The 72089-nt window shown below is 32.6% G+C and overlaps 2 protein-coding genes across 2 annotated transcripts in view; one reads left to right on the forward strand and one right to left on the reverse strand.

Annotated features, from left to right (window-relative positions):
- Positions 1 to 587, forward strand: part of LOC134719236 (protogenin-like) — a 43931-nt gene extending 43344 nt beyond the window's left edge. Inside the window, exon 21 of the mRNA XM_063582242.1 lies at positions 1 to 587. This exon is cut by the window's left edge and continues 1555 nt beyond it. The gene's annotated coding sequence lies outside the window, so the exon portion shown is untranslated.
- A 12439-nt stretch (positions 588 to 13026) lies between these two features.
- On the reverse strand, positions 13027 to 40973 carry LOC134718410 (carboxypeptidase N subunit 2-like). The gene is made up of 19 exons (XM_063580911.1): positions 40864 to 40973; positions 38931 to 39002; positions 36775 to 36846; positions 34368 to 34439; positions 33246 to 33317; positions 31286 to 31357; positions 28560 to 28631; positions 27200 to 27265; positions 26277 to 26348; positions 25365 to 25436; positions 24213 to 24284; positions 22519 to 22590; positions 21336 to 21407; positions 20825 to 20896; positions 19421 to 19566; positions 17775 to 17822; positions 16033 to 16131; positions 14378 to 14446; positions 13027 to 13084 (listed from the first exon to the last, which is right to left on the reverse strand). Exons 1-19 carry the CDS (start codon positions 40971 to 40973, stop codon positions 13065 to 13067), a joined length of 1422 nt encoding a protein of 473 aa, XP_063436981.1. The 3' UTR covers positions 13027 to 13064.
- Positions 40974 to 72089: the final 31116 nt, after the last annotated feature.

Below are 72089 nucleotides of genomic sequence, written 5' to 3' on the forward strand. Positions count from 1 at the left end.
TTTGACACTCGGTGTCCAGTTGTAATATTTTCAAAAGTACCACAAATCTTTTTTCTAATGTGTATTATCAGTTTTTGGGAAACATTTTACCACTTTCAGTGGCGCTCTCAGTGCTTATTGAAAACTGAAAAAAAAATTAATAACTTTTTGATGAGGTTATTCTGTTTAAGATTTGATTATTTTTAGAAACTGCAGGTTTTAATTTAGGAAAATAAGTTTTTGTTTTGTAAACATCAAGAGAGGTTTTAATAGATTTTCGATGGTACTATCCTTACTAAAAAGTTTTAGCTATCCTTACCAAAAGGCTTGTAGAAATAAAATAAATTTGGACCCAACATTAAGTTTTTGCTCAGCTTTTAGGGGTTGAGACCAGCAATATATGTATTTGTTGTAAGTCTGGAAAATCAGGGATTCGTTTTAAAAGCTTTAGATAAACTTATGTTCACCAATGCCTCAAATGTATAAATAAACTGATAAATTATTATTAGTATGCTAGAAATAACTGACCTGTGGCTAGTATTATGTATATGGAATTTTATATCATTTAAAATTATACAGTTTTCTTTTTTACTATTCGAAATAGTAGCAAAACCATCTGATATTTTGTACTATGAATTATGATTTTGAGATATTTAAATTATTATATTTATTGTTTCATAGTGCTATTTGTAAATCAATCGGAATGAATCGTAATTTTCATAAGACTGTGAAAGACATGTTAATTTCACAATTCAATTCAATAATTTCTAAATATATATTTGGCCCCATTTAGTTTGTTGCTCATTTTTATATATGTTATATGAAATAGTGAATTCGTCAGTTAAAAAAAGATTTAGAATAATGACATTTTTCAAAACCAGATTTGTTTTATGCGAAAGCCTCAATATTTAAGAAGGAAATACAAACTGATGTTACAGCTTATTTCCTAATTTTTGTAGGGTAAGACTTTGGTTAGCCTGCTTCTATTTGTATATTGACAATTGTAATTTGGATAACTTTCTATCAAATTTGATATATACTGGTTTAATAATGCCTATCTATATTGTGTGCAGATGTCAATCTTAATCACAATGCTTGAGCTAACATTTATTCTAACAAAGCAAGCTAGCCACAGTTTTACTCTACAAGAATTAGGAAATTAGCTGTAAATCTATCTTTGTACTAAAGTGTGGATCTGATGTTATCCCTCTGTGTTAAAATGAAGATTTAATGTTTCAATTGAATGATGGACGTGTCATTTATTCCACTTTTTCTCATCACATTTAAGGCAGCTGAGTTCAATGTATGCAGGATAGAGGTTATCTATCATGGCCACCTCGAGTTAAGGATGTAGACCTAGGTTAAGGGAGGTAACTCTTAGAAATCAACAGTACATTTGCGTCAACCATTTTCATAAGCATATTCTAAGCTTCTGGGTTACATAGATTAGTTTCAATCTGTTTCAGGTAAATGCTTAGAATGCATTGATGCAAATTGACTTTTACAAACACATAACTGATTTAAAGAGTTATCTCCCTTTAAATGTCCTTCTGTTTCGCTTTAAACTTCTCTACCATTTGACAAACATTTGTTTTCTTCTATAAATGTATATATAATGATGTTGTTGGTGATTTAGTTCCTTCATTTGATTTTCTGAGTTCTTTTGAGTAATAGTGCAATACACATTACTCATATCAAAAAACGAAAAACTTTCAAAACAATTGAAATTTATTGAAAAAAAACTACATGTGTAGGGGCATTAATCTACAGACACAACTAATAGGTCATTATGGCCTTATTTCAAAGGAAATACCTCATTTTATTATATCTACCTCTTCACTAAATTGTGTTATACTAATTTCCATTATCTATGGGGAATTCTATTCATTTTTGATGGGGGAATAATTACTGGCATCATATTGGTTCTAGTTAACATACACTCCCCCTTTTTATAAAGAATAGGTGATTTCCCGTAGAAACACATCACAGCATTATGTTATTTGAGAATTGTATATAAAATTTCCCTGGAGGACTTACATGACTTATTTACAGTGTAATGTGGTACATAAAAATACTTAAACATTTTGATTCGAAAAATAAAACTTACACAATTAACTTTTTAAAAAAGCAACAAATAATTTGTTTTTTATATTTAGATCTTTGTGCACAGGGTGGGTGTGTCAATTAAAACATGGGGCTATAAATGGTTCAGGTTTTCTTTTTTGTCTAAAAGTTTGAATAAGTAAATAATTCCAGGCTTTTTTTTAATAAAATTTTGATAGCATAAAACTTTTTTCCAGACATTAAAACTATCTTCAAAAAATGTTTTGTTACACAAAACTTTTTCCAAGGCAGTTAAATTTTTTCCCATTGTTTTGTCATTTCCCAGTAAAAGCTATATTTGTCATCTGATAGAATCTTTATTGAGTTGATATGATGTTTGGGGGAGGCACTTTGTAAAGGCAGGGCCAAGATGCCTAATGTTTGTCTACTCAGGGAGCCGTCATTTTATGAGCATAAATGTTGTGATTTAAAAAATTGCTGTTTTCCTGTCCTGTACTTATGCTATTTCAATCACAAAATTATTTTCAATTCTATTTTAAAAATTAACAGTCTGTTCTTGCCAGAATATTTGTTCTAAACTTTAAAGATTTTTTTCATAATTCTGAGAACTATTTATAGAATAAAGGCCTGTTGACTGGTACCGAACACCAAGCAGTTGATGAATTTTAATAAAGCTAACCCCCATTATTAGTTCAGAATATATAAATTTGTCTCATCATTCTGAATGCTGAAAGAGATGGCAAATATTAACAAATTCTACACTTCAATTGGAATGAATATATCTTGTGTTGAACACATACTTTTGTTAAGCTTTTAATCTCCTGTAGATTATAATCAACTTCTAAATTTATAACAAAATATATACCCCCCTTTTTGCCACATGGACCTGCTGGTTTTCATGTTTAGTGGCATATTTTAAAATTTTGTACAAATTTGATAATATTTTATGTAATTTTATTCCTTTTTACCATACAGTGAATTAAATGGGGAGGCATCATTTTTGCGTTAATAAACAAATTCAAATCTATATTCTTTAGTCTGATAAACTATTTTTGTTAGAATTTTTCTTTAGTGAATTCTTTAAGTAGCAGTGTCATACTTTTGACAGGATTTGAATTGCTATGTCCATGGGAATTTTAACTAGAGAAATGATAATGGAAGAAGTCATCCTGGTAAAGGATGACAAAATTTTATATAACATACAGGCACTGATTAAATTTTATAATTCACTTCGGTTAAGAGGCATTAATTTAGGAAATGACATTTTTCAAACAATGCGGGTCATATTTTTATGTGTATCATATTTTTAATGTAATTGTTGTGTATACATAAATTGTTGTTATGATTTGATAAAATTGAGAATGGAATGATTTGATAGTATATATTCACAGTCATTTTGTCTCTGAATTCAAAACAACCTCTTATACCGTATCATGTATTGTCCACATTTTTCTAACCCATTAAAATGCGGATTATACTCCTCTTGATACGGGAGTTGAGAATATTGTGGCCAATATAACTATGAGGATTTTATATAGAAGGTTGAGGTCAATATGTGAGAATGGGTATTTATCATGTCATAAGTAATCAGATTTCTTATATTATGTTACATCATGGTTAATCTATTTTTATCTTTGTTAATGATGTTGTTAGTGAATAACTTATTACTGAATAAATTGTCCTATGGATTTCATTGCTAGAACACTTTCACCTCCAAAAGACATGTTTGAGGATAATTTGATAAAAAGATATCTTCAATGCAAACTGCTCTACCATTTAGAGCAAACCTCTGAAAAGATTGTTAACAGTAAAAACTGACAAAACTTGTGGCTAAAGTTAAAACTGTGTTATCAATATTATCTTGCACTAGTCTATATTAACAATCAAAATTCTAATAAAAGATGGCCACAATCATTTATCATTGAAACTTCAAACCACAAACTTTTTTTAAGAAACATGGAAAGACTCTATTCAACCTTTCTGACAGCTTATGATGTTAAAAACCTTTATGTTTCAACATGGATTAAATGCACTTATTTTCTCCATATATTTATTATTTATTTCTTTAGATTTATTGATCAAAACCATGATTATAAAATGCAATTTTGTTTGAAACAGTATATTTTATGTATGCTCTTGCATGCTCTATCAGGATTAGAAAGTTCAATAACCAGGACAAAGTTTACGTCTATTGTTTGTTATATGATATTTATCAATTTCTGATTACTGCCCGCGAGAGACTGTGATTGAAATTTTTATTGCATGTTGACATGATTGTTGCCATGGCAATTCATTTTGGTTGTTATGGACATTAAACCCGGTGATTGTTTTTTGAACGAAATCGATGTATTATCTTTTTATAAGCCCATCTTAGGAAATTGTAAAAAGGGGAGATAAGTCGCGTGATTTATTTCACTTTCAGATTTGAAAAAAAAATCTTATTATTAAAGATTTCATTAAAATGCTAGATAATTTACAGAGTTATCTCCCTTTTAACGTATGTATACTCTTGATTGTTGTTCACCAGTGTATGTTTTAGTTGTGAATCCTTTTTGAAACTTATTTTGTGACAATTTTTGTGTGAAATCCAGAACAGAATTAAATCATGTTAGATGCTGGTTATTCACAAGTAAATTACGAGGGGAAATAGAACACACTATTTATATCTTAAGAAAATTTTTGTAGGAACATATTTCTTATTATTTGTATAACATGAACATTAAAACAACAAAAGTATACAGATATGTTTAAACTTTCAACTTCTCCATTTGTGATTCGTACAATAAGGTTATTGTATGTATAAGGATGTTTGCTCTTCTGTTTCTAAATAACAAGATTTTTAAAAGATTTTTATAAAGGAACTTAGGGTGGTACCCAATAATATTTTTTAAATCTTTTGATCAGTGAGAAGCTTAATATTTCCTTAACAATACAGAATGATTAAAACGTTTAGCTGATTTTACAGATTGATCTCCCTGTAGTGTTGGGTACCACTTTTAGAAGTAGAAAAAATGATATATGTATGTGTCCTTGTTTTTAAAATACAATTAATTGAAAATATGGCGGGAAAGAATCCTAGATTTTTCATACATTTAACATTGGCAATTTTATTCCATCTGACTGAAAGAAAATAATCAGGATCATACAAAATATTTAAAAATAGCTTTGAACACTATAAAATTATGAAAGAAAAAATATGTTTTAGTGGGGAATTTTTTATTGGCATTACAGACAGAGGATTCCAAATATTTAACATAAAAGTAAAATCAAATCAAATCAAAGAAGCAAACATCCTTATAAAAAAGTATATAAGGTGTTAAGGGGTTGATTTGTAACAACGTTTTAGAATTATAAAGAGAAATTTTGTCACATGATTGGTCAGAGAGATATGCATTGTTGTGGTCAAGCTTGGTCAGATTGCTGTGGACATTTCAGGCCTATTGAGATAGGTTTTGGCCATGGCTATGACTAGTTTGTCAGGCCTGGAGCCAGAGTCGGGTTTTGGCCAAGGTTTGTCAGCTGTGGAGCTGAAGACAGGTTTTGGCCAAGGCTTCGACTAGTTTGTCAGTCCTGAAGCTGTTTATTTGTATAGATTGGTATTTACTATATATTATGCATATGTGTTCATTTGAAATCATAACGTAGGGATGTTGTTACAGAAATCATAGATCATTTTTGTTTTTTCTGTTATCATTGGAAACTTTTGTGTATAGAAAACAGGATTCATACAGTCTGGTAATGATCATTCAATGGCAATTAATTTGTCAGATTGAGAAAAGTTATTTGTGTTCGGCAAAGATAATCAAAATTGTCTGTGGCAAAGAGAATCGAAATTGTCTTTGGCAAAGAGAATTGAAATTGTCTTGGCAAAGATGATCAAAATTGTCTGTGGCAAAGATGATCAAAATTGTCTTGGGCAAAGAGAATCGAAATAGTCTTTGGCAAAGAGAATCGAAATTGTCTTGGGCAAAGAGAATCGAAATTGTCTTTGGCAAAGAGAATTGAAATTGTCTTGGCAAAGATGATCAAAATTGTCTGTGGCAAAGATGATCAAAATTGTCTTGGGCAAAGAGAATCGAAATAGTCTTTGGCAAAGAGAATCGAAATTGTCTTGGGCAAAGAGAATCGAAATTGTCTTTGGCAAAGAGAATCGAAATTGTCTTTGGCAAAGAGAATCGAAATTGTCTTGGCAAAGATGATCAAAATTGTCTTTGGCAAAGAGAATCCAAATTGTCTTTGGCAAAGAGAATCGGAATTGTCATTAATTTGTCAGAATGGGAAATGTTTTTAGTGGAATTGAAATCTATAATAAATAATCAGGTATACAAAATCTAGTAGGATGGAATGTAGATGATTATAAGAGAGACAACCCTGACTGTTTTCTATACACAAACTGTGTGGAGTGGTTTTTTTTTACTTATCTACCTCTTTTTTGTTTTCTTCAGTGATTTTGTGAATCTTAGACATGTAATCTTAAAATCCAATTTATTTTAATTGTTCTTTTTCTCGCAGGTGCTTGTATACAATTAATATAAACTTAAGGAAATAGACCTAGGTTAAGGGAGATAACTATTAAAATCATCAGTATGTTTATGTCCTCCATTCTAAGCTTCTTGGTAACAGATTATTTCCAATCTGTTTCAGGTTAATGCTTAAAATACATTGATGAAACTTGACTTTTACAAAGGCAACACTGAATTAAAGAGTTATCTCCCTGAACTAAGGTCTACATCATTTAATGCCTCATTTTACAACTCGAATCTGACCAATATCATTTCAGTGCAAAATTTTGTATTTATATCAGGATAGTTAAGATCTGCTTTGATGAAAATATTTATAAATGATTGTTTATTATATCTAATAGCATTATTATGAATTACAATATTTTTTTGTAACAAATTTTGCCACATGCATTACATATTTTGAATTTAGGACTGATTCAGTATCTTTAATTTGATAAGAAATCTGTAAAACTATGGAACCTTGATAGTACTTTTATTGTATAATTGAATCAATTGGTAAAAAATAATGAATTGTTAAAAAGTTGCATGATAATTATATTTGTGGGGTTTTTTTTTGTCAGAAAATTATACTGTGCATCACTTGCAGCTGACCCTTAACCTATTTACACTTGACCTTTAACCTATTTACACTTGTCAGAAATAAGATCTGCAAAATAAACTTTTTATGGTAAAAAATCTCTGGTTTTGTTTGGACACATTGCTTTAACATAATAGTTAAATAAATCGTGTCCAAGAAACCTGTTTACAACTAAGTGTTATTTAGTTTTTTCTATGTACTAAATTTTGAATTAGAAGTAATCTCATTTTTGTTTAAGAAAAATTAGTTCCTTTTGAAGACTGATCTAAATTTTGTATTATGATTTTTTTGTTGAAATCCCCAAAGCAAGATAGTGCTATTAAATGTTGTGGATTGTAGATCTGATAATTTCATTTATAAATTGAAGACCATTCAGATATCTTCTCTTTCTTCAAACATTCAACAGAATTTCTCTTTCTCATTATACAGTTGTATTCTGATAGAAGACTGTACCAAAAAATCTATTTAAAATTTCTTCCACTTTTGAATTTTCAATAGTTACTACTTTGATAGTAATGTAGAAACTAGAGTTATGAGAAGCAGATAGCCTTTATATTATTAAGACAGATATCTCACCTAAAATAAAAATTGATATTTAACAGGAGATGTTACCCTTAAATGGGCAATATTTTACGTTTTTATGCAATTTTGCTCATTTTCTTGAATATTTTAAGAGACAGAAATACATTATGTATACTAGAATTGAGCAATTCAAAGTCTTCAAATTTTACCATTAAGGTGGTACCCAACACTTTCACTAAAATTAATTTGGCTTGTTTAATTTTCCTAAAATTTGGACAAAGTATTTACTTTGACCCTTTGACAAAAATATATAAATTTCAAAAAATTTGAACCAACTATTTTATCAGAAAAAATAAAACTAGTTATATAGCAGTTTGACAAACACTAATTTTGATCATTGAGAAGCTTAATGTTCCCCTTATAACAGAACGTAATTAAAACGTTTAGCTGATTTTACAGAGTTATCTCCCTGTAGTGTTAGGTACCACCTTAGATTTGTAGAATTTACTAACTTTTGTTATAAACAAGGTTTTTTTTAAAAACAAGAGGAAGATTTCTTGTGAATGGTCTTTTTACTTTTGTATGAAAAAAAATATTGATTGATATGCAGCATCCCATTGATAGATTCTATACAAACTTAACACCAATAAACCTTTTTGTTTACCTCTCATAAAACCTATAAAAGTCATTAACCTTTTTACCTCATGTAAAACCAACTTTCTGTTTTACCTCATATAAAACCTGATATTTTTGGTTATTTTCTTGTTTATTGTATATTTTCATCAAGATAATAGTTCATAATTAATAAGATCATAGTATTGAATTTGTGAACTAAATGACAAATATAAAGGAAAAAGCTACGAGGTGCTGTAGGGAGAAACTTGTGTAGTTTTAAAAAAAGTGCTAGGTCAGCTATTAATGACCCCAAACATTTTAAATAGTTACTTTTATCACAAACCACTGTTTATTACATTATATATATAAATATATCAGAATGTTATTAGAGAACAATTTTATTGTACAATGACCGAATGATATACAGGGAAAGTAGGTTGTATTTACTGAGGTCACTGGATTCAGGAGTCAAGGTCACTGATTCTGGAGTCAAGGTCACTGATTCAGGAGTGAAAGTGACTGATTCAAGAGTCAAGGTCACTGATTCAGGAGTCAAAATACACAATATTTTTATGTGTCTCTTCTTTTGCATCTTTTTTTTATTTCCATCATGTTTTGCTTTTTTTTAATTGTCAAAATCAGTGGGGGCCTATTTGAAGGGAATCTGGAGAATTCAAAATGCTTAACTTATGATTTTATCCTTTTTGTTTGTTAAAAAGTCATTTCACATCATCACCTAATATACCATAGTGAAAAGAAGTAGTATGATGAAAGGCTTGGTCATTCTCCAGTCCCTTCATGGTGCCCCCTTGTTTGTAAAGTGGTAGATCATTATACATGTACCTCTTTGTCTAGTTTGTTGAGGTGTACCATTATTTTATTGTACAGAAGAAAACACATTACCTCAGGTCAACCTCAACAAATCAGAAATACTTGTAATAATAAAATACTCACTATAACAGTGAATCAAAATCTTGTTTCTTTCTCAAGTAGCACTCTCAAACCATCACACATCCATTATTTTATTGTACAGAAGAAAAAAAACATTACCTCAGGTCAACCTCAACAAATCAAAAATACTTGTAATGAAAAAATACTCGCTATAACAGTGAATATATATCTTGTTTCTTTCTCAAGTAGCCCTCTCAAACCTTCACACATCCATTATTTTATTGTACTGAAGAAAACACATTACCTCAGGTCAACCTTAACAAATCAGAAATACTTGTAATAAAAATCAGAAATACTTGTAATAATAAAATGCTCACTATAACAGTGAATCACTATCTCGTTTCCTTCTATACGTCACACTGGCCGACACATCTTTATGTGTCTCAGGCTAATCTCATCAAGTCAGAAATACTTGTCATAATTAATAAGGGCAACAGCAGTATTCTGGTGTTCAAACTCATAAATTGACTGAGAAAAAAATTTATCTTGGTTACAAACCAAAACTGAGGGAAATGCATTAAACATAAGCGGAACACCAAGTAACAACAGCAACACTGATGTGCAACAAAACAAAATTTAACACAGAAAGACACATTGATAACAACTGCCATATTCTTGACTTGGTACAGATAAAGGTACCGGCAGTATTCCGATGTTCAAAAGTCCTAAATCGATAGAGAGAAAACAAATCTGGATTACAAACTAAAACTGATGGAAACGCATCTACTATAAGAGAAAAATAACGAAACAACAGAACACTGAAGTGCAACAAAAAACACCCGAAAAAAATCCAATATGCATAGAAACGGACATTTAAAAAAAAAATGTGGGTTGAACCTGGTTTAATGCCATAATGCTGACTATAACAGTGAATCAATTTGTTGTTCCTTTTTTCAAGACAAGCCAACCCATCTCTAATAAAACTAGGTTTCTCTAGTCCGCTGTTTGACAGACCTACACATCTCTAATTGCCTTAAGTAAAAGCAACTAGTCTAATTGCAGTAAAGTACAATTCCAAGTCATCATTAAAAGCAGATTTCCTGTAGTATCAAATTGAATTATCTTCTATATTATTTGTTTGAACACATTCATTTAAGACATTGTAAGAATGCTTAATGTCGATTCCACTTTTCATCACTTTAAAACGAATGATAAAAAAGAAACCATTATGTAGCAAACTTGATTAAAAGAAGACCTTTGACGCATCACACCTAATTGTCAATAATTGTCCATGTCAGATATCACCACTGGACTCGAAACAGTTCCAAGGATATGACACATTATACACTTGCCCTTCCGTAGCACATGTTATCGCCAACAGTTGTTGATGGGGTTCGAGTTGACAAACAGTTGTTGATGGGGTTCGTGTTGACCAACAGTTGTTGATTGGGTTCGTGTTGACCAACATTTGTTGATGGGGTTCGTGTTGACCAACAGTTGTTGATGGGGTTCGTGTTGACCTAAAGTCTTTTATTTTCTTAGTTGTGTTTTGTAAAATTTTTGTCTTTTTATCGTTTTACTATGAAAATGTCAATTTGTTTTTGGTTGATGAATTTGGATATCTCTGATACTTTTCGTCTCTCTTATATGATAAACAAACACCATTTCCACTACGGATAAACAAACATTGGATTTCTTGTGTAACCAGATGTAAAGATTAAGAATGTGTCAGGTTTATATTTATAGATATTAGAACACATATTGAAACACATGTACCTAAGAAAACAGAGAAAAAGAATTAGGAGATAACTGTATTGTATTTTAAGCTCCGACGGCATCAATTGGGGATTTGATGGTCGCAAATTAATTTTACTGGCGACGCGTTAGCGGAGAAAGTAAACGAGTATTTGCGACCATCAAATCCCAAATTGATGCCGTCGGAGCTTAAAATACAATATTGTTATCTCCATTCTAATGAAACTGACAGAAAACAACATTAAAACATGTATTTTAAATCTGGCATATGCCGTCTGCGCTTGCGCGTACGTCCCATAGCATCAATTGTCAATTGATGCCATGTAAGAAAGTGAAATGAATGTTACAAACGTTGTTGCATTAAAATTCCATATAGACTGCAACATAAAAGTTATACATGAAATATCTGATATGTTGGAATACTGTTAAAACAACAGTTCACTTCATCCTTTAGCTGTCGTAGTATACATTTTTTCTTCGCTAGTACAGGAACAGTATCTTTTAAGAGTTTTAAAGCAAGGTTGTACTGTGTAACAAGAAAAGGTTTCATCGATATCAAAAACATGTATATTTGCAATCTTAACACTTTGACATTGCGAGTATATATATATATATAGGCGTAAAAAATAAATTTCACATGTGCAGATGTATATATTCATTAAATAAAATAATAAAATAAGTAAAAAGTTAACAGTTCCATTCTATCGATTTCATCCTTCCATTATAATAGAATGGAACTGTTAACTTTTTACTTATTTTATTATTTTATTTAATGAATATATATATATATATATATATCAATTTTGAATGCTTAACATTGACATTATATTGTTTTCTGACTTCTACATCATTTCAACTTCGTGTTTAGCTATTTCTTATTCGAACGTCATTGATGAGTCTTTCGCAATATTGATATCTGATGGGTTTATCTACATAAGAAAATGCCTTTGCCAAATCAATAATATTACAGTTGATGTGAATTCGTTTGATGTGTTTGAGCTTTTGATTATGCCATTTGTTTTGGACTTTTCGTTTTGAATTTTCCTCTGCTTTTACTTTTTATCTTCACTTGGTTGGGGAAGGTATATTCCGTAGAGTAACACCATTCGAGTAGTCAGCACTTCTCTGTCAACTATAATTATTATTCATAAAAATAGTCATAAATTATAAGTTTGAATTTTTTCGAACGACTAAAGAAATTCTACTCCAAGAGTATCTTTATTTTCCAAAACCTTATCAACCTAGTACTGTATAGACTATTTTAACTTTTTATGTCCAATTTATGTTGGTTCGTCCGTCCGTCTGTCTCGCTTCAGGTTAAGGGATTTTTTACCTCCTTTTCTCAATTGCTTCTAAATGAATACTAGTGTCATTACAAGCTATGTAAAAATTAAATTGTGGTTAGAATGTTCATACATTTTGTGTTTGAGCTTTTGATTTGGCCATTTGATTAGCATGATTATGGACATTTTGACTAGTCCTTGGGGTTCAGTATTTTTCTGATTTTACTTTTTAAAGAGTTGTCTCATTGACATTCCAACCACAATTTATGTTTTACATAGCTTGTAATGATATACTAGTATTCATTCAGTAGCAATTAATGTGAAAAAATGAGGTAAAAAAATCACCACCACTTCATATATGTTATACATTAAATGCCTCAATGCGAGTTAAGTGCATGTGGTCCCTTCTTCATTTACCTCACTATAAAATAGGACGTATCTACTGCATTGATTGTATGTTATTAAAGTTAAGTAAGAAAACAACGAATGATGGGATATTAACCACAGTGGTAAAGGCCACATTGTTTTGAATCAATGCTCATAAGAGTGATACACCGTTTCTACTGAAAAGAGAAAATAATTAGTAACCTGAACCAACATAGCCTGCCCAGTGAAGGAAGTTGTTTTTCCCCTGAAACATTTTCGATGTGTTTCATAATATACCAAAGAATTAGTTTTCAAAAGAAAGGTGATACTAAAATTATATATGTCAGGAAACATCATTTTGATACACTATGTGTCTTTAAAGAAAAGTATAACTCAAGATAAAACAGCATTTCATTTCTTTAATGGCAAAATAAAAGACTTTTATTTTTTTGTGTTTGTCAACTTTTTCAGCTTCCCGTATTATCCATTTTACGATGCTGATTTTGACTCTGCAATTAAAAAAAAAAGAGTAAATTTAAGTCATTGTCCTTTAATTTATACAAGTATATGGATCTTTAGCGCCATAAAACCAGGTTAAGTCCACCATTTTCTACATTTGGAAATGCCATTACCAAGTCAGGAATATGACAGTTGTTGTCCATTCGTTTTTGATGTGTTTGAAATTTGATTTTGCCATGTGATTAGGGACTTCCCGATTTGATTTTCCTCTGAGTTCAATATTTTTGTGATTTTACTTTTTATATGATCTCAGACAATTTATCATTTAAGCCGGATTTTTAAAGAAAAGTCGGTTAAGTTGAAATCATCCCTTTGAGAATTTGCGGACGCCATCACGAGTTGGTTGACCTTAATAAAATATCTGTTACACAGAAGACAACATATATTTTATCTGCAATTCCGTCTTTTCTTTTCCAAATGTGACCGACCGAATTAGACTTATTAACAGGTTTGTACTAAAAGTTTTCAAAGGTACAAGGATTATATTTTAATAGTTCCGAAGCACGTTTCGTCTACATTAGACTCCACAGTGACGCACAGATCAAAATAGTTATACTAAAATTAGCAAGACGACGGATATTTGCTATCTTTCCGGAGCACATGAGATGACCTTTAGTTTTCGGTTGGATTTGGGCTGATCAGTCGTATAGATTGCACTTTGTGAATAAAGCTAGTTAACTTACTAAGCCTCTATTTATGTATAATATTCATAGGTATTTATGTTTGCTTAATTTCTAGTTTCCAGATATAATCTATATGTTGCTTCTCATAGAGGAAGGTCTTGGGAATATAACCAGTACAAATTCACATGAATAGCGGCCAAATAGAATACCCACAGTGAAGGTAGAATGTACACAATTTAAGTTTAAGTTTGATCTTTTAGAATTTCTGGGCATATAAATATTGAAAATGTTGAAAAAATGCCACACAGTTTTGACCTTCAAGAAAAGTAAGTAATACATAAGAACATTTTAGGATATAAATTTTTATGAAACTTCATCGTCAAAGTGGCTCATTTCTAGCCGGAAAAAGGAGTTCCAATGTTTAAACAGAAGTGCAATCTTTAGTTTTCTATCTTCTGTTTTGTTTACTATTGTTTGTTGGTCTTTTTATTTCTTGGCCATGGCTTTGTCAGTTTAAATTTGACTTATAGGATTGAATATTCCTTTGGTATATTTGGTCTCTCTATTTTGATCATACCAGAATATGTAAGGAACATTCTGAATTCAATTCATTAAAAAAAGTTACATAAATGAACATACTAGTTTTACTATATTACTTACGAGTACCACTTAAGCTCCTGTCCAAGCTTTTGGAATTTGTTAATTCGCTATGGTCGAACATATCTTTACCTGAATGTGAATAAAAAAAAAGGGAATTTGTTAATTCGCTACGGTCGAACATATCTTTACCTGAATGTGAATAAAAGAAAAGGGAATTTGTTAATTCGCTACGGTCGAACATATCTTTACCTGAATGTGAATAAAAGAAAAGGGGAATTTGTGAATTCGCTATGTTCGAACAAATCTTTACCTGAATGTGAATAAAAGAAAAGGGAATTCGTTAATTCGCTATGGTCGCACAAATCTTTACCTGGATGTGAATAAAAGAAATACGATTTTGTTAATTCGCTATGATCAAACAAATCTTAACCTGAATGTAAAAAAAAAAGAAAAGGGAATTTGTTAATTCGCTAAGGTCGAAACAAATCTTTACCTAAATGCGAATAAAAGAAAAGAGAATTTGTTAATTCGCTATGGTCGAACAAATCCTTACCTGCATTTGAAAATAAAATGAAAGATAATTTGTTAATTCGCTATGGTCGAAAAAATCTTTACCTGAATGTAAATAAAAGAAAAGGGAATTTGTTAATTCGCTATGGTCGAACAAATCTTTACCTGAATGTGAAAATAAAAGAAAAGAGAATTTGTTAATTCGCTATGGTCGAAAAAATCTTTACCTGAATGTGAATAAAAGAAAAGGGAATTTGTTAATTCGCTATGGTCGAACAAATCTTTACCTGAATGTGAATAAAAGAAAAGGGAATTTGTTAATTTGCTATGGTCGAACATATCTTTATCTGAATGTGAATAAAAAAAAAAGGGAATTAGTTAATTTGCTATGGTCGAACATATCTTTACCTGAATGTGAATAAAAGAAAAGGGAATTTGTTAATTTGCTATGGTCAAAGAAATCTTGACCTGAATGTGAATAAAAGAAAAAGGAATTTGTTAATTTGCTATGGTCGAACATATCTTTACCTGAATGTGAATAAAAGAAAAGGGAATTTGTTAATTTGCTATGGTCGAACATATCTTTACCTGAATGTGAATAAAAGAAAAGGGAATTTGTTAATTCGCTATGGTCGAACAAATCCTTACCTGCATATAAATAAAAGAAAAGCAACATTTCTATTAGGGCCATGAACATGTTTAATGATAAAGTTAATATTCGTTGGATACCAATTTTCATTGATTTCGTGGGAACTGGTGAACCACGAATTTATAAATTTTCAAAGGGAATGTTTGCAGATACTGCCAAAACCACGAAATTCAATATCCACGAAAATGCATGTTTTCTTCAATCCACGAAAATTAATACCCACGTAAATAAATTAATCCACAGTAAGATTAATATGTGACAAATATTCATCAAATTATTATGATGTAAGCAATTACAAGTGATCTTTAACCCTTCAACAGTGGGCAGTTATGGTATGGGTCTACTGCATAGTCAGATGAAAACGGCTTCGAAATTAAAATGTCTTTTGAGAGGTGAAGTTTTAAAATAAGTTAGGCTAGAAAATTGTCAATTGATTATAATTAATAGTTTATTCCTTGCGAACACGGAATAAATGTCGTTATATAACGGAATTAAGGTTTTGTTTTGTTATTTTTCTTGTTTAATATCAAATTATTCTGTGTAAAAAAGAACTCACGGTTTGTTCTGCACTTGATGCACAAACACACTGCGACTATAAACAATACACATCCAGCCATGATCGTTGAAAGTAAAACTATTCCAATACTATCATCATCTATAACAATGGTAACGTATGTTAAATAAATCAAGACATACCCAGGATATTTGAGATAATACATTTTTAAGCAAATAGCGTTTTACAGATATTTTTGTTTCCAGATTATGAAAAGTTTTAAAAGTTAATAAAAGAAAAACATTTCATAATGGCCTCTATTTTAGAACCTTTTTGGAAATTGTTATTTAAGTCTACATACACGCAGATAATTATGTCTGTTATATGGTCGGGTTGTTGTCTCTTTGACACATTCCCCATTTCCATTCTCAATTTTATAGATAATACAAAATTCAATCCTGGTATCTATGATGAGTTTATTCGCATTTAATTAAGATCCTTTTGCTGTGTGTTTGTTTTTTTCTAAACTAGGTAGAGTAATAACTTATAGGGGAAGGTTAGGAACTCAAAAAATATGTTTGACCCTACCGCATTTTTTCGCCTGTCCCAAGTCAGGATCCTCTGTCATTTCTAAGTCTTTTATGATTTTGATTTTGTTTAATAATACGACTGAACTAGTACACGTTTTTATGTAAGGGTCGACTCTCTTTTCTGCTCTATGATAGGATAGTCTCTGGCGTACTAAATTATAATCCTGGTACTGTTGAGAATTATTTACACATTCCCTATTTAGAACATACTCAACCCTTCTCGTCCAATGAAAAGTCATTTTTTTGTCCTCTAATTTTCATAGTACATGGTTTTCCGTGCACTATGAAATGATATACAGGAATGACTTTTCATTGTCAGTTATTTATAAAAGTGAACTATTAAAAGCTGCACTAACGAAGTGTACAATCCCTTAAGGCATTTTCCTTGAGAAAATGGCCTACTGATTAAAGACGAAAGAGCAAAAATTGAAATAAATCAATTGGAATTTTTAAAATACACATATATAAAATACACCAAAAAAATGGTAAGGATAAATAAAATGATCTTTGTTTAATTTATATACTTTACAATTGAGGGAATTATTTTCTTTTTATTTAAAAAAAAAACGCCAGGCTGCTGATATATAAAGCAAAGTATTGTTTTTGGAGAAACACAATACATTTAAATTTATCAATAAAAAGTAAGCACTTAATGTTGAATGGTCTGAATTCAAATATTCATACAGTGAGTTTTATATTAAAAAAACCCAAATTTCAAAAAGGGGATAACATTGTGTTGCTTTTTAAGATAAAAAAATATATATATAAGTATTAAATTTTACCTGCAGCAGAAGAATAACAATTTATCCTTCACAAACTATGTCAGTGCTACTTCATTTCGTCCATTGAAATGATCATTTCCTATGTTTTATATTTAGTTCATTAAAAAGTGAACTCTAATTTAGGTTTGAATACTACAATGGGAAAGTATAGTTTTGTAAGGTCACTCGAAAGTGTGAATATGTTCTAAATTGGTCATACAATACTTGGTCATGTTTTATGAAGATTTAAGCCATCGGCTTCGCCTTGGGCTTAAATCTTCATAAAACATGACCAAATATTGTCTAACATATAATTATAAAAAAAGTATGATATTCCTTGATTTATATCCTTTACAATTGATAAGTTAATGAAAATTTCAAGAAACTCTTCATTGGTCATAATATGTTCAAGGTTAGATAACTCTTGTTTTTTCAAGCTATGTTTTCTACATACCAGCTGCTGGAACAAATTCTGTTATTTCAGTGGCATTCACGCCTTCATCTGAAACCCAATTCAACATTATGATTATAATACCAATATACAGTTAATCTCATAAATCCATGCAAGAACAAGACTTAAAAACATGCAAACCAAATTTTAGATGTGATAACTTTAGTTTATTTCTTTAAACATGTTATTTAAATTTGTGTGTGCGTTTATATACTAGTATATACATGCATACACACATATTTAATGGACCTGTTTAAAGAAATAGCTTAAGTGTTTGAATACTAGTATTTTGAAATTATGGTTCATCAGAAGGAGTTATTTTACTGTTAAGGAGTAATAAATAAAGAAAAAGACATTGGTGGCCGACGGTTTAGGTAATCGAACTACTGTATCATTAGCAGGTGGTTAGTCTTCCAAATAAACCGATATAAATGATCATTTGCTAAAAACTATTATTCATTGAACGAGATGAAAATGTGTGATAATATGCTGTATGTTATTTTTTTCATCTGATTAGTCCTGCAATTAACAAGTTAGACTACCATATATAAACACGAAATATTTTTTATCATAAATTTATCAAAAATTCGATTGACGTATTTTGACCAAGAGTTACTTCCATTTTGTCACCATGTTGAAGGACAAAGTCATCAAACTCCTTCATAGTTCAGATAATTTCACTTGTATTACTGATTGCTAAACTTGGGTCTTTCTGTACATGTTTTCTTTCTTTTATCGTTGCTTAATTCACCACTAGTATCTTTTTTAAAAGGCTTGTATGTATTTCATGTTACAATTTTGGTACTGAATTAAGGGAAATAACCCGTACTATATTACGCCATTCAAAACCTATTTTTAGAATTAATAAGTTGCTAGCAGAATAAAAAGTTCATTTTGTAAATAAAGAAAACAGTTAGTATACCGTTGTTCGCAAGTCATAAAATCGATTAAGAGAAAACAAATTCGGGTTACAAACTAAAACGGAGCGAAACACATCAACAATAAGAGAAAAACAACGACACATCAGAAACACTGAAGTGCAATTGAAATAAACAACGAGCAATGCAACGGACACATTTTATGAAAAAATAATAGGTTGAACCTGGTTTTGAGGTTACCCAAACCTGGCACTTTCATTGCAATGTAAAATAAAGAAAAAAATGACAGGAATACAGTACAAAAGATGTGAGAACATTCAGCACAGATAAATACACAAATACACAACACAATTGTACACTTCGACATTCTAACCACAGAATAAAAACAAACACGTAAAACACATACAACAAGAATGTGTCCATAGTATACGGATGCCCCATCCGCACTATCATTTTCTATGTTCAGTGGACCATGAAGATGGGGGAGAATTTGGCATACAATTTGAAAGATCATATCATAAGGAACGTGTGTACTAAGTTACTAGATAATTGGACCTCAACTTCATCAAAAACTACCTCGGTCAAAATTTTTAACCTGAAGCGGGACAAACGGACGGACGAACCGACGAACGGACAGACTGACGAACGGACGAACGAAAAACCAAACAAACGGACGAACGGACGGACTAACGGACTAACGACGTACAGACAAAAAAACATAAAGCCCATAAATGGGGCATAAAAAATGCACCACAAAAACATAAAACATACCATAGCATTTCCTGAACGGAAAATCTGTGACCTGAATATTTGTGTCATTACAGGTGGCACCGATCACTTTGCTTTTTGTCTGATTCAACCACTTGACAAATGGATGAAGACTGCATTCACAGACCAAAAAGTTATTGTTTATTGTCCTGTAAATGTTACATCAATACATCAAAAATAAAGCAAAATTCAAAACGGAATATAATTTATGAAATGGCTAAATCACAAGCTGTATTGACAACGATGTGTGATCAAGAATGTAATGCTTACAATAACACCCTAAAAAAATCGAATCATTTCCAGTTCAAATTGTGCTGTAGACTACAAAATAAATTACTAACTACAATATCGTTTTGACAGGACGTTCCTAAAAGCATTCAAATATATTGTTTCGTTCTCAACATTTTCACAATTAAACAAAATATTTATTTTCAAAGTTTATTATTTCTTGTTTCTTAAGAACTTTTGTTATTTTGATGTTTCGGTAAAATTTTCCGGGCCCAATAACCATATCCCTCTTTGATTCAAATTGCACTCAATATAGAAATCATCACAATATTAAAAACCACGATATGTAAATCTCATTTCTTTTTTTAATTTATTAAAAAAAAATCTTACTTTTCATTTAAATTTACAAACATCCAAAATGATATTAATAAAAAGCATGAAAAACAAACAAAAATGGGCAACAACCCTTATATGGAGATCATATTTGGTTTTTGGTGATTCAATTGTGAACTTTTCACGGTTATGATTGTAAGTGCACTAAACAAATACTATTTTCCAAAGTTTATTGCCGATAGCTGCATAGACAGTTAGAGCATCCCCCTGTGATATGAAAATAAGGAGATGCGGTTATATTGTCAGTAAGGCAAGTATTCACCACGGCCTTAAGGGATGCAGTTACTGTAGATGTAATCAAATATTACTTTTATTCTAGCATCATCTGTTATTTCATTTAAACCTTCAAGTTTTACACACATAATCAAGAAAATATAAAAATATCTTTTTACAATTTTGTTATATATATAATTTTTTGAAAAACATACGAGTATGTTATGAGAAATATAAATGTAAAAAATAACAAGTGAAACTGCGAGCTACTGCTCTCTGATGATACTCTCGCCACAAGTGGATATTATTAATAGTGTAAAAATATACAAGTGTTCGGTAAACAGGAAGTTGTCGAGTGATGAATCTGAAAACGCATCACACGGTATAGCTGACTTATATAAATCCTGAAACCAAATTTCAGAAATCCTTGTATTGTAGTTCCAGAGAAAAATGCGACGACAAATATTCATGGGACGGACGGACTGACTGACGGACTGACGGAAGGGCAGACAGAGGTAAAACCGTATACCCTCCCCCTTTTTAAAGCGGGGGTATAATTATTCAAATACGTACAACACCTCTAGGTTAGTCAGAGGCTGGAAAGTGTTGCCGCCAAATGTCGTCAGTTGATTGGTATGCAAATGCCTGAAAAAAATAACTTAAATAAACCAAAATTGTCCAAACAAATAATAATACAAATGATAAAGAAAGATCTTTCAAACACACACTAACATACAGGATAATTATCACATAATTAGAAGAAATGCCGTAAATTTTGTAAGTATAAAAAACTGAATACTAGTAGATATTTTCATGTCTGAGGAATTTAGCGGATAAATAAAATTAATATCCTGACCAGGTTTTACAATATATAATGAGAACTGAGGTATGAATTAAATATCGGAAATGTAGTTAGAAACTAATTTGATAAAAGTCTATAGGCAGTAAATTTTATTACATAGAAGAGGTGGTAATTTCTATAATTAACGTTTGAGGAATTCAAAAGAAAGTAAATTTATAAATTCAGAGAAACCGATATAAATATATATATGATTTGAAATATGTTTAACTATTCAAAACTTACAAAAATCGTAGTGATTGCAGAGACAGAAAGGTATTCTCTTCTAAAGTCGCTAACTTATTGCCAGTCAAACGTCTAAAATACAGTATAAGTATATATATATATATGTATACGAGTCTAAATTGAAAACTACGTTCAAACCTATGACTGCGTTGGATAAAAACCGCAATTTTTATACGTGTGCATGTCAAACAAATTTCGTTCGGGGTATAAAAACAGCACAAACAACATTTTCCAAAAGACCAAAAGAGTGAAAAAAGTATATTTAAACAAAACGCATTTGACTAACAGGTCGAACAACTGATGTTCTTAACACCCCCTTCATATAGGTAGTTTAACTGTATATTGCTACACTAAATTGTACAATAGCAGTACACTATCAGTCAAGTCCTCGGCCTTAATTGGAAAATAAACCGAAAAATTTGCAATTTTGTGTTTGACTATTTATTTGTACAAAGAAAATAAATTATTTATAACATTGTCCAAAATGTTTCAACAAATAACAAAAACCTGATGCGATATTTCAACTTAGCAATGCAAAGGGAGATAACTCTTAATACTCGAATGATAGTGAATTATTATTTTTTTTACTTGTCGCAAGAACACATGAACGGTAAATCCCATTTTTTCTTTTCATTTTAATAAAGCCTTATAAGTGACAAAATCATATTAAGAAAAACTAAACATTATTTTAGCCGTTGCTGAACCATAATAATAATAAGCCAACAATGACGGTGGTATACCTGATTTTTTATATGTGTCTGGTCGTTATTCAAAAAATGATTGCAGATGACAGAGGAGAATCATTTGGAATAGTATAGCATAGTTATAAATAGATTCCGTTTGAATACTATCACATACAGATTTTCATAAAAGTTGCAGTGTTTGTTTCATCAAAATTTTTGAAAGTTGAACATAGAAATATATGTTTGTTCTCAGAAATTCATTTGGAATCTAATATATATTTCAATTTTCCATAATATCCAAGAAAAAAATATTATAATTTTGCTTTTCAAAGCTTGTGAATTTAAAAAAAAACACCTACTTTCTTCCAAAACAGATTGGATAATTTTCACCAACAAAGACTCCATTATTTAGGAAATGTTACTCGTATATCCAAACATTAAACTAGCTTATTCAAATTAATGCGAAATAACTAAAAATTATAGCATACTTGAATACATACAAGATTTCTAATTTTTCCATATTTGAGAATGCATCTTCGTCTATTGTTTCCAACTTATTGTCGAAAAAATACCTGGAAATATACAAATTTAAGCAACAAAGCAACTAACATTAAACTTGGGATTCTCAAATATTTTAGTCTCGAAGAGACATTGTCGAAATGCTCACTTGGTGCATAAAAATTGGTACCGTTTATGTTATTACAGTTGAAACAATGGTAAATTCTAATTCAATAATGTTGTGTAAATGGTTTAAGGACAGTGTACCGTGACATATATTTATCAAAATACAGTATTACAATTTGAATGCCTTATGTTGACACATGGCTTTGTACTTAAATCCTTAGTTAACGTCTTGAATGCACTTAGTATTTGATTCGAAATTGTATCAAAAGAAGTTCTATGTTGCCAGATCCTCAAATAGTCAGGCAGTGCAATTTCTGTTTCAATAAGGTCAAAGACCAAAAAGATATTTATCTGGCGCCTCAATGAGGAAATGATACGAATAAACATATTTTTTTCAACAGAACCCAAGAAATTCCTTATCGAATTAAATCCGAGGGAAACACAACAAGTATAATAGGAAAGCAGCGAGACAACAACAACACTACTAAACTGCAACAAAAACAAACGCCAACTGACATGATTTTTGAAAACACCTCGAACAGCTGACGAAATATTCACATCGTCAAATCTTTAGTAGTGTTAACATAAAGAATTAAATTAAAAGTATCATTTTCAATCTAAGAATTAGTTTCATCCACCTTTTACATGTTTTATCAACATTCCTGCAGCGCCCGCATATGGCGTATATATCTACCTGCTTACACGATATTACAAAGCTTTCATTTCCTACCATGACTTCCATGATAATAGATTTCTTCCTACTAGGAATATATTGAACCAAGAGTTCGAATTGGTGAAGCTGAAGTAATATATTTGAAAAGTTGACGAACACCATCACAAGTTGGTTGACCGTTTTAAAATATTAGATTCACAGATATTGACGGAATTAATACACTTGTCGTAACCACAAGTCCTCCTCCATAGAATGTGACCAGAACAGCTCATCACAAGTCCTCCTCAATAGAATGTGACCAGAACAGCTCATCATCGGGTTTGTACTTGCATCAAGAAAACGCTGGTTTCAACATGTGTAGCAATTTCTACTTACTCCTCCGGAGCACTTGAGATCAATCCTTATTTTTAAGTTCCATGTTGCTCAGTCTTTATGTTTTCATTTTTTGTCTTTGTGTCGTATTTCCTTTTTTGCCATTGTGTTCTCAGTTTGTATATCTTTTTTATATTTTTTGTCTTTATTTTAATAAGATGAGAAAAAGTTCTAACAATTGAAACATTAAAATGTTTCTTCAACATGCCCAACCCCGACCATATTTTGTACGATTGTCAATAAGACAACTAAACACCAAAGTTCCAATACAATTATAGGTAACCATATTAACAAGGAGAATTCAATTGACAGAACTAACGATATAAATTATAATAAAACAATTTACGAAAAACTAATATGCCAGTTATGAACTAAAGACAACCATTGACCTTCAGTTTTACGACAGACCATACAGAATGTCGTGGTGTTTTACATGTTTGCCTAAGTTGACATACAAACTTATGACAAACCATACAGAATGTCGTGGTGTTTTACATGTTTGCCTAAGTTGACATACAAACTTACAGAGTTTTCAAATTCACCAAGTACGTAAATGTAGGGGTCTCAATTGATGTTAACTTGTTGTTTTCTATTCGCCTGAAAAAAATAACAAAGTTTACAAATGGTTTGATGCATGATGTTTTTTTCTATTCACAATTTTTATATTAAAGGTTTGTGACAAGAAATTCAAATCAATAATAACAAAGTTTACAAATGGTTTGATGCATGATGTTTTTTTCCATTCACAGATTTTCTATTAAAGGTTTGTGAAAAGAAATTCAAATCAATAAGAACAAAAAAAAAACATACTTAAAATAAACAACCGGTCGCGGTTCTATTTACAGACACTGAGATGTGACAATGAGACAACAATTTTAAACATGTTGATGTTCTGGTTTTAGTTTTAATAACTGTTGACAACGAGTTTGTGACCTTTGTGAGACACGTTTTTTCAATGATCAATTTGCATTCCGATGTGAACGAACAGTGTTTAACAGCCTTATCTATAGCAAACCAATTTATGAGAAACAAATATGAAATACATGAATAAAAATGACAATCGCAGCAGGCGCCTGATTTTTTTTATCAGATATATTTAACTACCTTATTTTCAAACATTATAACCTAAGTTGCTGATGTTGAATTTCATTGTAGTCTAGGCCGATTAATAAATCTTTAATCACTTTCTGGTATAAAAGCAACATAAAAAAGAAAAAAATATTGAAAAAACCCGTCATTTTGGCCAATGCATGATAATTAAGCATATTAGTACATTGTCGGACATTTTCATTCGTCTTAACTTTACCCACGACACCAACGCAAATCAATGTAAAACGAAAAATAATTTTAAGTAAATTCACAAAAATACCGAACGTTGAGAACAGTTCAAAACGAAAAGTCCATAATCAAATCAAAATTGATTACAATTATCATACGGTGTTCATGAATACACAGTTATGTAGATACAGTACCTTGGTATTTCCTTTTGTTGAACTTGTAGGAGGTCATTGAACAGTTCACTCCCAAGTTTAATATCTAAATAAATGCATCAGTAGTATACCAATGTTCAAAATCATAAATCTGGGCCACAAACTAAAACCGAAGATAACACATCACTATGATCAGCTATGAGTGGAAAACATGGGAACAACAGGAACACGAAAACTCAATACTTACAGGATTTTTAATTTGACTAAACTCTCAAAAGATCTCTTGTGAATTGATGTAATAAGATTGTTCTCCAACCGCCTGAAAAAATCAACAAAACTTACTTTAGTTAACCTAAATTATTAGTTAGTCATTGGCTTAGAACTTTCATTAACCCCTTGTATTCTTCTTGCGCTTTGTGTCTTTGTTTTAAGTTGTATGTGTGTCTCGTATCGATCATATGTGTTATGCTAATTACAACTGGATTTTACAGGTTTTTTCCTGTGTTGTGCTGTTAGTTCCGTTGTTCCTGATTAGGAGAGGGTCGAGCGCTCACAAAGTCTTTTAGTATGTGCCTGTAAATACAGTTATCGCCTTGTCAATCATATATATAATATCGTATCTCATTTACCACTAGTGTTCGGTGGAGTTTGTGTTACTCAGTCTTTGGTTTTACTATGTTATTGCTTTTCTATTAGTCTTTTCGAATTAGTATTGTCAGTTGGTTTTCGAATTATATGATCTTATAAGTTTGAACGTCCGTTTGTTATCCTTCGCTTTACTTTGTTATCGATCGTGGAATATATGACAATTACAGATTACAGATTACAGAATTATTGTTCTATTATACAAAGAAAGGAACAATATTATGTTATCTTAGCTTATTCAATTACACATGTTGAATATAGTATAACAAGTAAATTCACTTCAATACTAAGCTCCAAGGAAAATTTAAAACGGAAAGTCCCTAATCAAATGGCAAAATCAAAAGCTCAAACACATCAAGCGAATGGACATCAACTGTCATATTCCTGACATGAATTGGTACAGGCATTTTCTAAAGAAGAAAATAGTACATTAAAACAGGTTTCATAGCTAGCTGAACCTCTCACTTGTATGGCAGTTGATGTATAACAAATTATGTACTACTACAATACTTACAGTGTTTCCAGATTAACACAATTCTTGAAGGCAAACTGGTCAATGACTGTCAATTTGTTACCATTTAAGCAGCTGTAATTGGATAAATATCATTAAAGGCAACAATACATGAGGGTTTGTATGGGGTTAAATGATTAAAGAATAATGCCCTTAAAAATTGAAGATTAGAGAATAACGGGCCAAAAAATAGAAGATTAGAGAATAAAAGGGTTAATTTTTGGAAAATTAGAGAAAAAAGGGGATAATTTTTTAAAGATAAGAGAAAAAAGGGGTAAATATTAAATGTTTACAGAATAACTGACCCCCCCCCCCCCCATCCAGACCCTCATACATTCGTTGGACTACTTAGACTACTTGGCCATCGAGGCAACTTTTGTAAGTTAGTTAGCACTTTAACCAAGGTAACAATTTAAACTCATGTAATCGTTAGTACCTCAGAAGGATCGAGACCGGATGAGTTGATAGGATAAATGTTTCCAGCTATGCATGAATACAATAATAATCATCAATTTTTTTATTTGAATAAAATTGATTGATTGATTGATCGTTGGTGTTTAAAGCTACTCTTAAGCGCCACTTCATTTTATAACGGTCATTTTTTACGGGTAGATGAAGAAGCAGTATGAGGAGAAAACCACCGACCTTCGATTAGAAAATCGACAATCCTAGTAATTTCAGATTGAAGTCGATTGCACCCGCATGATCAGAGTTCGAACTCATAACCTAAGTGTTGAATATCTAGTGATTGCAGTAATATAACTTGGTTTACAAGCTAGCTTAATGTCACATTGATGAGCAAAACAGCCAGATACAATATGTTAATTTGATAACCATTATCATTTGGCCGCCATAAAAAATCCTTAGCTAATATTACACAGCATAGACTTGATGTTATTGTTAATATGAAAGTATTAGATACATACAGTACTTGCAATGCTGTCAAATTTTGAAGGCCACTGGTTGAAGTAAGAAAGTTGTTATCAAACCGTCTACAACAGAAAAATCTATAGATGTGCATGTATTGGTTTAGTTAATTCCTTAACTGTACAATTCGCAAAATTTGTCCAATATGAATTTAACATTACAAAATAAGAGCTCAACAAAAACTAAATGTATATTGGACATGTTTGATCATGATAAATTGTAATGTTGACTAATATATTTTACTAGGTATATGAAAGTGCTTGTCCATTCGTTTTTTATGCGTTTTGTTATTTGATTTTGCCATGTGATTATGGATTTTACGAATTGATTTTCCTCTAAGTTCAGTATTTTTGTGATTTTACATTTTTTATAAGTCTCCATGTGTGTCTTTGTTTTTCGTGTTTTTCGTGTTGAACTTCTAATTTTGGTTTCTTTCATAATTATTCAAATAAGCACATATTTGTCATATATTTGCACAAATATCTTACAGTGTTTCACTAAAGCTTTGATAATTTACATATACTCTAAAAAGAACTATTGAATATATATCGCAATAGATATCTAGCGATCCAACATTGCATGAGGTCTTAATTCAATTTCTGGTTTTGCCTTAACTGTATTTTATAGATATTTTATCTGATTTTTCTCAACGTATCTGCTGTGACTGAGGTCTTTTTACAGAATCAAGAATCTCGAAGAAATTGTATTTTTATCAGAATTAACAATCAAATTTCAATTAAATGTATTTGTATAGAATCTTGTCCGATTAACAAAAAAACTATTGTTGTGACTTGGTACAGGTTAATTTAAACAACGTTACAATGTTAACCACAATGGTATTATCAACCTAGTCACCTCTTGTATGTTGATATGGATTATCATTGATATGGTTATAATTTGAAATTAACTATGAAAAAAACATTGAATTTAAAAACAAATATTTTGATTTTCTACCTCAGGAATGGACTAACATAGCTGTTTTCGGAAACCTTTCGGAAATTTGGGTCTTCAATTACTTTCAATCTTACTTCGAACTTTATTGGGACTTTTACCTTTTTCATTCTATATTCTTGTATCTATAATGAGTTTATGTATTGAGATGATGCATAAAGTCATACAAATATCTTTTTGATTCGAGCGTCACTGATGAGTCTTTTGTAGACGTCCGGCGTATTTATAAAATTGTAATCATGGTATCTAGGATGAGTTTATTTATTGCTTATGTCTTAATATACATCTTTGGAAACAATAAACATATTTATTTTGTCTATCAAAAGAAACTGATCATATTTACGTCCTTTTAAATAATATTGTATAAGAACAATCAAGATCAATTGAAAAATAGAGTTATAATCTTACAAGATTCTCAAACTTGATAGATCGTTAAAGGCAGTTTCAGCAATTCTGGTAAGTCGATTGTTGTCTAGTCGTCTGTTACATAAAAAAGAAGAAGAAACACATCTATTAATAGTTTAAACTGAGAGCAATAATTACTGTTGTTGAACATGAAGAATAATAATTTGATTGAAAAATATATCAGTATATCAATTTCTATAACTACCTTTCCGGAGCATTGTTTAGAATTACTTTAAAATGGACAATACACAAACAGAGTAGAAACTAAAACAACATCTTTGTTGTCTTTTTTATGTTAACTACTTCTGCCAGATCAACTCAAACATAAACAAAAAAGCTAACACACCTTATCACAGAGAAAAAACACTCCACAATTAAAACAAAAGATGTTGTCTGATTGTTCTAGATCGCTCAGCACTATCCTTAAACATGTCATGACAATATATGAAGAGTTAACACAATATATGAAGAGTCAGCATAGTAAAGATGTCAACAACATATAGGAGGAGTCAATACATTTCAGGAGGAGTCATCACAGTAAAGAAGGAGTCAACACAATATATGCAGAACCAACGCATTATATGAGGCGTCAACACCATATAGGATGAGTCAATACATATCAGGAGGAGTCAAACCAGTAAAGGAGGAGTAAACATATCATAGAAAGAGTCAATGCAGTATAGGAGGAGTCAACAAAACATAGGTGGAGTCAACCTAGAATAAGAGGATTCAACACAGTAAAGGAGGAGTCAATACAGTATAGGAGTCAACAAAGTATAAAAGGAGTCAACACAATATAGGCGGAGTCAACACAGTATAGGAGAAGTCAACACAGTATAGGAGGAGTCAACACAGTAGACGAGGAATCATCACAGTATAGCATGAGTCAACATAGTAGAGGAGTCAACACAGTATAGGAGAAGTCAACACAGAAGACGAGGAATCATCACAGTATAGCATGAGTCAACATAGTAGAGGAGGAGTCAACACAGTATAGGAGAAGTCAACACAGTATAGGAGGAGTCAACACAGTATAGGAGAAGTCAACACATAAGACGAGGAATCATCACAGTATAGCATGAGTCAACATAGTAGAGGAGTCAACACAGTATAGGAGAAGTCAACACATAAGACGAGGAATCATTACAGTATAGCATGAGTCAACATAGTAGAGGAGGAGTCAACACAGTATAGGAGAAGTCAACACAGTATAGGAGGAGTCAACACAGTATAGGAGAAGTCAACACATAAGACGAGGAATCATCACAGTATAGCATGAGTCAACATAGTAGAGGAGTCAACACAGTATAGGAGAAGTCAACACATAAGACGAGGAATCATCACAGTATAGAATGAGTCAACATAGTAGAGGAGGAGTCAACACAGTATAGGAGAAGTCAACACAGTATAGGAGGAGTCAACACAGTATAGGACAAGTCAACACATAAGACGAGGAATCATCACAGTATAGCATGAGTCAACATAGTAGAGGAGGAGTCAACACAGTATAGGAGAAGTCAACACATAAGACGAGGAATCATCACAGTATAGCATGAGTCAACATAGTAGAGGAGTCAACACAGTATAGGAGAAGTCAACACAGAAGACGAGGAATCATCACAGTATAGCATGAGTCAACATAGTAGAGGAGGAGTCATCACAGTATAGCATGAGTCAACATAGTAGACGAGGAATCATCACAGTATAGCATGAGTCAACATAGTAGAGGAGTCAACACAGTATAGGAGAAGTCAACACAGAAGACGAGGAATCATCACAGTATAGCATGAGTCAACATAGTAGAGGAGGAGTCAACACAGTATAGGAGGAGTCAACAAAGTATGAAAGGAGTCGACACAATATAGGCGGAGTCAACACAGTATGGGAGAAGTCAACACAGTATAGGAGGAGTCAACACAGTAGACGAGGAATCATCACAGTATAGCATGAGTCAACATAGTAGAGGAGTCAACACAGTATAGGAGGAGTCAACAAAGTATGAAAGGAGTCGACACAATATAGGCGGAGTCAACACAGTAGAGGAGTCAACACAGTATAGGAGGAGTCAACACAGTATAGGAGGAGTCAACACAGTATAGGAGGAGTCAACACAGTATAGGAGGAATCAATACAGTATAGGCGGAGTCAATACAAATATAAGAGGAGTCAACACAGTATAGGCGGAATAAATACTGTTAAGACGGTGTCAAAACAGTATAGGAGGAGTCGAAACAGTATAAGAGAAGTACAAAACCGTATAGGAAGAGTCAACATAGTATAGGAGGAGTCAAAACAGTATGGTAGGATTCAATACAGTAGAGTTATAAATACAAAAACTGCCATTCTCTAAAAAGTGAGAGTAAAGATCTCATAAAAAAATTGTTTAATACGGCCACATTGTCCCGAGCCAAACCACTGGTATGTAGTTGTTGTATGTCATACATTCATGTTTTTGTTATTGCAGTAAAGTAGTAATGATACTGCTTTGATTGTTTATTCTCAATATATTCATTACTCATGTCCTTTCAGCCATTGGTTTGTGATTGTATGTTACTTTCTTTATGAAGATTATGTCATTTGCATGCAGTTTCATCTTTTATACTAAATACCCGTTTAAACTGATTTTTATCAAAATATGTCTTGATGTTCTTATGATACTGATAACTTGCACAGCAATTATGTAGGGACACTAATTAAATATCTAATGCAGTTTTATAGAGCAAACTTACAAAATCTCTAATGCGGTCAGAGACTCAAAAGTGAAATCGCCAATTGTTGTCCACATGTTGAAATCAATTCGCCTGAAATATACAAAAAATAAATTAGTCAAAATTACCAAATTTATAGTTTTGTAATCCAGGCCCCAAAGTCATAAAGTTTTCGAATAAGTTTTTTGTACTCTTACTTGAAAATCAACCAATCAAATGTTGGATTTCATGTTTCGAGCATATTTTTTTGCTCCAAGCACTGAGCAAGTTTTGTGACTTCAAGCCCAGACTTTTTTTTTTAAAAGTTTTTGGTACAATCAAAATGAGGCCCATATAAGATAGATCGATTATGGGAAGGGACTGTATTAACTGGATTATTGTCAAAATAAGCTTTGGATTTTCATATATTATGGCCGCGACCTTCACTGAAAAGACTAATGCGCATCTGGTGCAGAAACAAATGGTTCCGTTTATGTTATTTAAGGAGACTTTGAGTTTTACAGCAGGATTGGGATTTTTGTAATAACTGACACAAGTAGAACAAATTAAAATAATTTGAAACAGAGATATACATTCCACTTATATATATCGTCACCATAGAGAATATAAACGAAGAATGTCTCTAAGGAGCAGAAAACATACCAATGACATAAATGAACCTTCAATATAGTTAGAAAATCCTTCATCCGGAGACAAGCGTAAGCCGTCCCATTAACAATAATGTATACATTATACAAGGATGTAAGCACCCAATGTTTTGTTCCGTGAATATCAAATACATTTTACACGGATATAAGCACAAAAGACTATCAAAGCAAATTTAATTGACACCATTTTGACAATAGTCTTGTGTAAATTGACATGGACATTTTTTTTCTTTTTTTTCTTTCCAGATTTAGACAAAATGTTATTTAAAAAGAACAAATACAAAATACACAAAGAACAGATATTAAGTATTTGCAGCTATATGCAGCTATGCCAAAACATAGGTATCGATCCATTATAGGACCGTAAATCTACATATGTGTATAACAATATAATTTGTTAGGTTTAAATTAATTGATAACGAAATTTATATATTGTATACTGATAAAAATTGTATTAAAAATGTACAGTTTTAATTGGTATTCTTCTAAGTTTACTAGTATTTCTCTAATTATTTGCCAATTTATACCTTTCTGCACTCATTGTGGTTACTAATGATCGCAGAATATGATTGGATGAGTTGTGGGTCATAATTGAATGAATCAAAATATGCCAACAGGTATTAATGAAATTGACAACTTTGAGGAATGTTGAAGGCTCTCAAAGGGGATTTTCGTTGAACAAAAAAATAATAATTATTTTTAAATCATTAAAGAAACAGATTCTTACATAGTTACTCGTGGATTATCGGATTTATACAATCTCGATAGTAAAATTATAAATTTTAAAGTCCTCGAAGGCTCGGATTTTAAAATTGATAATTTTAAAACTATCTCGATGGGATAAATCCGATAATCCACTCGTATCAATGTAAGAATCTATATTTAAAGAATCTGATTGAACAAATTTACGAGCTGTGTAAACACCATAATCGTAAATAATTTAGTTAGGTTTTGTTATTAAAAAAAATTACATGTGCAGCCAAACTTTCAATAAAATCTTAGTATCTATGCAAGAATTTAGTAAACTAAATATTTAGCAGTAATACCTCGAGTTTATTCATTGCAATCCAGAACGTCACTGCAGAAATGATTTTTCTACATTTTTATATCGCCATAAGAAGTCATGTCAGAATCTCGATGGAAGAATAGTTATTTTATATACTCATGAGAAGTCTAGTTATTTTATATACTCATGATAAGTCTAGTTATTACATATACTCATGAAAAATACAGTTCAGTTTTCTGTGACTATAAATCGTTAACTTTCAACGAATCATATCTAATTATGCAATAATTTCCTAAAACATATGAAAGACACACCATAAATATCTTACAATGTTCTCAGACTTGAGAGATTCTTAAACGCAGAAGGACTAATTTCTGACAGCTCGTTCTTATCAAGGCGCCTAAAATTTAAAAACAAGTCATGATTATACAATAACTTACCAGTAGCATAGATAACTAGCTAGTACATTTGTGTGACGAACAGTTCATATATATATTGTGCTGTGCCGTATCTGTGTTCTGTCGTAAATTAATATTAAGTGTTCGATGTTAATTTGTGGTTTACATGTTGAAATGTACTTTTATATTATTTATTTACATATTTCTCTGTCTTCTTCTGTCCTTAGTCTTGCATTCATCTGAAGTGTATTCTTGTCACGAAAGGTTGTCTTTTTATTGGTATTTTAACATTGCCATGTCATAGAGAGGTTTGGCTAGCCAAACAACCAGGTTCGAACCACATTTTTTTCTTAAAATGTCCTGTCCCAAGTCAGGAATATGGCAGTTATCAAATAGTCCATTTCTATGCATGTTGACGTTTGTTTGTTTAGCAGTTCCATAATTCTGTGTTTTTTGCCTCTTATAGTTGATGTGCTACCCTCAGTTGGTTTGTGACACGGACTTGCTTCGGTTAAATCGATTTGTAACTTTTGAACAGTGGTATACTCTAGTGTCGCGAATCAAATAACATTTTCTTTAAAAGCAACCCCCACCCCCCAAAAAATAAAATAAATTAATTTATACCTATACTGTGAAACAGCTAGATTTTAAACCATTGAATACATATGCTACATAGATTGAACTGTGACATGGTTTTCTGATGTAACTTAACATCTCGCTTACATGTTTAACCCCGCCACATTCGGTATGTATGTGTCTGTCGCAAACCTGTAATTCAATGGTAGTCGCTTCTTGTTATACAACATATTTGTTTTTCGTTCACTATTTTTGTTCATAAATTGGGGCGTTTAATGTTCTCGTGTAAATTGTATAACATTTGTGATTTCGCAAGCTTTCATAACTGACTACACAGTATCGGATTTGAGCAATGTTGAAGGCCGTACGCCATCCTATAGCTGTTCATGTATTTGTCGTTTGGTCTCTTGTGGGGAGTTGTATCATTGTCAATCATACCACATCTTCTTTTTTATATATAAAAACAAACTACATACAAAAAGTCCAATTCAGTCAAAGATATAAATGTATATTCGTCAAGAGTCGTCAATTTGTTGGAATCCATCCTCCTGAAATAAATACACAAAATCGTAAAATAACAACAACAACAAAACCGGAAGTTTTCTCATAACATCGACTTTTGACTCCGAATTATATAATTTTTCAACAGGTTCCCTTATCTGTGGTAGGACATCTTATAACCCGGTCAAGTAAGAGCCACCAAAATTAGTAAACTCAAACATATAATCGGTGAATCGAGGTGAAAGTTCACTGCTTCTGAATGATTTGTCGTATAAAGAAAATGTTAATTCGGACTGGTGGAGGCAAAGGTCCTTAATAAGAAAAAATGGTCTATTCAAAACGGAGAGTCCTTTATCATTACAAACATAAACTAAATTATTTAATAGGGTCAGTTTTGCATTGATATTTTATGTTTTTATCAATAAAAACCCCCAAACATAAATCATTTGCTTATATCGCGAGAATTCACGATGTGTTATCATTCTTGTAGAAAGAAAATAAAGGGGTATAACTCTTGAAAACTAAAGTGACGCCATTCACGTTCAAACTGCATCTGAGGTTTGTGGTAAGACGCACTGTGTATGAGTTACGTAACATTTGGTTGAGGTAAACACAAGTTAGAGTCTTTCTTCCTAAATATAATTGTTAAATTATTTTCTATAATTAGTGAGTCTATAATTAAATATTGAATCTGCATCTATGTAATAAATGATGTTATTATACCTCAGTATGTTTTATATAAGAAAAATAATGAAATAGTTGTTCTATTTTATTCCACAGTCTATTTGCAAGTCAATAGTTTCAAAGACTATTACCCCGGTTAATATTTTCAGAATCATCTTTCCCGTACTTTTTCATGCTTTCTTTTTCATTGGACAGTAATGATGTCATTGCCTATTTTGCTTGGCAACGTCAAACTCTAATATTGTAAACGGTCAAATCTGTGTGTGTCGATTGTAATTTCACTTACAAAAAGACATAATAAAAGAGAGAAAATCTTCGCGCGCATTTTTAAAGATCTAAAATATAATACCTTATTCAAAGTTTTTCTATGGGTTCGGTTGTCGTATTCTAAAAGTGAATTTGCGTTTGGTGTACTTGTATTTATCATAAGCACGGAAAATTTATAACAAGTATTTCTAGTCTTGATTCCAATTAATGAAATATTTACAAATGCAAGAAGAAATGTAAAAAACGTATAGTTCATCTGGTGCATGTCAAGTTATATTTTTTCTTTTCTTTCAGATGATATATAAAATCGAGAAAGGAACATGTACACTTTGAGAAGAAAATTAGTTAATTTGGTATATAAAAACACTTTATGACTGTGTTGTTTAGTATAATAGAACACCTAATGACTGGTTGTGCGGGTAATAGCAAGTTTGTTGTCCTTTAGCATACCAACTATTGCTCTCCGCTTTGCCTCGAGCAATAGTTGGTATCTCAGGGACAACAAACTTGCTATCACCCTCACACACAGTCAATAGGTGTATAATATTGTTTTTGATGAAAGTACATAATTACATTACACATATGTTTCGTTACAATACGTTCTTTTAATGACGAATATCATTTCTTTTTGTATTGTGACATTAACACATCTTTGCGTTCTAATCTTTTTGTTTATCTAAAAGACTATGTACCATTATTTCAGCATCTTGATGCATTCAATAAACTTAACCCTCTTGCTGCCGGAGGGACACATATGTCCAGACCGGCAGTGCCGGAGGGACACATATGTCCATGGCTAAATTTATGCAAGCTTCTCATCAATGCTGTATCTCTTTCAATAAAAAATATCAAAGATAAAACAGTGTTATGTTTTTGTCCAATGGGTCCCAAATGTAACGGTCATTATGTCGTGACGTCATATATCGAATAACGTCGTTGTTTGGCATGTTACGTCACAGACGTTGAGCTATCGTATTTTCCGGCATATGAAATGCAACCTTGAAAAACGGTCGGCAGCAAGAGGGTTAAACACATTCTAAACCCTATCCCTGAACTTGTTTGTCATATTGGAGTCTTCATTAAACAGTCTTTAGAACTGAGGGAGTCAGACCCATGTCAGGCAAGGTTATGATGGTGTTTTTTACATACATTTATAATTGAACTCTAATGTTCTATTTTTCCATATATTGTATTGTATTATTTTGTATTTCATTGTATTTATAATATAATATATATTTAATTGGCTGACCTGAATCTAGGGTCATTAAAACTGTTATTATGAGTATTGAATGATTGTAAAAGCGATAACCGTGTGCACATGTTTAGAATGAAGCGCTTCGTGCTCCATACAAAATATTTTTACGGTCAGTGCTTTTACATCCCAATAAATTTACAAAAAGAATCATTCAATTATTAAATAAAAGTACATACAGTGTCGATAAATTGTTGAGGCCTTCGAACATTGATCTATTTATAGCTGAGATCAAATTGTCTGACAAGTCCCTGAAATATAAACATGGATGTTTATTAATGTGTACATAAAGAGCCAAGGAATAAACAAGAAAATGAGTAACCAAATAAATGATTTAATAAATGAATGAATGAATAAATAAACCAAACGAACAAACGAAAGACGAATAAATGAATAATTGAATTTTATTCATCTAAATTTGTCTAAAAATCATAAATACTTACAAAACAATTAACTTGACAAACACTTGCCCAATTACATATTAAATACTCACAAAATCGAACGCGTAGGCTCACCATAAACTTATTACAAAATCACAAAAAATACGTATAGTACACGTAGGCTAAAAATAAACTTATTAAAAAAAAACCCGTACAGTTCACGTAGGCTAAACATAAACTAAGAAAAACAATACGTACAATACACGTAAATACTTACAAAACACTTAGACTCGATCTTTCCAAAACACATAAATACTTACAAAACACTAAGACTCTATCTTTTTTAAAAACACATAAAAATTTACAAAACACTTAGACTCGATCTTTTCAGAACACATAAATACTTACAAAACACTTATACTCGATCTTTCCAAAACACATAAATACTTACAAAACACATAAATACTTACAAAACTCTTAGACTCGATCTTTCCAAAACACATAAATACTTACAAAACACTTAGACTCGATCTTTCCAAAACACATAAATACTTACAAAACTCTTAGACTCGATCTTTCCAAAACACATAAATACTTACAAAACACTTAGACTCGATCTTTCCAAAACACATAAATACTTACAAAACACTTAGACTCTATCTTTTTTAAAAACACATAAAAATTTACAAAACACTTAGACTCGATCTTTTCAAAACACATAAATACTTACAAAACACTTATACTCGATCTTTCCAAAACACATAAATACTTACAAAACACATAAATACTTACAAAACACTTAGACTCGATCTTTCCAAAACACATAAACACTTACAAAACTCTTAGACTCGATCTTTCCAAAACACATAAATACTTACAAAACTCTTAGACTCGATCTTTCCAAAACACATAAATACTTACAAACACTTAGATTCGATCTTTCCAAAACACATAAATACTTACAAAACACTTAGACTCTATCTTTTTTAAAAACACATAAAAATTTACAAAACACTTAGACTCGATCTTTCCAAAACACATAAATACTTACAAAACACTTATACTCGATCTTTTCAAAACACATAAATACTTACAAAACACATAAATACTTACAAAACACTTAGACTCGATCTTTCCAAAACACATAAATACTTACAAAACTCTTAGACTCGATCTTTCCAAAACACATAAATACTTACAAAACACTTAGACTCGATCTTTCCAAAACACATTAATACTTACAAAACACTTAGACTCTATCTTTTTTAAAAACACATAAAAATTTACAAAACACTTAGACTCGATCTTTTCAAAACACATAAATACTTACAAAACTCTTAGACTCGATCTTTCCAAAACACATAAATACTTACAAAACACACAAATACTTACAAAACACTTAGACTCTATCTTTCCAAAACACATAAATACTTACAAAACTCTTAGACTCGATCTTTCCAAAACACATAAATACTTACAAAACACTTAGACTCGATCTTTCCAAAACACATAAATACTTACAAAACTCTTAGACTCGATCTTTCCAAAACACATAAATACTTACAAAACACTTAGACTCGATCTTTCCAAAACACATAAATACTTACAAAACACTTAGACTCTATCTTTTTTAAAAACACATAAAAATTTACAAAACACTTAGACTCGATCTTTTCAAAACACATAAATACTTACAAAACACTTATACTCGATCTTTCCAAAACACATAAATACTTACAAAACACTTAGACTCGATCTTTCCAAAACACATAAATACTTACAAAACTCTTAGACTCGATCTTTCCAAAACACATAAATACTTACAAAACACTTAGACTCGATCTTTCCAAAACACATAAATACTTACAAAACACTTAGACTCTATCTTTTTTAAAAACACATAAAAATTTACAAAACACTTAGACTCGATCTTTCGAAAACACATAAATACTTACAAAACAAGTAGGTTTGACATATTGTTGAGTGCATTACTGTTTATCTTAGTCATCTGATTGCTTGAAACAGACCTGAAACAATGTTAAATCACAATAACCCAAAACGCATTATTCAACCTTGAATCAGGAAATTGTGTCAAATCGGGAAACCGAGACACCATTAAAATCAGCGCTTTGCTCGATGGATTATAATGGTTGTGCATTTATATGGTGTGTAATATTGAAAAACCAATATCATATACAATTTATCATTTACCTCACGTAGATTTTTTTTTATGTCACACGGTACAACACGATTGCCGCTGACCGTGTTACACATACAATTTATCTGTATTTAACTATAAAGTATTTAAATAATTATGATTACGTTGAATTTTTTATCGGTCAGGTTTACTGGTTTCCAAAAAAGAGTTCCGATTTCGGAATATACAAAAATGGGATTTTTTAAAGACCCCTTCCCTTTCTGACCTTTGATCAGTATTATAAAAAAAAATGCACTATTTCAACTGTTTATATAGATATAGGAAGATGTGGTGTGAGTGCCAATGAGACAACTCTCCATCCAAATAACAATTTAAAAATTAAACCATTATAGGTTAAAGTACGGCCTTCAACACGGAGCCTTGGCTCACACCGAACAACAAGCTATAAAGAGCCCCAAAAGTACTATTTTTTTTTTTTTTTTTTTGCATGAGCGGCTTTATTAAAAAAATATGATCTTAATATTACGGAGCTACTATAAATAAGATCAAAATCAGCCGTGAGTGGTTTAGGTCCATTAACTTTTTGAATTTACCCTTCTTATCACCGTTCTAAAAAAAAGTAATAATGAGAAAACCTAAGGCTATTTTTATGTGTAAAAAGTCTCATTTTACATTTACAGATAAATAAACAGGTGATGGACAGAATAATTAGTGTGATACTAATCTCGCTCAAGCTCACTTTCTAAACCTCTCGATTTTTTGTATTGTATCTTATTTCATCAAATTGTAAATGTAAAATTTTATCATCTTTGAATATAGTAGTCTGCTTTCAGTTTGAAAATGAATTAAGGATGTTCGTTCCTCTTGTTTGTGAATATTAGCCTGGGGTCCTGGCTAATCTTGTCAGTATACCTTACGACGCGCAGCTAGATTGGGCTGGATCCCAGGCTATGTGAATATTCTCTAGATATTCGGAATCCTCTGGTTTTATCCATGTTGTGCCATTTACTAAATTCCCTACTAACCACTTCTTTTCTTTTCATAGTTTCATAATGTAAAAAGATCCTTGATTTTTTTCTATAATATTTGTAATAAAAATGGTGCTAATGTATTTTTTTTAAAGACAACTAAAACACATTTAACCATAGACATAAAAAAACAATATTCATGTCTAGTGTAAGTTACATCAACCTTGGTTTCGTGTATTAGCCTCGGTTTGCATCTAATTGCTTGAACCTTCTCTGAAATATAATTATATTATAAACAATGTACGATAAATAAGTTAGTTATTTGTGAATACATGTGAGGCGCGAATTAAGTCAAAATATTTATATATACGTCAGGTTGATTTATCTCGAAATGGAATTGCGGAGATCTCAAATAGAAGTGTGAACGTCCTGATTTCATTTATGGAGGATGCCTGATTGGGGTGTGCATAGAATGATGGGAAATAAGGGCAGATAAGGCTATAAATACAGAATATGGAATAATGGGGTGTTCAAATATAAAGAATATAGAGAACCCCATTCAAATCCTCACGCAGATCTGGCGATTAGAAATAGAGAATAATAAGCCGCTGATATATAAACGATAGAGAAAAGTGGCATAAGGAAAGAAAGAATACAGAATTGATAAACCCCATCAAGACCACATGGAGATCCCGGACTATTCCAAGATCCTTTAGAATACAATCATTTTGACTAAACCTACGCCTATAAGTAAAATCTTACAGAACTTTTGTTGTTGGCGGTAAATCATCTGGTATGGTAGATAACCCAGTTTTATTACAGTGGACCCTGTAATCGACACACTCACACAATTCTTGACAGCCAATCACCATAGTAACAGAGATAAACAACAACAACACAGGCAGAACACGCATCATCATTACGTCTGGATTTGATTTGATTGATCTGGAGGAAAAATAGCAAAATTAATACAAAATTTTAAACCGTAGAAAACCATGAAAAAACGTCTCCCTCACATGACTAAATCATGTCTATGGGCTCATAACAAAATAACGTTAACCAATAAGAAGACGCGTTACATCCAAAATTTAATTAGTACAAAATATTTTTAAAGTTGACTGTTCTCTTGTCAATCTTTACTGTTTTAATTTTTTTACAACATTTGGTGGTGATACTGTAAAATGGCTAATTTCGTGATATTCGTTATTAAAAATTATGCTTATATAAAATCGTGGCAAAAATGTAAAACTTACATATTTCAGTAAATTTAAAAACCGCGCAATTAAATCGCTTCGAAAAAAGGACAAAAAGTGCTAAATGCGGAATAATGTATATATCCGCGAAAAAAAATGTGTTTATATTATTTAATGTTGTTTACGAAGGGCGGACATTTGAACAACATGGTTATATAGATTCTACATTGAGTCGTAAATACAAAATATAGCTATAGAATGGATACAAAATTGCAGGAGTAAATTAAAACAGAAAAAAAACGTAGAAAAATTACTTTTTTAACCGCTTACACGGATTTTCCTTTTTGAATTTTCCTCGGAGTTCAGTATTTTTGTGTTTTTACTTTTTGATAATTCAAATACCATAAACGGCCTTAAAGGAACTGAGATTAAGAACTGCAATACACTCTTATTTTCGCAGTTATTTTGAAATAATAAACCAATTACTTACTGTTTCGTTCTTTAAATTAACAAAACTTAGCTAAAATATGACTGACCATATTTTCTGTAATGTGTTTTAGAACACCTAAGAGAGTTAACTCAAGTTTTTCAAATATAAAAATTTGCGTGTGTAAAACTGCTATAAAGCCAAATATTATGCCAGTAAATTGTATGTGATTTAAGTTGTTTTAATTTTTTTTACGTTTTTATCAACAGATCTAAGCAAATATTTTGTCAACATTTTTTGAAAATTAAACTTGCTTAATGTAGTTTAATCCAAGTGTTGGTTACCCCTTGAATATATTCAGATATAACATATGAAGAAAAAATATAAAAACAAAAAAATATCTTACCGTACTTGAAAGTGCTGCAATTTTTCAGTATCAAAATCTATGAAACTGGTGAAATTATAAACCGTTAACGGACTTCACAAGGTGTAATCTTTCTAAGTATACATACAGCGGTCATCGATACTTGCGCATGTCCTATGAAATCCAAAGCGTGAAATCCCTTGTATACAGATGAAAATTATCGGTAGGAAAATCAAGGAATTAATTTGTTTTTTCTTTAAAAATATATATGATCTTTTTTCTCATATTGATGGTTTTTTTTATAATTATACCCGAGTGTGAAAATTTTTAATCAGAAAATTAGTTTTACTTATACGTCTATTCTTCATCACATTAATTCTAAATAAATTGAAAAATGCACATAGTTCTGACGGGTGTCCAGCACTTTTCAAAAGGGGGAAGAGGGAGAGGGGGGCTGGAACACAATAAAACGTTCACATGATTAAAAAAATAAAAAAGATAAACAAAAAATCGAGAAGAAGAGGGGTTCTAACCTCTGGGTCCACCACTATAGTATTCCATAAAACAAGACCCACAAAACAGGTAGATGTCGCCTCCTCCAAAAAAGTTTGATACACCTTTTTCGTGTTACAGATGTTTTCAATAAGATTTAGAATTTGGATTAATTATGTTCTTGCTATTAACAACACATCTGTGTATATATTGTTTATATGTATTGTTGTTGTTATCTTTGTACCGATGTCATGCCTCGGTTGTATGAAAACAAATATATATATATACAGTTTCTCTGTCATCGCCTGAACATACATGTAGCGTTCAATATTAGATTGTGCTGTTACAATAGGGGAGATAAATATGTTAACATCAGCTTCTTAATGATCAAAATAAGTCTTTGACAAACAGATACATATCCAATGATTTTTTTTTCGAATAATGAAATGTGTGATTCAATTGTTTTTGGAGGAAATTTTATTTTTCCGTCAAAGGGTCAAGTAAATATTTTGTAAACATTCTATGGAAATCAAACGAGCAAAATTAATTTAAGTCAAGTTGTTTGACCACTTTAAATAAAAGAATCGGTATGTTGCTCATCTAACATGAGACTAAGGGAATCAGCACTGAAATTCTCCCAGAATTCATGATGTGCCCTTATTATAAATTTTGAAATAGTTGCAAAGAATTAAATGTAATATTTAAAAGTCGTTTAAACAGAATTTTATAGAATGGCTCCGTAGAAGAGCACGCATGCTATGCGGCCATGATAATCTAAGGCGTTAAATTACACTGTCAAGTTAGAGGGTTACAAGTCAAATACTTTTGGAAGGACAAACATGCGAGCAATATGTTCCTAGATTTTTATTTTAAATGCAGCGACGAATGTAGGAGGGAGCAATTGGGCCCGGTGCCTTTTGTTGGAAGATAATATTGATTATTTAGGGTATCATTGAAGCATATGGCTGGAGCGGGTCTACTTTTTAACAGGCAGTTGGTTCCAATCATAAAAATGTCTGCACCCGCCTGTACTGAAGTGTGATATAATATAGTTGTGCGATGATTAATCTGATTGATTGATTGATTGATTGTTGGTTGCTTAACGTCCAGTGGCAAATATTTCATGCATATTCAGGACGAGAACAAGTTCACAATAAATGCAATAGGTAGGTTGATACAATAGAGGCCATCTGGGATGATGGTCGGAGAAATTTGGACTGCCACCGGAAAATGAGGGTATATTGGATAGGACAGAAATTTTGCCTTGCAACAGGCCACCTACGGACCCCTCAAAGAGTTGTTGCAAGGGTTCTTAATGTGCAAAGAGTGTGGCATTCTCTTCACACGAGACATCGGATTTAACGTCCCCTCTCTGACCGGACGTGACTGGGAACTTGATACATCCCGCACAGCCAAACGGACGCCCCACTTCGGCAAGCGTTTACTGCCGGTCGGGAGAAGACCAAGTGACCATATTTCTATACCCAGTCACCCTTGGGGAGATGATTAATCTGACATCAAAGCATTAATTTGCTGATCAGAATCAATGACTTGATGTGGGACAATTTGTTTATAGGGCGATTTGTGAATGTGGCAATTTTTACCTACTTCCGCCTCTCCGAACAACACTGTTTAATGTCTTGTAATTTGATCTATAACACATTCTAAAACTTTTCGTCTGATGGTCAAGTCCAATGAAGAAAAACACTTTTTATCTCAATGAAAAATGTTTAAAATAAACAGAATGATTGATTGATTGGAGTTTAACGCCACATACAGCACTATAAAGAAATTCGGTAAGTTTTCATCGGAGGAAGCCGGAGGGCCCAGAAAGAACCACCAACCATCGGTAGGAAAACTGACATTTCTAGTCTGTCAAAATGAAAATTGAGGCCTTTCACAGTTTAAGGAAAATTATTTGAAGCGTATGATTCTTATCAGGTTAATCAGGATACATAATGTTGAGATGAAGAATCTCAATACAAGCTCCTATGCTTTTTGTACTTTTTTAGCTGTTCATATATGTTGTGTTACGGATGGATACCCTTCATCCTTTCTTTTCTAATATAATATATAATATTATTCTCATATTGCGATAAGAAAACATCAATACACCAATAACGATTAACAAGAATCTAAATCTTAATTAAGAATGAATGCTTCTTTTTGACTTCCATTTGGGTAAAAAAGCGTTGACCGAAGTACATTTTGTATGAAGCGCTGAAGCGCTAAATTCTAAAGATTTGCGCACGGTCAACGCTTTTACAACCCTATGAAGTTACAAAAAGAAGCATTCAATACTTATAATTACATTTTTTAGCTATGATCATAAAAACACGAATTATTTTTTTTTTTTTTTATTTAATTCACCTAGTATGCACTTTATTGTCGGACCACGTGTTATCATGAATGACAAGTTTTATTGGGTAATGCAATTGCTTAAGGAATAACATGTGATGTACATTTGGCCAATCAGAATAAAGTATTTTAATGAAACATGCATCTAATGTAATTAATCTATGATATATTGATATGTGTCAGAAGCTTATCTCTTGTTAATACTTAAAAAACGTGTAAAAAGTTGTGGCTTTGTCCATTATTTGAATGTTAAGTATCATATTTCTATACAACAAAGAAAAATATCACTAGACTATTTAAACATAAGGAGATGTGATATTGTTATATTTCCTATTTTGCAAATTTGAAATTTCAAAATATGTTATAGATAAATTTTGAAATTTCGAATTTACAAAATAGGAAATACATATATAACAATATGATTGCAAATATGACAACTATTGAACAGAGACCGAATAACTATTTTCTCCCTAACGGGATAACAAAGTACACCGAAATTGCGATTAACCGAATAAACTGGAAAATATAAATATTTACACCATTATGTCGTAAACAAAGCTGGATACTCTTCGTTTAACATGCTTTTCAAAAGCATTTATAAAACATATGATTAAGAAGATGTGGTATAATTGTCTACATAACAAATATTCACCTCATACCAAATGAACTATTGACCACTTTACTTTTTCTTTGTTTTACCATCGCTTTGTCGATTTATTTTCAGCTAATGAAATATGTCCCTTTGGTATCGTTCGCATATCTTACAAGATCTTTAATCATGAGCACAACCCGGCTAAAGTCAGCGGACTTGGGTTCAAGTATTGCTTTTCTTTCATTTCTCCGTTTATGAGATAATAAAAAAAAACCCATTTCCATTCACTATTTTACACGTGATTGTAAGTTTATTCTCGACTGATGAGTTACATGTATATGTCCTTTTGGTATCGTTCGCCTATCTTACACGATCTTCAATCTTGAGAACAAACCGGCTTAATCGTAGTGTAACCTTAACTGGAAAATTAACAAGTTGCTTTCTTTAAAAAGAAATGAAAGAAAAGCAATACTTGAACCCAAGTCCGCTGACTGGTCACCAACAAAATGTTGTTGAATTTGTTTTTGCCCCTCAATGGGTTCACGCAAAAAGTACACAGTACCGAAATCGTCTTTCCTTACGTGTTTCTTAGGATGAATAAAAGATAGATTATAAATTGCAATGTATAATGACAAGTGCCTGTCAACGTATATTTGTTTCGCCTAACAGAAGTTCAAATGGAAACCTTGTTATAAACATTGTCAGAATATCTATTTCAGTTGGAACAAATATTCTATAACATTTATTCTGTTAGGAACATGTTCTGTAAATATATGCCACTGAACGTTTAACAACTAACAGTCGACCAAATTAAATTTTTTTAAGGAATACTACGGAATTCCAAAGAAAATCAAAGTTTAAAAGAAAAGTAGTTCTATGCAAACCGCACATTATTTCGAGCCTTTGTTTTGTATTTAATCGTATATTTCTCATATTCACAACAATTATAACATGTATAATGACTCAAACATAGCATTACGTGAGTGTAAATGAAAAGTTTCCAGCGAAAAGGAAACGAATGTAGATTTTAAGTAGATAAATATTTCTCACTTAAACCACAACAGGCCAACAAGATGGAAGGTAAACAATAACTTTCATTTATATATTTTTACAAATCCTTATGTAGCAAGGGTATTTATTATTCGATTTATATATGTATTTCAGGCGGATAAAAAATGTTAACTTAAAGTTATTTAGGAAATCAGTATGTTCATTTTGCACGATTCTGGACGTTTTGGCGTAATTTGTAAAAAGGTTACTTCACAATTTGAGAATTTAAGATTCTTTATAATTTTATTATGTAGTAAATAGGTTCACCATTTCAAGATTAATAACGGTTAATTCAAGAGAATAAAACTGAAAGGTAGTTGAGTCAACCATACGTTTCTCATAAAAAACAGAGATGCTGTATTAAAAAGTGAACTTTACACTAAAACATAACATAAACACGGAAGAAACTACGTAAATGATCAGTAATTATTTTCTATGCAAAAATATTGAATATAGTATATTCATTGTCATTGATTCCTCCTTATTTTTTTTTTAAACTGATGATTTTTTTTTCCAAAGTAAAATATTTAAGTTCTTTGGCTTTATAACTAATTTGATATGAGCGTCACTGATGAGACGAAATGCGCCTCTGGTGTACTAAATTATAATCCTGGTTCCTTTGATAACTACTTTGAATAACACTCAAAGGAAGCAAAACACTCCTTTAAGTCAGCCATACCATCATTTGATAAAAAACAAATAGAGATGCGGAAACAAAAAGAGAACTTTACACTAATCCATAACATAAACTAAATGATTAATAATTATTTTCTGCGTACAGTATACTTTTAACATACAATAATTTATTTCCATTGTTACTCCCTCCACTTTTTTATCTGTTTGTTTTTGGCTTACAAATACACATGTATAAACCCTATATCACAGTGTCGAGATGTCGACCCCCCTTTTTTATTTATCTTTAGCTATTTACATATTATATAATCGTCAGATTTTGTTCTGTCTGTTTGTTTTGAATTGAAAATATAACAGGTAATTTTTGTTGGGTTTGCCAAGTGTCCCCTTATAAGGTATATATAGTAAACTATCAACAAACAAGCATGGGTATTGAGCACATATATAACATGTACAATCAGATAATAGTTTGTTTCAATGACAGATCTTGGTTCATGAAGATAATTCTTTGAATCAATCAGTTATGCGTTTTTTAAAGTCAAATATTATCAATGTACTTTTTGCTTTTACATGAAACAGATTTGAAATAATTGGCGTAACCTGCTAACTTAAAATATAATTATCAAAATGGTTGACACAAACAATGCTGATGATTTTAAGATACATTTCCCTTAACGTAGGTGAACTTCCTTACCAACAAAAGTACACCATCAAAAGAGAACACGAAGCTTAACAATGTGTGATCTCAGGTGACCAGGAAAGGTAACAGTCCCTGCTACACATGTGGCACATGTCGTGCTAGTATAAATCCTGTTACAAGTCTAATTCTGTAGGCCAAATTCTTAAAAAAAATGTTTTTTTATTCACTTTCTTTTAAGGTTATCAACATACTCGGTCTTGCACAGTTCAGAGTTTATTTAAGCTGACCTGTTATGTTCACAATATGTCTTGCTACTTTGAGAATTCATTTAATTCTACAGGTAATCAACATACTCGGTCTGGCTCCGTTTAGTGTGTATTTAATCCCACAGGTTATCAATAACTTGGTCTTGCTCCGTTTAGTGTTTATTTAATCCAACAGGTTAACAACATACTCGGTCTTGCTCTGTTAAGTGTTTATTTAATCCCACAGGTTAACAACATACTCTGTCCACATGGTACAGTGTTCATTTGATCACAGATCTTATCAAAAAACTCTGTCTTGCTCCCTTAAAGCCATGACACATCTATACAGCGCCACGACATGCAATTTGGTCGAATCGCGGGTCATATGTGGTCGTCGTAAGACTACCGCACGACAGTCGCACAATATTTTGAGCATCGTAGAGCTGTCGTGTAACGAAAATTGGACATGAACCTATTTTGCTCTACGATGTTTTATCGTGTCACTGTATTTTTTATGTCGTGAAAGTGTCTTACAATCGTCGTGCGATAAACACATTGCCGTGGGTATAAATATAATGCATTTTAATCAAACGATCGTCGCACGACTGTTCTACGACAATCTCACGACTGTCGCAAGACACTCGTGATACAGTTGCAATATTGTCTCACGAATACCAAATTTCGTACGATGATCGCACAAAATTGAGTGTCTGTCGTACGACAGTGGTACGTTCGTCGTTTAATATATTTTCGTTTCATTTAGAAGAATACAATTCGGCGGGAATGAATGTTCGGAAAATTATTCCGCTACCGTTTAAACAGGATGGCTATTTTATCAGAACGATTATGCTTGCTTCTGCTGAATAGGCGCCTTGTCGGACTCCAACAAGGGCAAACTATGGTCCTGTAAGTGTTGATTCGAGCCCGTGAACCGTATAGAAAGCAGAGAAACGCCCGACGTTGTTGGGTTAGGCCATTGATCGAACGGCGCCTGTTGTTTGGGCAGTATAGTACACTGATGTAAGAGTTGGGGTGAGAATCTGTCGATGATTTCGTTGGATTCACGCGAATGCAGCCTGGCATCTTTCAAGAGCTTTTGTTGAAAGTTGCATCACAGTGACAATACAGTCGTACGACAGTGGCACCACAGTGAAACGACAGTAACACGCGCATTCCATGACATGCAAAACTGAAAAAAAGCCCAGAACAACTTACGATGGTCGTACGATTATCGCACGACCTACCTACTTGCGACAAACCCACGACATTACAATTATAATTCTGTTTTTCTGTATTGTACCCATTGTGGAACCATCATGGACATGTCGTAGGTGATGTGACCACTCGAAATATTTTTTTTTACATTTTGCACGACAGCGCCACGACAACTACTTTATAGATCTTCCACGACAAAAAACGTACGATCTGTTGTAACCGAGACTTAAGAGTTCACTCAATTCCACAAGTCATCAACATACTTAATATTGCTCCTTTCAGAGTTTATTTATTCTAACAGGTTATCGACATAGTATGTCATGCTCCGTTCAGAGTTTATTTAATCCCACAGTTTATCAACTTGAACATCAGCAAACTACTTGATCTTTGATTTCTTTGGTTTTTGATTGAAAATAAGACAAGAAATCAAAGATCAAGTAGTTTGCTGATGTTCTAGTTGATAAATTGTGGGATTAAATAAACTCTGAACAGAGCATGACATACTATGTCGATAACCTGTTAGAATAAAAGCTATTTTTCGCTAAAATTTACAAATTTTATTTCGTTTCCATATACACTTCACGTTGGTTGTCATGTGAACGAAGAAATATACAGTCTGAAAATGTTATTCGAATGTTTTATACCAAGGATGTATATTGTATATCTGTCCTTGATTATTTATATTTTTAAAATCTGTTCATAAAATTTGGTGAGTCTCAGTCACAGATATTATATTTTGTCAGACATTTGAGAAGAGTTGATATATTCTATATATAAGTATAAGTAAACTAAATCATGATCATCCTATATTTGTAAATTAACAGTGTTTACAGAATCTTTACAAACACCTCTTTTCTATGTTTTTAGACATATTACTTGACACATATTTTGTTTTTGCTGTTGTAGGAAAACCATCAAGTGATCAAACTCACCCAGAATATGTTCCAACATTGTTCAACTACAACACTAATCTAAGCTAAAAAAAACCAGCAACAACAAAAACTTCAGAGGCATGGAAATGCATTGAAAAGAAAGTATGAAACAACCCCTATTGTAAATCAGGTGTCAGAGTGCAATAAACTAATGCTATCTCCAAAAGAGCTATTTCCAGGAAATGAGAAAAACATACAGCCGATGTATATATTAGAACCCATTTCTACTTGTATAAATACACACGATTTCAAGAAACAAACAGAACAACCTGAGCGTGGAATGTTCTTCGAAGAAATCAGCAATTTAAGTGATGAAAATGACAATATTCTGATTGAGAACCAAAGTGTACACGATAAGCTAGTGAAAGCTCAGTTAAACTCGGCCTGTGAAGAAAAACCTGACCAGAAATGTAAATATTTTACTGGACTCTCTTGGACTGTTTATGAGTATAAATACTTATTTGTCCCAATTCTTACTGACACATTTTCACTAAGAGATCAAATGTTCACAACTGTAATTAACTACGGTTAAACTTGACATTTGAGTTTATAGCTCATCACAGAGGTATTGCATTATCAACAATAAACAATACTTTATGGCGCTGGATTAACCTAATGCATGCACAATTGGACTGCCTAATTCACTGGCCAGACCGAGAAATTATTTAACAGACTACTCCGGGTATTTTTAAGGCTAAATTCCAAAGACTTAAATCAATTGTGGACTGTTTTGAAATTTTTATTGAACGTCCTTAAAACCTACAGGCAAGAGCTAAAGTATATACAAATCACAAAAAACATAGCATTGTAAAGTTTTTCATTGCATGCAACCCAATAGGGGTTGTTACTTTCCTATCAAATGTATGGGATGGTAGAGTACAAGATAATGCACTTGTGCGCTCTTGTTTTATCGACCGTAAATACCACCACCCAGGTGATCAGATTCTGGCAGATAGGGACTTCCTACTTAAAGATGACTTTGCAACAGAGTGCTCATCTTATACTTATACCAGACTTTACTTAAGGTAAAAAACAATTACCTGTCAAAGAGGTTGAAAGCTCACGAAAGTTAGCGAGTGTAAGAATTCATATTGAAAGATTCATTGGAGTAATGAAGAGTCGTTATACCATTTTGAAAGGGACTTTGAATATTGTTTTAGTGAAATCTTTGAATGATGAAATTGAAGAATCTTGTTTTATCTCAATTGAAAAAATTATAAGATAAATTTTAGTTGGTATGAATTTTTCAAAATTTTAACAACTGTAACAATGGTAAATTGATTGATTGTTGGTTGCTTAAAGTTCACTGGCAAATATTTCATGCATATTCAGGTCGAGATCAAGTTCAAAATTAATACAATAGAGGTCATCTGGGATGATGGTCGTGGAAATTTGGAATGCCACCGGAAAAGGAGGGTATATTGGATAGGGACAGAAATTTTGCCTTGCAACAGGCCACCCCTCAAAGTGTTGTTGCAAGGGTTCTTACCGTGCAAAGAGCGTGGCACTCTCTTTACACGAGGCATCGGATTTAACGTCCCCCTTCTGACCGGACGTGACTGCAAACTTGATACATCCCGCACAGCCAAACGGTCGCCCCACTTCGGCAAGCGTTTTACTGCCGGTCAGGAGAAGACCAAGTGACCATATTTCTATACCCCAGCTACCCTTGGGGACCAACAATGGTAAAGAGAGGCCAACATCAAAACTTGCGTCGGTCAATTCATTGTTTTAAGAGTACACATACATGATATGCTCTACTCCGTGTCTAAAGGTTTTCTTGACTTATATAGGAGGACCCTAGGAATCCTATTTATCCGACAAGTAGAATTCTTGGTAGAGGCAGGGACTGTGCAAGTATGAGGCTCAAGTATCTATATATGTCAGAGATGTACGCGATGGAACTTACAAGTGTGATTGTCGCCCTTCTGTGTGATGTTTAACGCTGAATACTATTAGCATTTCCTGAGCACATTTTAAGTGCAAATGTGTTACATGTTTAAGTGCAATAATATAACTCAAGTAACGTCATATAGCCTTTATGTAGATCATAGGAATATATTTTCTCAGATAGAATTTGCTCATACTTTGTATAAAGATAGTTATTCTGCCGCGTGTTACCAAACAGTACAAGGTTTTGTTTGTCGATCAGTCCTGTCTCTGTCACCCTTTATCAGACCACCAGAACCATCATTAAGAGTGTTTACGCTACACCAGAAGGCTACAATTGAAAACCGTTCAAAGCAGTCTTTATAATTATTGAACACAAATAAGCTTCAGCTTAACGAAACGCAAAATTCATAATAACATCTTCCATTAGTCGATTTTTATTATGTGACATTGTTGGCGGAGGTGTTGAACTGAACAATAGTATATCTCACAAGAAACGAAGCATTGAAATTTTATCACTGTTTGACAACCCCGACAGATAAAAAATATCTACAATACCACCAACGAATACTGGGAATATCAATGAAACTGGAGAAGCGATGGTTACAGATGAATAAGCAGAATTCGCTATGGACTTCCTAAGAATAGCCCAATCGTTTTTGTTAGATGCGAAATTGATTGTTTGTGGGCTGCTTAACGTTCAGTGGCAATATGTCATGGATGTTCAGGACGAGAACATCAAATACAATAGGAAGGTCTTGTAACAATAGATTGCCACAGGAAAATGAGGGTAAATTAAATTAGGTCCGAAATTTTGCCTTGAAACAGGCAACCTCTGGTCCCTCAAAGAGTTATTGCAAGTGTTCTAAATGTAAAAAGAATCACATAAAATATATAAAGAAATGGTTGTCAGCAAACTGGTCGAAGATGTACTAAGGAGTCCTAAATCATGGAAATGCAGAGCAAGTTAGAGACCAACAGCGTCTGTTGCGCATATAGAAGCGTCTGACACCTGACGAGATTTATAATACTAGTACGTAAGCACCTGTCTATCATTTACGCGGTGTTGTCCACGACGTTACCATATTCCAGACTTGTTCACACATATTAACCGAATTCAACATGGTTTGATTGATTGACTGTTTGTTGCTTAACGTCCAGTGGCAAATATTTCATGCATATTCAGGACAAGTTCACAATAAATACAATAGGTGGGTTGATACAATAGAGGCCATCCGGGATGATGGTCGGGATAATTTGGACTGTCACTGGAAGATGAGGGTATATTGGATAGGTACAGAAATTTTACCTTGCAACAGGCCACCTACGGACCCCTCAAAGAGTTGTTGCAAGTGTTTTTAGCGTGCAACGAGGCATCGGATTTAACGTGGGGACTCCCCTTCTGACCGGACGTGACTGCGAACTTGATACATCCCGCACAGCCAAACAGACGCCCCACATTGGCAAGCGTTTTACTGCCGGTCGGGGGAAGACCAATTGACCATATTTCTATACCCCAGCCACCCTTGGGGATAATAGGAAAAGAATGATTATATTTAACAGTCTCCTCCAATGCGGTATTTATTTGATTTGATAATCTGCACATGTTAGTTAGTTTATTAAAGTTATAAAAAGAGTCGTGTATGTCTTATTTCGCCAATGGATATCAAGGATTATAAGCTGAAATGGACAATTCAAATGGATGGAATCCATTATTCCTAAACATATTCGTCATCCTTACACAGCAACAATGGCAGAGAAAATTTAACCTTTTCAGCTTCCCCTTTAGCATATAAATAAAGCGAAATAAGTTGACGGAATTCTAAAATAGAGAACAGTGTGGGAGGTTTGAGTACAGTAGAAATGTGGAAAACAGACCAGAAATATATAAAACAAGAGGCTGTCACAACGATAGCAAACCGGATTTATTAACAGCTATTTGTGTCCTGGCAATATCACAAGAACCATTACTGATTACTGGTGAAAGTGAAAATAGTCAATATCAAATTTGACCTCCATTTTGTCATCAGTATCAACATATTAAAATTTGAAAAGCTTAGATTGAATGATTCATTGATTGATTGATTGATTGTTGGTTGCTTTACGCCGCATTAGCACAAAAAGGCTATATCGCGGCGAGAGCTAATTCGAATATTTTTACAATTTAAAGCATATTTTAAATGAATGATTCATGAGTATATGCAACAACATGAATGGAAACACAATTTTACGATCTTGTAGAACCATAACTCCTGAACGGTAAAAGTCAAAATCATCATTATTGAACTTGACCTCTATTTTGTCATCAGTAACAGCATATTAAAATTTGAAAAGCTTTGGTTGAATAGTTAATGTGAAAATGCACAGACGCGACTGGAAACACCATCTTTCAAGAACCATAACTTCTGAACGGTAAAAGTCAAAATCGTCATTATTGAACTTGACCTCCATTTTGTCATCAGTAACAACATATTAAATTTGGGAAGCTTTGGTAGAACAGTTCTGGCGTAAATGCACGAACACGACTGGAAACGCCATTTTTCAATCTTTTAAGAACAATAACTCCTGAACGGTAAAAGTCAAAATCGCCATTATTGAACTTGACCTTTATTTAGTTGTCAGTAACAACAAATTAAAATTTTTAAAGCTTTGGTTGAACGGTTCATGAGTTAATGCACTGACAACATTTGATTGCCGCCCGCCGTACATCCCCAAATCAATAACCGACATTTTTGTCACAAAAATCCGGTTAATAAAATTAAACTGCTGGAAATCGAGGCAGATAAAAATAAGCCAAACATATCTGACAATTTGGAAAAAATGAAATGTCTAGAAGAGCATATAGTTGAACTTCAATGTAGGTCCACGAAAAATAACTTGATATTGTCGGGATTAAACTTTCATAGAGATGAACAAGATGAGGTTAAACTTGAAAGTTATTGTATTATGAACTTAAAATTGATCAAATTTTGTACTCGGAAATTGTCACAGATTCCGAAAATCAGGACTAAATAGCGTAATACCGATCGTAGCACGCTTTATTTATCGAAATGATCTTGAACCAGTTCTAAATAGAGCATATTATCTTAGAGGAAAACTTTTCGGCATCAAGGAGCAATTCCCATGCGAAGTGGAAGCAAGGTGATAGAAATTATATCCAGTTATGAAGAAGGCAAGGGAAGACGGCAAACGCGTGAACCTAGCTAGAGACAAAAAAATACATAGATGGAAGAGTAAATTGCCGAACCGGAAAATTATTTATCAAACAGTGACAGTATTAACAACCTTAATCAGCAAAGTCAACCAATACGATCAGGAGAAAGAGCAAGAAGAGACTCATATGAACAGTGCTCTTTTCTAACAATCATCCTCCCAAACTGAATTCACTTCAAGCAACACTGGGCGAAGGAAGTAGGACAGGTAAACAAGAGGAGTGAACTATTGGGCTTTCCAAGTTCAGAATACTGAATTTGTGTTGTCTAAATGTTTGTGGAATCAAGTCAAAATAACGAATTCCAGATTTTGAAGCTTTTATAACGTCACATGTTACTTATATTTTAAAATGTAGAATTAAGTTTCATGAATGATCTGGTGGTAGGTATAACTGTAGTGTTTAAAAAAGATTTTGAAAACTACCGAAAATATCCTAAAACAGACTCTGAATATGTACAGTTGGTTTAATATGGAATTTACTGAACCCGTATATGTCGTATTAGGTCACAAGCACACTTTGTAACGACTATATCTTTCCAAGTATCTTTATTTGTGGAATTTAGGTTATAGTTGTCTCATTTTCAATCATACTCCATCTTCTTATTGAAATATTAAAGGTTTCTATTCTAAGAACCTATTCTCCTGGTCTGCACGAAAAAAAAAAATCTTGAAACAATAATTTTAAACATAACTTTCAATACATTTAAAGAATCAAATAGTGCGAAAGTCCACTACTAATCTTGTATTGTTTACATCTGTTTTCCGTTGGAACCAATTCTTTAAGCAAGATTGACCGATTCGTTGAATCGAAATCCAGCTGTTTGGTGAATATTCTGTGGTATTTTTTTGAGGTACTGTACCATGACATCAGCTGTAGTAATAATAGTCTATTATTTATTTCCCTTAGAGCACTCAATTAAAACATTGTTTAGAAATCATGTTAATAGCATGCATGTTTAATTGTAGAATTATTGAATACATCTATGACATCTATATTTACAAGAAAAAGCTACAACACTGTAAACACTTTCAAAAACACAGGAAAAGGTGGACTACAAGGCCATAACACTGAAAGATGATAGTGGAGAAATTAAACTGTCGCTGTGGGGACAGTATACAAGTCTTTCTCTATCAGTTGAGGAGTTTAACTACATAGCAAATGTTTATGGTAAGATTGTTCATTAGGTTATTACCTATCTGCCCTAAAACTTCCAGAGCAATCAAGGAACCCATTGTTGGGCTGGTGCCTTTGAATTGGTATTTTTTTTTAGAAAACTTTGCATCTTTTGGTTATTATTTTATTATTATAGATAGAGATAAACTGTGAACAGAAATAATGAACAGCAAAGTAAGATCTACAAATAAGTCAACTTGACCAAAATGGTTATTTGACCACTCAAGCAGTGATGGACCTTTTTAGTAAATTTTTACAAAATATTTTCCACAGGGCCAAGTTCATAACAGATAAAAATTATTGTAAGCAGCAAGAATTTTCAGTAAAGTAAGATCTACAAACATATCACCTTCACTAAAACACAATTTTATCATGTGCGAATAAACACCGTAGCAATAAAAAAAAATGTTTTAAATTACAGGTGAATGCTTATCAGTTCATATTTCTAATGTGGTATCACCAGATGATAAAAGGCTCTAACGTGAAGAAGATCACGTTGATCAGATTAAGGAATATTTAACACACATAAAAACATTCCTTAACCATACTGCTAGGAAAATTAACTACCTGTAAATCAGTGACCTGACTAATATCCGCACTCAGATTGATTTGAGCAGTGATATAGTCGATATAGACAAGAACGTGCCGTTAGGCCGTCATCTATGGAAAACTGCAGCCCCTTTTTAATGACTGGCATCAATACGGTTGTAGATTCAGTTCGATGTTTCGATTTTTTTACACAAGGTTATATAAATTTGCAGTGAAATTTCACCGAATAAACAATCTTAAAGGAGAAATGCAAAGGTTTTTGAAATCTAAAAAAAATATTGTTTGTCCTCGTTATACCTATAAAATAGGTAACTTCATGGCTCATCGGGGAAAGTGCAACAGCATTATCTCCCTTTGTTCATGAATGCTGGTGACGTCATTCGTGTTCTCTGATCATTCGGTATGTAAAAGCAAAAACATGAAAGCGAATACAAACGACAATACAACTATGAATTATAGATTCACACACGATTGAGGCGAACAGATAAACCTTCCCAAAATTAACCAAGTAATGTTGGTAAGCCATACATGTATGAACCTGTAAGTCAGAGGATTACAGGTGCCAAATCGCAATAACATGGTGAAGAATCTAAAATATTGCAATGTATTGTTACCAGAATTTTGTTCTGGCTTGATAGTGCCATAATATCTTATAATTGAATATTAGCAAAAATTTAATCCTTCAAGTGTTATAATAACTTATGAATAAGGTACGTGTTTATTTGGAAAAAAAAATGAAAATGATGTAAACACCTTTAAGAAGTACAAAGATAAATGCATCATCATTATATTGTTTTACCTCGAAATATTTATGACATTTGTAACAACGAAATTTGTGTGTACAGGTATAATAAAGGGCTGCACTTTGGCGCAGGATACGCCCGTTGCTCTTTTAAAATTCATAACACGGAAATGTAAAATCTGAAATGTATAAAAATTGAAAGGGAGCTTACATCAATAGATATAAACAATTCACCAAAGTTTCATGGACATTGGTGAAAGCCTTTTTGAGTTATTGTTCGAAGTGTTAAAAATCCCCCTTTTTTATGCATAAAGCCCCATAAATCCAAAACTTAAAATCTGAAATTTATAAAAATTGAAAGGGAGCTTACATCAATAGATATAAACAATTCACCAAAGTTTCATGGACATTGGTGAGAGCCTTTTTGAGTTATTGTTCGAAGTGTTAAAAATCCCCCTTTTTTATGCAGAAAGCCCCATAAATCCAAAACTTACAATCTGAAATTTATAAAAATTGAAAGGGAGCTAACATCAATAGATATAAACAATTCACCAAAAGTTTCATGGACATTGGTGAAAGCCTTTTTAAGTTATTGTCCGAAGTGTTGAACCCCCCTTTTTTATGAATAAAGCCCCATAAATCCAAAACTTAAAATCTGAAATTTATAAAAACTGAAAGGGAACTTACATCAATAGATATAAACAATTCACCAAAAGTTTCTTGGACATTGGTGAAAGTGTTTTTGAGTTATTGTCCGAAGTGTGGACGACGGACGGACGGACAACGGTATACCATAATACGTCCCTTCTAAAAGACGGGCGTATAAAAAAAGCTAGGAGATCTCTTGATATCAATTAAGAATGCATGAATGGCATTTAATACTCTAGGTGGATTATTGTTAAATCTTACTACAAATGTATCATGTATGATAAAGCTAGGAGATCTCTTGATATCAATTAAGAATGCATGAATGGCATTTAATACTCTAGGTGGATTATTGTTAAATCTTACTACAAATGTATCATGTATGATAACATTTCTGTAAGAATTCCATAATTGTACTGATTCAGCTGTGAACTTAGCTGTTAAAAAGGCAGAATTAGTTACCAAAGGTACCAGGATTATAATTTAGTACGCCAGACGCGTGGAGTCTTCAAATGAGGCTGATATCTATAGTAGAAAAAGAGAGAAACCCTCGCGATATGTAGAACAGCAGAATGAAAGGGACAACTCAAATGAGAGTAAGAAAAACGAGTTGACTATTTTATAGATCAACCTTTGTTAGGGAGCAAACACACCTATGATTGCGTTTGATAAAAACCGCAATTTTTATACGTGTGCATATAAAACAAATTTCGTTGAAGAAGGGTCTAAATACAGCACAAATAACATTTTCCAAAAGACCAAAAAAGTGAAAAAGGATATATAAACAAAACACATTTGACTAACAGATCGAACAGCTGTTGTTCTTGAACCCTGCTGACTGCCATTGGCGATTGCAAAATAAAATTGATCACAAGATGTTACAAAATGGACCTTAATATAAATTCAATACTAAACATTAAACAATAAACTTGTGGCCAAGATGTTATGCCACAAAACTAAGGTGTCAATATTTTTTTAGTACACCAGATCCGGATTTCGACAATAAATATCTTTTCAGTGATGTTAGGCATCGAAACGGTATTTGGAAGGCCATATAATTTACCCTCATTTTTAGATAGACTAGAATTTTAAGAGTCAATATAGGATGAACAGATCATATAAACCGGACGGAAAATATGATACAAGTCCAAACGAAATGTATACATGTATATACCGAAAGCTTTATTTATATATATATATATATATATACGAGTCTAAATTGAAAACTACGTTCAAACCTATGACTGCGTTGGATAAAAACCGCAATTTTTATACGTGTGCATATCAAACAAATTTCGTTGTAGAAGGGTCTAAAACAGCACAAACAACATTTTCCAAAAGACCAAAAGTATATTTAAACAAAACGCATTTGACTAACAGGTCGAATATATATATATAAACGAGTCTAAATTGAAAACTACGTTCAAACCTATATATATGTATACCGAAAGCTTTATTTTTGTGAAGCCCAGGTGGTCGTGTGGTCTAGTGGGACGGCTGCAGTGCAGGCGATGTGGTGTCACGATATCTCAGTAGCATGGGTTCGAATCCCGACGAGGGAAGAACAAAACCAGATGCTCCGCAGGGCGCAGCTTAATACGACCGCAGAGGTTGAACCCTGAACGGTTGGGGCAAGTATGGACACAACATTCAAGCTGGATTCAGCTCTAAATTTGGATTGTGATTAAATAGTTGACACAGCATAGGTTTCTGACACAGAATGAATGTGGTCTAATGAACTTAAAAATAATTTGCCTTTGAGCAATTCACTATGCTGTTGAATATTAATCCTCTCAAAAAAATGTTTGAAGAAATTTTCTTTTTATTTATGAAATCTGAAATGAAAAAAATTGACCCCCCAATTTTTTTTTCACATCCCCCTTTCCCTTATTTCAAAACTGATCTCAATTCAAATTTCTAATGAAGTTTGCAACAATAACTACTCATTTAAATACATCATAAAATATTAAAATGTAAAACAAAGTGCGCGTTATCACTGACAATGACTGAATGGTAAAGATTGTTTTAATATATCAGTTGGTAGTCAAAGTGAATATACATTGTATATTGTATAAAACAATGATTTAAGTTGATTCAACTACTATTCTGGACAAAGAAAGATAACTCCAATTGAAATCCAATTGGAATTTCTTGCTATTGCACAATATTGTGCAATTAGATATTTCTTGCTATTGTGCAATACTGTGCAATTGAAAATATTTGCTACTGCACAATAGTGTGCAATTGAAGATTTCTTGATATTGCACAATACTGTGCAATTGAAGATTTCTTGATATTGCACAATACTGTGCAATTGAAGATTTCTTGCTATTGCTGAATTTATAACTGTGCAATTGAAAATTTCTTGATATTGCACAATACTGTGCAATTGAAGATTTCTTGATATTGCACAATACTGTGCAATTGAAGATTTCTTGCTATTGCTGAATTTATAACTGTGCAATTGAAAATTTCTTGCTATTGCACAATACTTAATATAATAATTTTGGATCCTGATTTGGACCAACTTGAAAACTGGGCCCATAATCAAAAATCTGAGTACATGTTTAGATTCAGCATATCAAAGAGGCCCAAGAATTCAATTTTTGTTAAAATCAAACTTAGTTTAATTTTGGACCCTTTGGACTTTAATGTAGACCAATTTTAAAACGGGACCCAAAATTAGGAATCTACATACACAGTTAGATTTGGCATATCAAAGAACCCCAATTATTCAATTTTTGATGAAATCAAACAAAGTTTAATTTTGGACCCCGATTTGGGCCAACTTGAAAACTGGGCCAATAATAAAAAATCTAAGTACATTTTTAGATTCAGCATATCAAAGAACCCCAAGGATTCAATTTTTGTTAAAATCAAACTAAGTTTAATGTTGGACCCTTTGGACCTTAATGTAGACCAATTTGAAAACGGGACCAAAAATTGAGAATCTACATACACAGTTAGATTCGGCATATCAAAGAACCCCAATTATTAAATTTTTGATGAAATCAAACAAAGTTTAATTTTGGACCCTTTGGGCCCTTTATTCCTAAACTGTTGGGACCAAAACTCCCAAAATCAACACCAACCTTCCTTTTATGGTCATAAACCGTATGTTTAAATTTCATAGATTTCTATTTCTAAATACTAAAGTTATGGTGCGAAAACCAAGAAAAATGCTTATTTGGGTCCCTTTTTGGCCCCTAATTCCTAAACTGTTCAGACCTCAACTCCCAAAATTAATACCAACCTTCCTTTTGTGGTCATTAACATTGTTTTTAAATTTAATTGATTTCTATTTACTTAAACTAAAGTTATTGTGCGAAAACCAAGAATAATGCTTATTTGTGCCCTTTTTTGGCCCCTAATTCCTAAACTGTTGGAAACAAAACTTCCCAAATCAATCCCAACCTTTCTTTTGTGGTCATAAACCTTGTGTCAACATTTCATAGATCTCTATTAACTTAAACTAAAGTTATAGTGCGAAAACCAAGAAAATGCTTATTTGGGCCCTTTTTGGCCCCTTATTCCTAAAATGTTGGGACCAAAACTCCCAAAATCAATCCCAACCTTTCTTTTGTAGTCATAAACCTTGTGTTAAAATTTCATAGATTTCTATTCACTTTTACTAATGTTAGAGTGCGAAAACTAAAAGTATTCGGACGGCGACGACGACGACGACGCCAACGTGATAGCAATATACGACGAATTTTTTTTTCAAATTTTGCGGTCGTATAAAAATTGCGAAAGCCTCTATTGTATCAACCTACCTATTGTATTTAATGTGAACTTGTTCTCGTCCTGAATTTGCATTAAATATTTGCCACTGGACGTTAAGCAACCAACAATCAATCAATCAATGATACTTGATCGGGAAAAAAGGGTATATTGGATAGGGACAGAAATTTTGACTTGCAACATGCCACCTACGGACCCCTCATAGAGTTGTTGCAAGGGTTCTTAACGTGCAAAGAGCGTGGCACTTTCTTTACACGAGGCATCGGATTTAACGTCCCCCTTCTGACCGGACGTGACTGCGAATTCGATATATCCCGCACAGTCAAACAGACGCCCCACTTCGGCAAGCGTTTTACTGCCGGTCGGGAGAAGACCAAGTGACCATATTTCTATTCCCCAGTCACCCTTGGGGATGACCAAGTATCATATTCAAAGGAAAAACACACCAAACAAATAGACACCAACTGTCATATTCCTGACTTAGCCTAGCACAATCATGACCTTATGATAGAGCAACTTGCTTAATTACCATTTTAACATTATATTTACTCACTCACTGACTTGCACCAAATTAAATTTCAGTTTTATGTAGGAAGCATGACAGAGAGCCTGAGCAGAAAGGATCCCATCTTTTATCGTGTTTTCTATCAAAGGGATAAATTGGTACAGGGGAGGGATTGATTGATTGTTGTTTGCTTAACGTCCAGTGGCAAACATTTTGTGCAAATTCAGGACGAGAACAAGTTCACAATAAATACAATAGGTAGGTCTTTTCACGGGAGAGGCCATCTGGGATGATGGTCGGGAAAATTTTGACGGCCACTGGAAAATGAGGTTATATTGATATGGACATAAATGTTGCCTTGCAACAGGCCACCTACGGACCCCTCAAAGGGTTGTTGAAGGGGTTCATAACGTGCAAAGAGCGTGGCACTCTCTTTACACGAGGCATCGGATTTAACAGACGTGGCTGTGAACTTGATACATCCCCCACAGCCAAACGGTCATTTATGTGAAGTTGTCGGGCGTCAAAATCAAAACAATGAACACGAATTTAGTGAAGTTTTTTCGCGAGTTTATTCTTCTAGAAAAAGGGCATTCACCCATTGATATCAGTAACGTGTCGCTCACCTTGTGGTTTATGTGCATACTAAACAAAGGACACAGATGGATTCATGACAAAATTGTATTTTGGCGATGATGATGATGTGTTTGTAGATCTTACTTTACTGAACATTCTTGCTGCTTACATTATCTCTATCTACAATTAACTTGACCTAGTGGTTACAGTGGACAATATTTTGTAAAAATCCACAAAATTACGAAAATTGTTCGAAATTGACTATTAAAGGGAATAACTCATTAAATGGTCAGTTGACCCATTTTGGTTGAAATAAGATAAGTCTTACTTTATGTACATTATTGCTGTTTACAGCTTACCTCTATCTATAATAATATTTCAGATAATAACCAGAAGCTACAAAATTTTCATAAACTTACCAATTCAGGGGCAGCAACCCAACAACACGTTGCCTGAATGGTCCGGGGCAGATATATCTTGACCTAATGAACATTTAATCGTCAGTTTTGTTATGGTTTTAGAGATATGAGCTTAACACTGCAATTTACCATGTGTACTATTTTTAGCCATGTCCGCCATCTTAACTTGCGGACAGTATTTTAAACCTAGATAGTCATTCGTTTGATTAGTTTTATACTTTGACGTCCAACTAATCCAATGTTGATAAATTTCTATTTAAGATGACAACAACTGTTGCTGTGTCATTTACAATTGTCAATCTTGGGCAAATTTTGTTCAAAGTAAGTATTCAAATTATTTACACGCATTGTGTAGCAGCTTCATAACAGTAGATAGTTATCAAAGGTACCAGGATTATAATTTAGTACGCAAGACGCGCGTTTCGTCTACATAAGACTCATCAGTGACGCTCATATCAAAATATTTATAAAGCCAAACAATTACATAACAGTAGGTTAGGGCAAACTGAAGTCAGAGAACGGAAACCGACTTTGGGATGTACATACGTGCGTAAAGTTAGACAAGGATAGAACTCAATTGCCTCCTCCGCTATGGCGGAGGTATATAAAGGATTGGACAAATTCATTGAAGAAACAGCATACCACGTACATTCAGTTGGCCGTATGATTTTGAGAGGCAGTTATGAAGATTTTGGTAGAATAATGTGTATATTGGACTATGAGTGAAGTCCTTGTTGATTTAAAACTACTATTGCAATGTTATTAATTTACATTTATTTATTTTCGATTCATCTATCAATAATATGGTATTTAGAACCTTGACTCAGTTAAAATTAAGGAAGTAATTTTCATTAATATGATTAACAATCCAGCATTAGGTATTTTAGAGCGAGTGGAACCTTTACGTGACCAAGAATGTTTATACAGTTACAAGGTCATATCTGCAACACAAGAAGCAAAAGGAATATCTCTTACAAGAGTAAGTGCAGACACTTTTGAAGATTTACCACCTACAGAAATACATTTACTATTGGTACATCAAGAAAAGCTGAGGCATGCTATTTGCTGGTACGTTTGAAAAGTTCGGCACTGGCTGGCTATTCGTGTGATGAAAGACAGGATCTTTATCATGGACTCTAGACAAACACACCCATGTCCGTTATCTATTGAAGATGCAGCACATTTCATAGAAGGCTATTCTCGTCATCATGGTGCAGTAGACATTGTTGTTAAATTAAAACTATAGCAACAGATCAAAGTCAATGCGAAGCCATTGCAAGAATTTTCACCTGTTCGAGAGATGATACAATTGAAGTTTAAGGAAATGAAAACAGCTGTCAAAAAAAAGTCAAAGAGAGACAGCCATTATAAACGCTGAGGAGATACTTAAAGAATGTTTGATGTTTAAAATGTAGTTCAATGTACAACTAACATGGTGAACAAGAATACCAAAGAATAAACCAATTTTTCAGATTCATCCTGTCAAATCTTGCCTTAATGTATAACATGTGTTAAGTTTCAGAAGCTCTTACTGCTTAAGGTGGTACCTAACACTACAGGGAGATAACTCTGTAAAATCAGCAGAACGTTTTAATGACGTTGTGTTTAAAAGGGAACTTTTTGCTTCAATGATCAAAATAAGTGTTTGTCAAACTGCTATATAACCAGTGTAATTTTTCTGATGAAACGGTTAGTTCAATTTTTTTGAAATTTTTATATTTTTGTCAAAGGGTCAAAATTTTAAGAAAATTAAACGAGCCAAATTAATTTAGTTAAAGTGTTAGGTACCACCTTAAAGTAATTAAACCTTTTATAGGTATGGCAAATGTTGCTGTACTGGATTTATTTGACCGTGGTGACTAATTATACCTTCAGTAGAAAACCCATGCCCTCTGTTGTTCCACTAGCACACAGCACTGACGATCACATGTCATTATCCTCGGTAAGTCATATTCCACCAGCCTGCATCACTGTAGAAGCATGCCATTGTCCTCTGTTAGTCCTATTCCACTGAATGAAAAATGTTAATAAGTTTGCCTATATAAATTCATTTAATAAATATACATATTTAAATGGTTTTACACTATTAATTTTTTGGGGCTCTTTATAGCTTGCTGTTGGGTGCGTTGATTAATTGATTATTGGTTGCTTGCCGTCCAGTGTCAAATATTTCATGCATAGTCAGGACGGGAACAAGTACACAAATATACTATAGGTAGGTCTTCTCACAATAGAGGCCATTTTGGGATCATGGTCGGGAAAATTTGGACTGCCACATCTTCCTATGTCTATGAACAATGATTTTTTAATGTTGGTTCTTTCAAATCGTTTGCATTGATTTTTAATTTTTTGATTAACTGTCGATAGCGCTTACAGGGCTATGATTTATATCGCTTATCCGTGGTCCAATCGACAGTTAATTATATCACTGTACTTAAACGGCCGTGTGTGGGTAACTTAAGTTACCCACAGCCCAAGATGGCGGACTCTAAATTCGTTCAGATGATAGTTGATCCGAAATCTACTTTTTACAGCGTTTTTCGTGATCTATGTAAATATTGATAGGATTTTTGAATAAAGAAATCACTACAACTTTTTTTAATTTTGACTTCAGTTCGCGCAAGGTCAACTTTTAAAAAATGCATAAGATGTCCGTAACTTATAAGTCAAAATGAGCAGACTGTCCGTAACTTTATTTTCGGATGTGGGTAACTTTTTTCAAAATTGTAAGATTAACAATTTCAACACTTAAAGGACAATAAACACTACCAAACCCCTTAATTATAACATAGATTTATACAATAACGATATGCTTCAAACTAAACAAGAGAAAAAAGCAAACCAGAGTGTCACGGAATTTCCGTTAAATTTTTAAAAAATTATGATTTTTAACAAACCGGATTTTTATATAAATAAATCTCGTTTAAAAGTAAATGAATTTTAGGCATAAGGTTATGAAAATAAAAACGGGATCTGACGGTACGGTGAAATTTATCTAACATTCTTCTAGCTTTATAGATTGTTAACTGATGAGTCCTTGGTCTGTGTAGCCGCAGAAAAACATGATATCATTTCCTTTGAATAATTTCTGAATAGTTACCCAAAAAAGTATGATCTCTTTACATTGCAGAGTTTCCCTAAAGGATTTATTTAACTTTTCAATTAATGAAAATTTCTTTTGTATCCATGGCATTGTAATTATATAGGAGCAAACTTCCTAACCGAAGCCAGGCGGCTCCATCTTTGGTTGTGGGTAACTTAAGTTAGGTTACCCACGGCCGTTTAAGCACAGTGTATATGGCGTCTGGACTAAAATGCACAAGAAGCGAAGCTACATATTATCGAGCTATTATCGTTTATTTTAGACTTTTTATAATTGGGCTAAATGTTTTACATTGTTATAAATCAAATACGTACGAGTCCAATCAAAATACATGAAATCCCAACCTTGATCAATGCATTTAAATTTTAGAGAATGAAAAGTAATGTATAATGCAGCTTACAATAAAATGTTATTGTAACCTCCCAAATAGCAGTCGAGTTAATGGATAACAGTATGGTCTCAGAATTTTGTCACCGCATGTGTGCTGCAGCTAACGAAAACTGTAGATTTTGAAGAGTAAGACAAGTAATGATACTCTACACTACATGGCCAAGTCTACCACATCCAATAGTTATACACTACCGTGCACATCCTTTTCTTTTAGAAGTAATGATGACAAGTACTAGTCGAACAACAGCAGACTATCATTATCAAACTCATCGATTGATTGATTGTTGGTTGCTTAACGTTCAGTGTCAAATATATCATGCATGTTCAAAACCGAGAAAAAGTATTAAAAAAAATAAATGCAATAGGTAGGTCTTGTCATAATTGAGGCCATCCGATGATGCGGTCCATACCACCCTCAACAAAACAATGAATTTTATCATCAACTGGTCCGGGAAATCTGGGAAATGAGGATACGTTGGATAGGACTCAACCTAAGACCATCAAAATTGTCATGTGAGCATGGTGTGTCAAAATCCTTGTCACACCAACAGAACTAAGGGATTCTGAAGACATTCCAGTTGAAAATGAGCTATTATTTAGGTAAATCAGGAATGTAAGTATAAAGAAATCAAAACTTGATTTAATATTTCAGAAACAATAAAATCAAATTATTATAAATGCATATATAAATGACAAGTTTTTCAACGAGTCTTTGTACTTTTTAGGTAGAAGAACAGTCGATAGATTTGTATTGATCCCTGTTCCATTTACGGATGTATGCAGTTTTGTTATTCACCATTTCTATTAAACAATATACCTTGAATGATGTATATGTTTAATTGATTTCGTGTCTATGTAATAACGCAATCATATTCATTATGATTTTCTCTAAGGGGTTCAGGTTTTAAGTAAAAATTTCTGAAGTTTTATGATTTACTGAAATATTCTGTTTACTTCAGAAGTGTACTTACACAATAACATTATGTTGGCATAAACTCAATGATTATGAACTTGGTTAAAACCTCGAAGAAAAAAATGAGGTGCGTTGTCATTCAGGGAGAACATCGTATAACCGTCAATCTTGAAAAAAACGCGTTCAGCATGAAATTACAATAAACAACAATACATCATACAAACCTTCTTATAATGAGACTAATTTAGTTCAGATTTTTATTCAAGGTTTTGCTATGCATTGTAAAGAAAAATGGAAAAAAATAAACGACTTTTACGTGAAAAGATTTTAGTAATTTTTTTCATCTTTTACATTTATGTAACAGTTAAAAATCTCATGTATAATACAGAGAATTAAAGGAGGTTTTCTTCTCCTTATTATGTAATTTTGCCAAAATATGTGCAACCCCTGTGCTATTTAAACAAATCAACAACCTTTTTTAATTTAAATAAAAAATAAAATGTTGATAATAATGAGGAAAACATAAAAAGTTTAAATGAGGAATGCCACGGGTGTATAAATTAAACCTTTAAAAATTGATGCTTTAAATGGTGCTTTGGAGAAGGCAAGCCATGCTAAAATGATTAGACACCTGGAGAAAAAAGCTGGTTAATAAAGCCAGTTTTAGTAGGTTTGTTTGGGATACATTTGCAGGAAAAAAGTGTAGCCTACATTGTAAATTAATATTGTTGTATATGGCAACTAGAATTTCGCAGAAAAAGGTTGAAGGAGCTCAGGTTCCACATTAACAAACAAATAAATATGAAATTCAAGATTTCACGATTTAAGTTTTTAAGACAATTTCCTTGAAGCGAGTACAAATGAAAATACACGGAACATGCAACTCGTACAAACATATGAAGAGGGGTCTAATATGTCGGATGAGGTTAAAATAGGTCGCAGAACATTGAATTTTCATGAATGAAATGCTGTAGATCAATTTTAAAAAATAAAACGTATCGGTTTGATGACTTTGTGCAGAGTAATTGTCCTTCGATTTGAAATATTTAGTTTTCGGTACTTTAATTAGTAACGCCTGAAGATATTATAATATTACTTGTATAATTTACACCATGTCGTGTAGTAGAACACTACTGTACAACTACCTTATAAATCTCTGGTGTGTGGACACATTGATCGGAGTTATTTGGAAAGTAATTTTGTCGTTGGAAGTAAGTGGAGAAATTGTATGAATTGATGAGAGGAGGTTTTCTTGACAAGCCAATGTCATGCGACACATGTTAATAATGCAAATTATTTTGTCGTATGTGCTCCTCATCTTAACAAGTTCGATTGGCAGTTGATCTCGATAATAACATGTTACATTTATTCACCCGCTTTTACTGGTTTAACCGGTATAAATTGTTGTTGAACGTCAAAGTCTTGTATTATATTCAGTTCAACTTCAATTGTTAGTAAACTTAAGCCTAAATAATACTAAGCGTAATCATTGTTAAGCCTATCTATTGCTAACCCTAACCCCTAACCCTAACCCCTAACTAAAATTTGAAATAATAACAAACTAATAAATAAATTGTGCTTTCGCATGATAAATTTTATTAATTCAAACATATAAACTATTTACAAATGCAATAAATGTTCACATTAATGTCATTTCACCTCGGTCGAGGGCGTACAACATCCATCTATCCTCCGATAATTTACTCTTATCTGGACTGAAATTGCTGAAGCAGCAGACTTTGCATGGAGTAAACTTCTTAACCTGGCTATCATACTTTCCACTGAAAAGAAAACCATTCTTGAAATTCTCAATGATACTGTAATTAATAGTCTCTTCCATAGATCTAGTATAATCAAAAAGTACACATTTCTCATTCGTAAAACAATGAGCAAAGTCTGTTTTCTTTCCACTTTCCAAACAAATGCAATCCCTATACAACTGGATATACTTGGCAAGAAATGTTTTTCCTTCACCACCTACTGCATCATAAATCCATAATACTTTTCTATCATCTTGATCATCTAACAATCTCAATGTATTAATTTGCCAATCAAACAAAATAGCGTTATGCAGTTCAAACAACAACGTGTCTTCTTCATTCTCTTTATGGAAAACAGCAAATTGACTCTCAAATATCTTCTTATCAATATAACTCATATAACAATAAGGTGGCAAAGTAGGCATAATCTTAGACCATTTCATAGCACAACAATAAGATTTACAAATTGTACCTAACATGTCTTTGTCCACACCACTGACAATAGTGCGGTAGTCCTCTTTGGAGATATATTTAATCCAGTCATTTAATCTTCTTCGGAGACTGGACATCCGTGTAACCCGGGCACTGAAGTTCGATAACCCAAAGATTTTCAAATTCCTGGAAGTTGCAAGGGTTCTTGGTCTTGACGTAGGCGTGGGAGTGGGTGTTAGGCAGATAACCCCCTCCTGTTTCATCACTAATAACCAACCCAATAATCTTTTCATTGGTGAATTCCATTCGTGAGTTGAGCAATCTCTGGGAAATGCGGTATTTAAATCTACACGAGAACGTGAGGGCGAAGTTCTGACCACGGTTCTGACGGGGAACAACTGGTTCATCTCCATTAGTAGGTCCAGCTGGGCCACTTCCCTGTTGACGGCTTGGATGGATATCCGGTACCATACTTCTAGTTCTATGGTTAGCAGGAACCATTTGTGTTGAAGTGAAACTTTTGCAGGCATTGGACTTCTGATGTTTGGCTAACGACTTTCTATTCAACCACTTATGACAATTACTGCACTCGACTTTGACTTCCTTCTTCTGAACTTTAGGCATAAGTACGGCGTGCTGCTCTTAGGGCGGCTGGCACTGCAATACTAGGTAGCCAGCCGGCCGCACATTATATAGGGACAATATTTCCAGAATATTCGAAAGGTGTGAAAAACAATTCGACTGCGCATCGGATTGAGTGTGTACATGATTTCTCATTGGATGCCCGTCAGACAGTTTTCACTTGACCTCGACCTCATTTCATGGATCAGTGAACAAGGTTAAGTTTTGTGGTCAAGTCCATATCTCAGATACTATAAGCAATAGGGCTAGTATATTCGGGGTATGGAAGGACTGTAAGGTGTACATGTCCAACTGGTAGATGTCATCTGACCTTGACCTCATTTTCATGGTTCAGTGGTTATAAATAGATTTTTGTGTTTTGGTCTGTTTTTCTCATACTATATGCAATAGGTCTTCTATATTTGTTGTATGGAATGATTGTAAGGTGTACATGTCTAGCGGGCAGATGTCATCTAACCTTGACCTCATTTTCATGTTTCAGTGGTCAAAGTTAAGTTTTTGATTTTTGGTCTTTTTATCTAATACTATATGCCATAGGTCAACTATATATGGTAAAATTGAGAATGGAAATGGGGAATGTGTCAAAGAGACAACAACCCGACCAAATAAAAAACAACAGCAGAATGGTGTATGGAAATATTTTATGATCTATATGTCAGTCGCGCAGGTTTTATTTGTCCTCGACCTCATTTTTATGGTTCATTGCTCAGTGTTAAGTGTTTGTGTTTTGGTATATTTTTCTTAAACTATAAGTTATAGGTCAACTATTATATATTTGTTGTATACAAATATTGTTAGCTGTACATGTCTGCCACGGTTCATTTGACCTTGACCTCATTTTTATGGTTCATTGGTCTTTGTTTAGTTATTTTGGTTAATGCTAAGTTTATGTGACAGTTTAATAAAGCTTCATACTTAGGACTATCAACATAATATCAATGATTAGTAAAAAAGGCGAGACATTTCAGCGTGTGCACTCTTGTTCAACTACGTTGCTAGCTTTTTGTTGACCACAATCAAAAGGCGATGATTATTCCGACATTGACAATAAACTTTTACTTGGATCATATTCATTGTCACTTTCACAACTTGTATTTATATTAAACTGTCCACATTGAAAATGTGATGAATCTGATTATACTTCCTCATTTAT

This window comes from Mytilus trossulus, chromosome 5, assembly GCF_036588685.1.
Source record: "Mytilus trossulus isolate FHL-02 chromosome 5, PNRI_Mtr1.1.1.hap1, whole genome shotgun sequence".
Taxonomy (NCBI): domain Eukaryota; kingdom Metazoa; phylum Mollusca; class Bivalvia; order Mytilida; family Mytilidae; genus Mytilus; species Mytilus trossulus.

Coding starts and splice junctions, on each gene's coding strand:
- LOC134718410 (XM_063580911.1), bottom strand. CDS start 40,973: ATGGTGATTGGCTGTCAAGAATTGTGTGAGTGTGTCGATTACAGGGTC. Junction 36,847..38,930: donor ATGTCAAACCTACTTGTTTT/GTAAGTATTTAT, acceptor TTTATATTTCAG/GGACTTGTCAGACAATTTGA. Junction 16,132..17,774: donor AGAATTTGTTCCAGCAGCTG/GTATGTAGAAAA, acceptor CCATTGTTATAG/ATGATGATAGTATTGGAATA.